Source organism: Nicotiana tabacum, chromosome 20, assembly GCF_000715075.1.
Source record: "Nicotiana tabacum cultivar K326 chromosome 20, ASM71507v2, whole genome shotgun sequence".
Classification (NCBI taxonomy): Eukaryota; Viridiplantae; Streptophyta; class Magnoliopsida; order Solanales; family Solanaceae; genus Nicotiana; species Nicotiana tabacum.
The window spans coordinates 96,945,712-97,017,800 of NC_134099.1; the positions used below are offsets into that span (position 1 = coordinate 96,945,712).

At 40.5% G+C, this 72,089-nt stretch overlaps 2 protein-coding genes across 4 annotated transcripts; one reads left to right on the plus strand and one right to left on the minus strand.

The window, feature by feature from the left end:
* Positions 1-14,558: 14,558 nt before the first annotated feature.
* On the plus strand, positions 14,559-28,067 carry LOC107790962 (uncharacterized). Of its 3 annotated transcripts, none has more exons than XM_016612933.2 (16): positions 14,559-14,755; positions 15,755-16,121; positions 16,199-16,424; positions 16,500-16,745; positions 16,848-16,963; positions 17,854-17,952; positions 18,044-18,131; positions 18,450-18,679; positions 20,058-20,242; positions 20,400-20,599; positions 24,446-24,778; positions 24,893-24,994; positions 25,734-26,031; positions 26,808-26,956; positions 27,047-27,331; positions 27,648-28,067. In XM_016612933.2, exons 2-16 carry the CDS (start codon positions 15,829-15,831, stop codon positions 27,855-27,857), a joined length of 3,060 nt encoding a protein of 1,019 aa, XP_016468419.2. In that variant the 5' UTR covers positions 14,559-14,755; positions 15,755-15,828; the 3' UTR covers positions 27,858-28,067. The 3 variants fall into 3 exon arrangements, with proteins under 3 accessions (XP_016468419.2, XP_075096045.1, XP_016468420.2); XM_075239944.1 differs by lacking the exon at positions 14,559-14,755 and adding an exon at positions 14,759-14,907; XM_016612934.2 differs by lacking the exon at positions 14,559-14,755 and adding an exon at positions 14,760-15,678.
* An 892-nt stretch (positions 28,068-28,959) lies between these two features.
* LOC107790964 (uncharacterized) lies at positions 28,960-32,599 on the minus strand. Its single transcript, XM_016612935.2, has 6 exons — positions 32,207-32,599; positions 31,868-32,100; positions 31,513-31,771; positions 30,124-30,303; positions 29,597-29,752; positions 28,960-29,482 (listed from the first exon to the last, which is right to left on the minus strand). The coding sequence occupies exons 1-6, from the start codon at positions 32,234-32,236 to the stop codon at positions 29,318-29,320; spliced, it is 1,023 nt and encodes a 340-aa protein (XP_016468421.1). The 5' UTR covers positions 32,237-32,599; the 3' UTR covers positions 28,960-29,317.
* Between the last annotated feature and the right edge of the window lie 39,490 nt (positions 32,600-72,089).

The window sequence follows — 72,089 nt, forward strand, 5'->3', positions numbered from 1 at the left end:
CAGAAGCAATGCCGATCAAAGTTTCTCCAAAGTAAGCCATAAGAAGTTCTTTTTTTCCGCCCGCTCCCCGCAACTGGTTGCAGTACCTTTTGAGGTGGGCTATGGGGTCCCCATGCCCGTCATATTTCTCAAACTTTGGGGTTTTGAAACCCAAGGGCAGATGTACGTGCGGGAACATGCACAGGTCAGCGTAAGATACGCTTTTTTGCCCGCTCAGACCCTGTATATTTTTTAGAGTTTGCTCCATGCTTCTCATTTTTCTGGTCATTTCCTCTTGTTTAAGCGTTTTCTCGGCTTTCTCCTGTCCTGCGATAAACTCGTACCGAGACGGCTGAGGGTAAGCGTTGGTAGTGAACTGGCTAGGTTCCAATGGAAGAGGTGGTGCTTGAAATGTGAATGATGATGAATCGAAGTTAGGCCTGGGTAAAACAGGTTGTGCCGTGGCTGAACAAGGTGGAGCAGTGAATATGTTTGAAACTGCACCGGCAGCTAAAACCTGGGGGCGAGACTCAGAAGGTGTTCCAGTAAAGTAGGTTGAGATGGTAGGAAATCCCGGTGGGGTATTTGGATAACTTGTGGGGATGTTGGAGGTCCCACTTGCCCTAGGAAAAAGCTCAGAGAATCCAGGGATCGCACTTGGTGGCTCTTTTCCATTGGCCTAGGCGTCCCACATTTCCATCATGCGGAGACGTAGAATTATATTTTCCTCGACCGTTGCTGACTCAAAAGTTGGGATGGCTGAGATTGAACTTTCCTCCGAAATAGGAATCGTTGGCAGAGGAACTTCTGAAGACATTTCGACACTTCCTTTCGACCTTGTGAAGTATGTATGAGCACTTCCTCTTGATTTAACGACGGGTGGCTGAACGTTTCCTTTTGATCTCGTGAAGTACGAATGAGAGGCCAGATTACCACAAAACCAAACCACTTTTCTAGGAACCTGAACTTATCAGCAAACAAATGGTTAGTTTGACACAAATAACAGACAGGTAATCTCACATTGGGGTGTGATGCACCTATACAGTTAGGTGAGTTTCTACATGCTTGCAACAAAGACATGCGTCATTCCGGCTTCTCCTTAGGCTTTCCTTTTATTTATCACCATTTTTCTTTCTTTGTTTTTTTTCTATTATTATTGTTTTCATTATTTGTAGTAAAAAATGTGACCGGATCCAATGAGGATTGCCTACATATCACGATGCCGTGTGAATCAGATCTTGCGTAGTTCAAAACAGATGGGTGTAAAAGAAGCACAGATTTATTACTGAATCAATCTATTACAACCAAGTAAGTACAAGAGACTCAATTTATTACAAGGGGAAATAACAAACCTTGAAAATAAGTACAGACTCAAACGGACTAATGCACCCTGATGCGAAAAGATGGACCGAAGATGCTAAGATACAGACTCGACCTATGAATGCATTAAGGTTTCGAAAATTGGTGCCCGCGGGGCATCGTTCGGCCTCGCCGCGGTCTTAGGTGTGAGATCCCTTTCAAGTTGTTCCAGCTCATGCATGGTCTGCTTAACATAAACCATCACTGCCGAGAGAACAGTAATACTGGTCATGTTTTCACACCGTAGACACCTTCTGATGATGGCATGGGCAATGGTCCTAATCTTGTCCCTGGTTTGCCTCTTTTCTATAAACAGGCGTTTTATCTGGTCACTGCATGTTTTTAACGCTTGAGAATCCTGCATATGCTGATTTTTCAGTTGTCGTGCTTCTACCTCTAGTTGGGCCAACAAGTCGTAACAGTGTCTGCTTTCGATTTGGAAATCCTCGACCTGCTCAACTGCTTTAACCTCACGTGCAGCCACTTTTCTCTTCATGTTGGAAAGAGTTTTCTCGTGGTCGTGTTTCAATTGATTCAAGTATCGGCGATGCTTATCTGCTCTTGTTCTCCACTGTACTTTGAGCTCTGCCATGACGTTTTCAGACTCTTCTAAACCATCTCGCCATTCCCTGACTTCACTTCTCAGCCCTTTTATCAACTGCTCGTCTGATCGACTCCTTGGTTGTTTATCAAGAGCCATTCTCAATTTCTGGATTTGGGCCCCAAGTTCTTTATTTTCTTGGGCCAATCTATTCTTTTCGCCTCGATATGCAGCGACCTGCATACTGTTATTGAATTTCAGACTTTCAACCTGTTGTTTCAACTCACCGATCTCTGTCCGATAATCTTTCTCCTTTGCTAACCAGTTCCATTGCTCCTGGGATGACTCAGCGAAATCTCTGAGATGAGGTCTTTTAGCTGGTCTCTCGTAGGATATGTCACCCCTAAACCAGGCGTGATACCCCGGGGAGACTTCTCCTTTAGCTATATCCAACACACAAGTGTTTGCCGTCAGATGTTGACACTCACTCCAGATCTGGCGAACTTCTTCTTCGGGGAACCGACCGTCCAGACTGATTTCAACCGCTTGGGTACTCAAGTCTTCATCTTTTGGCACTACTTCATACCTCCCAAGTTGCCTCAAAACCCGATACGGTACATAGGGTTGGATGTTTTTAAGTCCCATCAACAGAAAGTGGGGCCTGATTGCCGGCATGTATATAATTTCCTCAATAGGCAGCCATCCGAGCGTCCACTGAATTTGGTCGGCAGTGAGAGTTCGGAAGAATGACGTCCAAGCTGTGACTCCCTCGGGCAGATTAACCCTTTCGATTCTTGTGTAGAATTCTCCAATACAAGTCTTCTCGGGCGAACCATAACCCAAGAGCGGGGAGCGGTGGCACAAATGATCATCCACATTTGCAACAATAGGTTACATCCTTCGAAAAATTCGCCCCCGGCTCGGCAAAAAGTGAGAGCCCGGAAGATGTCAGCCACAATCATAGGCGCCAGAGTACTCTTATCATGGGTGAGCAAGGTACTGACGACCCCAACTACTTTTAAATCGATGTTTCCGTCTTTCCTTGGGAACACTATAAGGCCCAAAAAGCTATCATAAAAGCTACCAGCCTGTGTTCATCCCACTTTTGTCGGTTACCTCTACTGCATAGTTTGAAGTCTGGCTTATTGAACCCACCCACGTGGCCATATCTAGCATATATGAGGCGGAGACTGCAGAAACCTTTGGCGAGATCGGGATGGTGAAATGTTCGGGGTATTTTTAAGAAATCCAGAAACTGGTGTACCGTGACGGCCCTAGGAGCAATCAAGTACTTGAACCTTAACGGAGCTTCATCACTTCCGATGTATCCCGCTATTTCTTCCAATGTAGGGGTGAGCTCAAAGTCCGAGAAATGAAATACATTGTGTGCCGAATCCCAGCAAGTGACCAATGATCTGATAATATCACCCCGAGGCTGGATGTCTAGTAAATCCGGGAGATCTTTCAGATATTTCTTTACTTTGTCTTGCCCTTCCTTGCCTAGGTCATTCTACCATAATCGCAACTCAAAAGGGATCTTGGTCATTATCGAAAAGGGTTTGTTTTGTATCGTGCTCATCCTGCACATTTATTAAGGTGATTATGCCAACGAAAAACTTTTATTAGACTCAAAAAATAAAACTATCTATGTTTTTTTTTTAAAGATTTTGTTTTCAAAATAATGGACTCAGTTTTCAAATGCGGCCTTTTAGCACTTCAGGAACGAAGATTTTAAGGATGCGAGGATCAACCGGTCAAAAATCAAAAACGATGACCAAAGATGACCGTTTATGCAATGTCAGCCTTCCGCCGTCCGTTTCGGGAACATTCGGTTGTTTTTGACAACAAAAACATCACTTGATTTATTTTTATTTATTTTTAGAATGGTGACCCCACATTGGGAACATGGCCTCACAGAGCCTCGGGGACGAGGATTCCAAGGCTGTCGGGCAAATTGGTCAAAGTTCAAAATGACCAAAAATGGCTGTTTGTGCAAAGTCAGCTTTCCGGCGTCCCTTTCAGGAACATTCGGCTATTCTTGACAAAACGGCATCACCCTACTCATTTATGATGAAGTTAAAATTCTGACATTTTGGCTATTTCTGAAAAAAGGGAGGTTGAACCCGATGAGGGTTGCCTACGAATCTCACACCCTGTGAGAATCAAACCGGCGTAGTTCGATCTTGATCAAGCGTAGAGTAAATAAACTAAACCCCTTCTAAATACGATCTTTTAAAGAAAAGAAAAAAAATATTTTTCTGGATTTTTATATTTTTTTATATTATTTTTTGAAAAGAGATAAAACCAAAGAAAATCTTTTTAAGGAAGTATTTGGACTATTAGTTTTAATTTATAAAAGAGACACTACAAAAGAAACAACATTTTTTTTTGAATTTTGAATTTTTCCCCCTTTTACTTTTAAATAAAATATATATTTTTTTTGATTTTTCACCAATATATTTTTTATATGTTTTTTTAATAATAAATCAAACTAAAAGACCAATTTTGTTTTCAATTTTTTTTCTTTTTTTTTTAGAAAATTCCGGTGAGGTTTCGACACTACTTGGACATTGGTTTTATTTTTCCAAAAATAGGTAATTATCTCCCTACGCTGCTATTTTTTTTTTGATTTTTTTTGATTTTTTTTTAAATCGGTCAGCATGCAGATCTGAAGCAAATAAATGCGACAAACAAACAGGATGCAGCATGATGGTCTTTTCATTTCAGGTTGCCTGTCCTAGACGGACCCAACCCCTGTGTTGAGTCCCCTATGTCAAATGCAACATGATGCAAGTAAGCGTTCCTACTAGGGATCCGGCATGAGGTTTTGTTATACTAGGTTTATAACCTGGGTATATGTTCTAGACTGTGTACCCGAGAGGACAACTCAAGTCGAGGAGGGGGCAACTTACCGGGAACCAAAAGGCCATCCAGCTTCGTAACTTGTCTGAGCCTCTTTTTTTTTTAATTTCAGGGTATTAACACTAACAGAATAGGGAGTCTCAACCACTAAGCACATCCCCGGAGGTGAAAAGAGAAGGGTTTAGGCACAGTTTATATACAGTTCAGATAATATCAAAGCGGTAAAAGACAACATTTAGCACATTATGCCAAAACATGTAATAAAGATCAGATAATAGAGCCAAATATAACAATTATTCTAAGCTCGAATTCTGAACCCTGAACAAACGTTCTGGGTTCTAGTCCCCAGTAGAGTCGCCAGAGCTGTCACACCTCCTTCTTGCGCACCCGCCCCGAAGGGTAAATGCGCGAGGGAGTTTTTTCCAATTTAAGTGACAATATTCGAAATGGGATTATTTATTTAATTCAGAGTCGCCACTTGGGAAAGGTTTGGCTTTTGGCGTCCCAAGTCATCGGTTTTTCTTGAATCCCAAATCGAGGAAAATATTCGACTTTCCAAATGAAGTCTGCGAACCAGAAATTCTAAGTAAGGAAATCTGTTGACCCGAGGGAAGGTGTTAGGTACCCTCGAATCCCGTGGTTCTAGCACGGCCGCTTAAATTGTTATAATGGCTAGATAACTGATTTAATACATGTTATTACTTATGTGTTTTCATTAAGTTTAAACCGCTTTTATTATTATCATTTTTATAGAATTGCAACGTCGTGAAAATGCGTCTCGAACCACGTCACAGTCAATGTACCCATGGTTGTTAATACATTCCGACTCCGTTGAGATTTGAATTTGGGTCACATAAATGCGCACCCGAGTTTAAGAATGTAATTTAATTAAGTCGCGCCTAAAGAGTCTAACGCGTTTATTGTCTTTGGGGAAGGCAGTGAAATTCACTAAACAGTCCATCCCAAATTCTAAGTATTTTATTGTGACCAGTTATTGAGGGCCCCGCAATTTGCATTGTTTTATTTGGTGAGGCTCGTCTCATTTTATGAAAGGATAAACCTACAATGACTACATTTTTCTATTATGTCTCTATAAAATGAAAGAGAAAAGATCTTAATTTATTTACATGCTTGAGTTATTATAGTTGGGTTTCGAATATGATTCATAAATTCTGAAAATGATGCAAGCAGGGCAGTCCGTGGCCAATGCCGGCTCAGGCCCAACGTGTATGACATAAAACTAGACCTGGGCGTCTTATTCACGTGTTACTACCTAGTTACATTATACTAGGCATGTTCTCAGTTTGTCAAATTAAAAAAAAAAAAACTTAGCAATCTAATTTTAATCCTAAACCATTTACATGCTGAAATTAACTAATATTATTTAACTAAACAATATTCCTACAAGTTCCGAAATGGCCTATTCGTTTGATTTTTAACTAGACGGAGTTGCTACACCATTCATTTATTTTTTAGGCAATATATAGATAGTTCAACCGTTAAGCTATCGTCAGATGTTCCACTATATATATTAAATAGCTACATATTTCTGATTTTGTAAGCTAAATAATTTATATATACAAATAAAATTCAGAATATAATTAAAATAAATTTAGAACTTCAACTCTTCATTTTTTCGCATTCATGCTTCCTGTTTCAGTTTACAATAATCAACGTGTCAGTTGTGTACCTGATATTGGAAGCAAAAGAAAAGGGAGATCAACAAAAATTCAGTAGCATACAACAACAACAACCCCAGCAACCAGTAACAACCAACAACGAGAAACTTAGTGATAGATTTAAAATCAAGACAAAAATACAGAAACAACAACAACAGTCAACGGACAGAAGCAAAGGGAATCTTTTCAGATTTTGAAAAACTAGTTAGTGTTTAACCCTTAATTTCTAAATCCGTATATCAGAATATTTGGATTATATATCAGGTGTATACTCTTCTTTTTTTGAATTTCAAGAATGTTTTTTTTTCTAAATTCTTAGTATTTTTTCGGAATTTTCTCTCTCTTAAAATTTTCTTCTCTCTTCTCCCCCCTTAAATCTGATTCAAGTCCTCTCTTTATTTCCCATCCCAAACACTTAAATCAATTAATAAAACCACCACTTTCTCCTACCAAACCCACCATCTTCTCACTCATCCTCCATTACATTAAACAAATATATCAATCCAACCCATTATATTTTGTCCCCCATGCCTACCATAAACAATTACCATATTCTCCTCCACTACATCTTGTCTCCCATGCCTAACATAAACAATTATATCACCCACACCCCATTAAATTTTGTCCCCCATGCTTGACATAAAGAATTACAAAAATGTTTAATTACCAAACTACCCCTCCGACCTTATTGCAATTACCATCTTACCCCTGAACGTACTGCAATTTACCAAACTACCCCCATCAGCTATAACAAATCAATCAATCAAACTCAACCAAAATATAGCCAGTATGACCAATTCTACACAAATTCAAACACAAATCATATGAACACAGATGAACAACACAACTCCAAATTAATGGAAATAAATTAACTATATCGGGAACCAATCCTGATTAACTTAGACAAAAAATGGATGAGTAATGAAACAACAATATTAACAACACAATACATGATTCATCAAAGAATCAAAAACCAAAATATAAACTCACATTAAGTCACTGGATTAAAATAAACTTCAAACCAAGATGAACATGAATTAAATCCATTTTAAACAACAAACATGACGGATTCAAACGATTAAACCAACATATTTCCCTATTACAACTAAATTCTTTTAGACAAATAACAAGATCGACGAAGAAACAATTATGAACTTAAACTTGAATTTAACAATATTAACAATTTCTGAAAAATACATAAAACACATGAAACAAATTGAAGAAATAATTAATTAAACTTCAATTTGTATTTAACCAACATTAAATTAACAACTTTTACCTAAACAATAAATAAGAAGAATGAAACAAACATGAAACAAACTGAAAAATTCACAAAATAATGAATAAAACAAACATTTACCAATTTTAGATTTGAGAATATCAAAAACAAAATACGGACAGAAATGGAACTCAAAATCCAACTAACCAGAAATGATCAACGATGAACGGAAATGGAAAACTCGGACAGAAAACTCGACGTACCGGACCTCGACTCAACGAAAAACCCTCGAACTTTGACGAAACGGAGAAGATGAAGAAGAAAGCAAAAGCAGTGGGGAGCAGAAGAAGAAACGTGAGCAGCAGCAGTAACGAACTCCCCTCGAATGCTGACAAAGCTGGAAGAAGAAGGAACATCGAGAAAGAAGAATCAGACTCCATGGACGTAGCAGCCATGGCGAAGTGGTCGTCCATGGCGCAACTGATCGTTTTGGCGGAGAAGAATGAAGCAGAAGGCAGAAGCAGACGCAGTAGGTCGTTTGGTTGTTTAAATGGTGGACGCGGGCAGCAGCAGCGTCGAAGAAGGGGGGCAGTCGTCGTTTGAAGCTAGAGCTTGAGGGGTCATTCATGGCAAGGTGTTGCCTTCGACGAAGAAGATGAAGCAAGGGCAATGATGGTGTTATGGTGGAGCTGGGGGCAGCATGGTCGTCGAACAGCAGGTGAAGCTAAAGGCATGGCGACCAACGACCATGCGAGCTCATGCTCAAGCTCGACGAGGCAGCGACGATGGTCGTTTGGAGCTCATTCGATGATGGTGTTGGAGCTTGTTCTGGGCGTGAGGAGGTGGAAAGGCTGCCATGGTTGTGTGTTTTAGAGTTTGGAGAAGAAGAAGAAAAGGTGGGGGGCAGATGGGTTTAGTTTAGGGTTTTTTTTGGTGTTTTGTTTTGTGTTGGACCAAAAATGAAAAAAAAATGAAGATAGGGGTGTTGGGTATTTGGGTTAATGGGGCGGACCGGGTCGACCCGCGTGGAGATGAACCGGGTCATGGGGAAAGGTTGGACAATTTTTTGGGCTCGTGGTTTGAAATTGAAGAAGAGGCCCAATTCCGATTTTCTTTATGTTTTCGCTCTCTTTCTTCTTTTATTTTTCCAAAACTAAATTATAAAAATACTTAAATTATTATTAAGAACTAAATTATGTTATAAAAGTGCAAATTAACTCCCAATAACAATTAACGCACAATTAAGTAATAATTAAGCATAAAATTGTATAATTGGACATTAAATGCTAAAAATGCAAAAGATGCCTATTTTTGTAATTTTTAATTTTTGTAAAACAAACTTAATTAGTAACAATTATAGAATTAAATCCTACATGCAAAATGCGACATATTTTTTGTATTTTTATTAATTTAACAAATAAACATGCACAGACAAATACAAATAATTATCCAAAAATATCACAAAATGGCACACCAAGGAAAATCATTTTATTTTTGAATTTTTTGGGAGTAATTCTCATATAGGGCAAAAAATCACGTGCTTACAGTTACATCTCCACCTATACCCTCTACTGTACCTACACCATCGTCATCTGCTATTATTGTACCTGCAATTTCCACCTATACTGGACCTTCATCTCCAAAACCAACTACCCATGCACTTGTGTCTGTTCCAAAAATAACCTTCAAACCTACTAAGATCAAAACTATGTCAAAAAAATTAATTAAAAATGACAGGGTGGTGATTCATGATTTTGCTAAGGGGTAAATAATAGTTAAGGAAGCTGTGGTAAGGGGGAATCTACATCTATTGCGGCTGATCAGGTAAAATTACCTCCATCAAAGCTTCATGTTCTAGTTTCTGTTATTCAGGTTGCACCTTTGGAAATTGATCCTCTGTATATGGTGAAATTAGGGGAACCAATTTCTCGTTAATAAGGCATTTTGGGAGGTCACCTCAGAGGCTCGAAACCACAGATCGAGTACCCCCTCTCTCGAGATCTATCGATACCCGGCCTGGGAATAATGTTGGCCGAGACCCCAACGAGCATAGGGAGTTTCCGAAGAATGCAGTCGGGGTCGGTTAAGTCTATCAGGCTAGTCTAAAAGCTGGTCTGCGCCTGTCTCATGAAGCTAGTCAGCTGTCCCATCTCGCTTTCTTTATCTTTAATGTATCTTGTACTATTTTGGGATTTCCCCTCCTATATAAGGGGGATCATTGGCACTTTGTAAACTCTATTGTTCCATCCACTCCACAAGAAATATAGAATAACACTCTCTTTATTTTCTCACACACTCTCTCGATATTATTACTTTCATTTATTACGTCCATACTTGTTGTTCATTTACTGCTTGTCATTGGCCATAAAGAGCCTCCCTTAATTATATCCTAACTGTTAGCCCTTTCACGATTATCCCCGACAGCTCAAGCTAAACCCCCCGGTTCGATTATAATTCCATTTTAGCTCGCATTTCATCTTTTATCTTCATATATCTAGCATCAACTTCTTAACAACTAGCATAAAATAGATCACGTATTTGTAGAGTCCCATCAACAAATTTAATTGTTATTACCATTTTTACGGTAAATAGTTTGGCGCCCACCGTGGGGCTAAAAATAATAGTGATTATTTTCTTGCTAGTTTCGTCCTATAATGCAAGTTATCTTTCACACTTTTTCTTGTCCAAGATCTTCGATTTCATGTCGAAATGTCTAACTCGGTAAACGGAGATGAAAGTAACAATCTTGAGGACCATGTGGAGAATGACGTGGCTGTTCCAGGCATTGTTGTGCCACCACAAAACCCTGGGAACACATCGGAGCCAGTCCCTATGGACGCGGTTTCACGGGACGCCAGGCACATCGACATAAGCTCCCACAGTGACAAGAGCGTGCACCAAGGGTACCGACAAGAAGCACGGGAAACCCTAATTAGGGAGGAACGTGAGGTTAGCCTTCATGTTATTTTCAAAATGTTGCAGGCACAACGGCTTGCTATTGCTCAACTGCAAAGTCACCAGATATTGGGCCTAGCTCTTCACCGATGCTAACGGCACCAAAATGCCCGTGCGGCACCTGTAGTCACCCCGCACTACAGGCCAACCCTTCCTTATCCCAGGTTTTCTAGCACGATCCTGTGCCTGTGGGTGGAGCTTGCTCGAATGGCTCACTCCAACTGTGCCGCCCGTATGATGTCTAGGCTCATAGTCTTGACTAGCTGTGGTGCTTCTCATCTGCTGGATCATCATCCATACGCACACCCGGGGTCGGCTAGGGACACGTACGTCCTTCGCCTAGCACTGAGTATCGCTCTCACGTGCACAACCTAATCCTCAAGATTGACACTTGCCTCGTGCATCCTCACCCGGCTTGTGCTTCGCCCGAGTAGGGTTACCTTTAGTCCTTGGCCTTTGTCATGTGCGTCTTTCATAGCATGCCCATCCTTGTCTCATGGCATGGCCAAACATAGCCCTCGCGACATACTTCCATCCCACATAGTGCAGTGTCGCCCCACAACTGCACGTCTAGGCCAACAGACCCTTGCTCGCCTAACTGAACCCAAGCTAAGCTCACAAGTCGACACATGAGGCCCCTAAGAAAGGTGCTTCAAGTATCCAATCGGCACGGAGATCTTCATCCATCATTTCGATAGCCCGCAGGGCATAACCATCCCTCATGTCAAGCCTCCAGTGCCCGTTTGGTGCCCAACGCTGGCCCTAAGGCGTTGCGCCGTCCATAGAGTTCCCAAACTCGTATGGATACCTTAGACACTCCTTTGAGATGTCCAGGCAGGCCCTTGAGGTTCTCCCCCAAGGTAGCTCACTTGGTGCGGCTTGATGGCAGCGTGCACGGGGGAGGCTGGTTGAGCTTCAACACCTATACCCCCCTTATATATGCTTAAAATTAAAAAGCCCAAGATTCAGTAATCGTCTAGTTCTGGTCAGAGAATCAGAATGGCCTTCCTTCGCGTATATATAAGGGCATACTAGGAACAAGGCCTACGCCCGAGATCTCTAGATTCTCACTAAGTTCTCTTGGCACACTTAGGACATGCAACACAACATATCTTGATGGTTGTTGCCTCATACATAGTCCCTCTGCCGGATGTTCCTTCATAATACTTTGTCAGCACACGTCGCCTACGCGACTGACATTCGTCCTGGCACACAGTAGCGCGCAGAACTCATGGATGACATGACCCTCAAATTGTAGGGTGTGACATCCTCCCACACTCAATCTGTCATCGTCTCCGATGATACAACCATGCCCACGACAACCTGAAGTCTGCCCCCTCAGGGATGTGCACTGGCTCCCTTAATCCTTGTGGGTCGGACTTCCTCAAAGTCCAGCTCAAAATGGAGTCGTGCCCTTTGCACTTCTCCTCCCAAGTATCTTCTAAGCGTGCCTTCTGCACTACACCTCCTATCGGTGTTCGCTTGGAAAGTGCCTCCGCACTTGCACCCTCTGGTGTCTAACTTTGTGGCGACCCACACTAGTCGACCACACCATGACCTCACGGCCTTCATCAATCCGAAGTTCTTCCCTCAATGGAAAAGCACCTCAGTGTGCTTAGGCGTAGCTCACGCAGTTCAGCAACTCGCGTAGCCCTTTACTCGCCCTCATTGCCTTAGAAAGTTTAGCTCACTTCAAGACTCACAATTCTGTACCAGCGCCTTTGCATAGGCGGATCCTCCCACACTCAATGTGGAGGATACTTCTCAATGTACCTGTCCCCTATTGGCAACCATCTCGCTCTTTGGGACGTACCCTCGGTGAGTATTGCATTCTCAAAGTTATAGCTTCGCCGCATTCAAGAACAAAGCTCTTTGTTTTCCAACTGTCACTTCCTCAGCAAGTACCCAAGGCTCCCGGTAGTACCTCTATACTCGCCCTATAGACAAGAACCCTCTTGGTTCTGCTAGCACGACTTCCCGGTTCGGTGTGCCTCGCACGTGGCCCCATCTCAATGGTCCCCGATCATTTGGCGTACCCCTTTCTAGAACGACACCTTCTAACTTGGAATCCCACTCAATTCTGGAGCTTTGCTATTTCCTTCGATTTCGTCTCCCCACCTTAGCAATTCAGCACAATGCCTCTCCATCAAATGGTTCGACTCTTTTTCACAATCTTGGTGGCTGACTCCACCCCATTGTAACACTCATGTACTCCCGCTAAGAAGCCCGGCATAGGTCCTTCTTTGCGGTTGTCAAGGGACTCTCCTGCCATTCATCGCAACCCTTGAGATGGCTAGGTACATCTCAATTCCCTTAGGAAGTCCATAAGTCTAACCCGCAGGAAAGACACTCAAACTGATGTGCTTCTCGCATCCTTGGCAGGATCTCTTCACGATCATGCCCTTTGTTTATAGTCCATGGCTCACCCTCTTGGTAATATGGCTGCACGACCGGGCAAACATGTCCTTTTCTTGACCACCCGACTCATCGGCATATCATCTCATTCAACTGGAGCACAGACTTACAAAAGAAACTGGGGTTGTCCATTTCCTTCGTCAAGCGGCCAACAACTCCAACTTGCTGCTTAACATGAACAAAACGCCTCAACCTGACGAGCCCCCAAATGCTACTGAACCCTCATGGTTCAAACGGTATTCAACCCGTGCAAGGAACACTCTCAGTCCGTTCGACATTCCTTACCATGCCTTGCTTAGCAAAGCTGCTAACCAACTGTTGACAAAGTTTCTGACACACTGCCGGATCATCACAATCATGACAATTGAGCTTCTACTAACCGTCTGTCCCTTCTTGTGGAACTATCCCAACAACATCGCACAATGGCTCTCTTTGCAAACCAACTGTGCCTATATAACATCCCTCTGAAAACAGCACCCTCTGCATGGAAGACATCCCTTACGGTATCTCAATCAAACTAGGATGCCCCAAAATCACCTCCCAAGACACAGACGATGGCGGAAACAACGACTGTGACATGGTCTGATTCTGTAGGTTGATGTTCATGGCTGACAATGCACATTCTAGCCATAACTCACGCAACCCATCCCCTCTTTTTAGACCAGTAGTATCGGGTTCTCGATCTCTGGTGGCATATGAACATCAATCTCTGCTTTGATATGATCTCCACACTGACATCCAAAATGCACTCGCCATCTCACTTCTGCTTAGATATCATTTGTAGCCTGCGAACCAGAAATCCGGGTAAGGAATTCTATTAACCCGGGAGAAGGTGTTAGACACTCCCGAATTCCGTGGTTCTAGCACGGTCGCTTAATCATTTATACTTGGCTTAAATTATTTAATTATGTGTTTAGAAACTACATGCATTTTTACCTTTACCGCTTTTAATTACATGATTAATTTATTTTTGAAAATTCGTAATTATGTCACGCGAACATGTCCACAATCACGATAATATTTTAAACGGCCCTAAAGGTTTCTCTAGGAATATTTATTATTTTACCTCTACATTATGAATTTAACACAAGAGCCATTTGTTACTAAGTGTCTAACTATGGCTTGCCTCAAATTTCCATTTTTTAAGACCCTAATTATTTAACACTAAAGTACTTGAGAAGTCCCTTCCAAACAACAAGGCTTTATTAAACCATTTATTTTGTATTATACGCAATATATTCCACTTTTAACCCAATAAACTAAACATTTATAGAAAAAAAATATACTCACTAATCCTCTTTATAAACCCTTTAACTTATTTGCAAACTAAACTATCCAAAATAATTGCTTCATAAGTGTCCTAATCATAATCAATACCATCATCATCCAGACAGTAGTTGAAATTAAAATTCAATGCACCCATCTGTTCTTTGGAGGTTGTTTTCAGAAGTCAAAGTAAGGGCGGTTTGACACGACAGTTGGGCGGGGTGGGGGTTGGGGTGGGGGTGGGGGAGGTTATTTGTGTACAGAGGAATATGCTGCAGGTTCCATAATAAAAAACAAAAAAAAAAATACAGAAAAGGTTTCTTGCAGACATCCTCAGATAACATGCTGAGTCAGTTCCTTAATCCAAACATTATGTACAACTACTAAATAATGTCTAATAAATACATACATATATATACATTACACAGACCCAGCTGCTTCTCTCTCTATCTCTATATCCGGTTGTGTTTCTTAATTGAGGTACAATTCTCTCCTTATTTCTATTTCTAGAATTGTGTCTATTTCTCAGTTTTAAATCTATATACAGTTTTTGATAGTTACGTTGATGTTAATGTGAAAGTTATGTATATATTATCAATATTCTTTTTCCAGCGAACCCTAGCTAGTTTTGGGTAAAGAATTTCTGAATTTGTTTTGGGTGTGGCATTTTTTTGAAAATAGGGTTGGATTTGCTTTGAATTCTTTTCCTTTTTTTAGTAAAGATTGAATCTTATTATAGGTGCTATACTTTCTTGATAAATTCTTGGAGGGTGCTACCTTATGACTAGTTCAATTAATGATATACGGAGTAGTTATGTTCTCAATTTATTGAGCTTTTTAGTCCTGTTAGAAGATTTTGCATTTGGGGAAACCTGTAATTATCAAGTGAGTTAATTGTTGACACTTGTATCTAGGTTCAGCTGGGATAAGTGTGAGTTTTTGAGACTGCAGGGCTTTGTTCAAGTATGAAAGGTTGAGGGACTTGTGACTTAGGTCACAGGCCCGAGCCATGCACCATTCGAACTAAGCCTGGTATTTATGTAAAGGATAGATGGGCAAGCCCATTCTACCCGAGTTTCAAAGGCTGCAGTTAGTCCTTAGGGTTGGCCCTAGGCGAATTGCTTAGTCATAAAAAAGTGTGAATTTTAGAGTACTTCTAGTTTTAAGAGAATCTCGAATATGCATTATAAGTCAAGTTACTTACCAATATTGGAATAAATATAAACCCGGATAGAGCTGAATGTATAGAGGATTCATATCAACAATCTAAACTTGTATGGTAATGATGCGTCTTGATTGAGTTGGGCAAGCATTTTGTGGCAGATGATCCTGTCTTCCCCCCTCTCCCCTTTGCTTTATTTCTCGTGACTAATTGATTTGAAATTGGGACAATGTATGGAATTGTAAGTTAAATACATGTTTTGGTCACAATTATTTGGATTTAAAAGCAACATTCAAATTTAGTTCTCTGTTTTGCAGTTAGTCCCTCGGAACTAAAATCTATTGTCAAGAACTTTTTATCAAGAAAAGTGGCGTGAAATCAAGGCTGCTTAATGGGGTCTGATAGGCAGTCTAGTGGTCTTCTTGATACTCTGAACATGGAGACAGTCAGGACAATCTTAACTCACTCATATCCTTACCCACACGAGCATTCACGTCATTTTGTGATTGCAGTGGTTGTGGGATGCTTGTTTTTTATATCATCAGATAACTTGCACTCGCTTATTCAGAAGTTCGATATCAAGTGGTGGTCTATGTATGCCTGTTTGCTCGGGTTCTTTTACTTCTTTTCATCTCCATTTATAGGGAAAACAATTAAACCAAGTTATTCTAATTTCAGTCGCTGGTAAGTCATCTATTTCTCTTTCTGTTATAATAACACATCTGTGAGTAAAATCTAGCTAACTAAAAATGCTTTTGCAGGTACATAGCCTGGATATTATTGGCAGCTATATACCACCTTCCAAGTTTTCAATCTATGGGAGTAGATCTCAGGATGAACCTCTCTTTGTTTCTGACGTTATATGTCTCATCCATTTTGTTTCTTCTTGTTTTCCATCTTATATTTCTCGGGCTTTGGTATCTTGGGCTCGTTGCTCGTGTGGCTGGAAAGAGGCCTGAGATTATGAAAATCTTTCAAAATTGTGCTGTAAGTTTTGAGAATGCATCTTAAGCTAACATAAGGTTACTCCGGTCCTTATCTTATTGCTTCATCATCTTTTAGGTAATAAGTATAGCCTGCTGTGTTTTCTATAGCCACTGTGGGAACCTTGCCATAGTAACGGAAAAGACATTTGACTGGAGGAATTCTATATTGTTTTCGCTGTGGAATAAGCGAGACGGGAACACATGGCTTGCGAAATTCATCCGTATGAATGAATTCAAGGATCAAGTTTGCAAATCTTGGTTTGCCCCAGTTGGTTCTGCTAGTGATTACCCATTCTTGTCCAAATGGGTCATTTATGGAGAGGTATTATCTCTCATAATTTAAGGGTTTTCATACTTTCATGTTGAGAGATGGAGGATCTTATGCTGCTATTTTCCTTTTCACTTTTCAATTTCACCTTTCCAGTTGACTTGCGGCGGCTCATGTGCAGAATCATCAGATGAAATTTCTCCAATCTATTCATTGTGGGCCACTTTTATTGGCCTTTATATGGCAAATTATGTTGTGGAAAGGTCATCAGGGTGAGCAGCTCAATTTTTCGTTCACATGTTAGAACTTCTTTTCTCTTTCCCTGTTATGGTGTGACCTAGTGGTCTATGAAGTGGTCGAGAAGGTCCCAGGTTTAACTCCAGCTGAGGCAAAACACCTGCGATTTCTTGCCATCTGTCCAAGCCTTGGTGGACAGAGTTACACGGTACATGTGTTGGTGGGGATGCCGCTGGTACCCTGTGGAATTAGCTGAGATGTGTGCAAGCTGGCCCGGACACCACGGTTATCAAAATAAATAAGGGGCGTGGGGGTGTGGGTGTTACGACGATTCATAAGGGATTTAGATCTGAGTATAAACCATTTGCGGGTCTCATTCTGAAAAATGTGCTTCTCTTTTGTGCTAGAATCGGTTAGATAATAGATCCCATGCTGGATTATATATGCTGTCAAAATCTACCTTCTTGTCAATTAGTTGATGTTCCATAATGGATGAAGGGATAGCTTGTCATCCACTAGGATTAGCTGCTCTCCCTTATGGGTTATTGTGGATATTCTATCGTCTACAGAGTAAAAACAGTTTTCCTCGAGTCACTGGTAAATGCAATATGTTTTGCTTATGCAAAAATGCAACTGACCTATCTTCCTAATATAATTTATTAAATCCTGGCTAATATGCTTTAAATATTATACCAGGTTGGTTTCTATAAAGCACAGAAGGTTTAACAGCTTATTAAGTATTTTGAAGGCTTAATATAAGCAATTTGTAATTATGACTATAATTTTATCAGTTCTATCAGTTAATTTGCCTGCATGGAGGAGATTGTTAGCAACTTAGCACCATTGCACTAGCAGCCTTATGTAATATTCCAAGGTCTTTTTTGTTAAAAAAAATTCTAACAGATCAATGTGTAATTATCAACAGATGGGCTCTATCACGCCCTTTATCACTCAAGGAGTTTGAGAAATTAAAGAAAAAGCAGATGAAACCAGAGTTTTTGGATATGGTTCCTTGGTATTCAGGGTATGCTATTTACTTGCATCTGTTTCTGACCCCTTCTTCAAAAAAATCCATTAAACTTCCTTATATAACATCATTGTTAACTGGATTACAGGACATCTGCTGATTTATTCAAGACAGTGTTTGACCTCCTGGTCTCAGTAACTGTGTTCGTTGGGCGTTTTGATATGCGCATGATGCAGGTAGGTTATGACGCTCTGACGTCATGCTAAAACATTCAGCCTTCAACGTGAGATTTCTCCTTGTAAAATTTTATAAGATACTTGAATGTGTTGTAAGAACCTCGACTTTTCAAAGGATCAAGGATATGTGTTCCTCCTAATTTTGACAAAGCATTTTCTTACGTTTACAAAGCATGATAAGTATATTTAAAATGGATTTTATATTTCCTATAATGAAATGTGCAGGGAGCAGTGTAGATAATTATTCGCTGAATTTAATGATTGTTTAAGAGGATATAAGTAGATTCACCTTAATATCCTCATCTTTCCTATTGTCAGGCTGCTATGAGCAGGGTTGAAGATGGAGCTAAGCAGGAGGATCTTTTGTATGATCAGTTTAGTGAAGAGGATGGTATCTGGTTTGATTTCATGGCTGATACTGGTGATGGCGGAAACTCTTCCTACACAGTGGCACGCCTTCTTGCTCAACCTTCAATCCAGGTCCAAAATGATGGTTCCATGCTTACACTGCCACGTGGACGCTTGCTTCTTATTGGGGGTGACCTTGCGTAAGCTCAGAGTTTTTATTTTTTTATTTTCATATAACATTAGTGGTTTGTGCACTCTACATGAGTAATTGCATGTAATTTGTTCACAATTTGGCTCATAATAGCACCGCTTTATGAGTTAAAGCAGACTTATTACCAACAGTGACTATGTTTAATTGCCATATCATTTGGCTGGATATAATGTGTCCTCTCTTAGATATCTTCTTAATAGCTGGGATTACAATCTCATGCATTTCTGTGGTTTCCACAAATTCTTCCTCAACTGGTGCTTTCAGGAGCGACTTCTGTTATTTATTATTCGGTCCATTTACCAAGTTGCTGAAAGAACTTTCAACAATAGAGCTATTCAGACATGAAAAATAATTGTTGAAGCTGGTGGCTTGAGCCAGAGGCGGATCCAAGATTTAAATCCTATGGGTTCAATTTTAAGGTTTTTAACATTGAACCCATTATATTTTTAAAATTATGGGTTCATATTTACTATTTTTGCAATTTTAATGAATTTTTACATACAAATTTTTACTCCGCGTGACCGCGTCGAAAGTTATGGGTTCAGTTGAACCCGTGGGTAGTACACTGCATCCGCCTCTGATTTGAGCTTCTAGTGTCAACTAGTTGAACCACCTAATATATATCATGTGTGTTTGTGTGTGTCGATATTGTTATGCTTTCTTGTGTATCATTGCGCTGATGGCCAGCTCGGAAGATTTGTGCTAAAATATTGATATCATCCTCTATCTTGTGTGGCTGTTGTCGCTTGTCAGGTTGATGGACTTCTGTGGTAATGATAAGGTGCTCTGTTGTCTCTGATGATGTTATACAAAGCAAGGTTTATGTGCCTACAAATTGCTAGTCAAATTATTGAGTTCATTTCTTAACTTTAAACCACAATATAAGATACACTTAGCATTTGCAACAAATACATTATTTACCTAGAATGGATTAACAGAACTACATTAACATGTCAATATTTGATGCTTGAAATTCGTTGTGAAGAACAGGCTTAGTGCTGATCCTTATTCTAATATATATAATTCCTTACCTTTTCTCAAAAAGAAATTCATTGTGAAGAAATGTCTGAAAATAAGTAGGCATCATCCTCAATGCTGACACCAAGCCCAGGGCAGCCTTTTGAATGTAATGAGTGATTTAGTGTGGAAATAGTTTTTTTTCCTCTGCATTGAATTCTTAGATGTGCTATCTAATCAAGCTTATGAGAAATTACCAAGCAGGACTTTTCTCTCTATAACATCAGTTCTTTGGCATATCAATTTGGCGGAGATGCATTTTGCTACTCTAAATTTCAGAGCTTAGAACTTGGGAGTATAATAGTGTTCTAACTGTGTTAAGTGATACACATTTTTTGGCTTTCCTGTAGGTATCCGAATCCATCAGCTTTTACATATGAGAAGCGCCTTTTTCGTCCCTTTGAATATGCTCTTCAGCCTCCAGTCTGGTATAGCGAAGACCATATCGCCGTTAACAAGCCCGAATTACCTTCCGGCATAACTGAACTCAGGCAGTATGAGGGACCACAATGTTTCGTCATCCCTGGAAATCATGGTTAGTCTAGTTTCCAGGCCTCTGGTCTTATACTTCTGTCTGTATAGGAGGGTTGTAGAGATCTCTTGATGTTAGATTTAGGTTTCAGTCAAGCAGTGTAGCTCATGTAGGGTCTTATTTTTGTCTTAGTCAAAGTCTTTTTTGTGTACTTTTGCAGACTGGTTTGATGGACTTCAGACTTTCATGAGGTACATTTGTCACAAGAGCTGGTTGGGTGGGTGGTTTATGCCTCAAAAGAAAAGCTATTTTGCCTTGCAGCTTCCCAAAGGGTGGTGGATATTTGGTCTTGATCTTGCTCTCCATTCTGATATTGATGTATACCAGTTCAAGTTCTTCTCAGAGTTAATAAGGGACAAGGTATCTTACTTTTGCTTTCTAGCCATAGTTGTTGTGTTGCATTTTATGAGTTACCTAAGTCACTGGATATGTTCAAATTTGTCCTACTTGTGCAAATGTAGTTCTACTTAACTGGATGTAACATTTTTGTGCAGATATTGACTGTTAATTGTTGCAAAACATCCTGGACCACTAGGCTAAAATGGTAAATGATTATGATTGAAAAAACTTCTTATAGGAGAAGTATGATTTAACATGTGGGGTCTGAAAAAAAGTTATAGTAGATACCTTTGTGCAGATGTTATGGTATCTTGTAAGTGGAATATGTACAGGATTTGGATTCACCACTCTCACCAATGAGTTGAGCCAAAAAAATAAAGCAGTAGTATCTCGATGAATGCAACCTTAGTAGGAGAGGATCTGCTCAATAAAAGCTAATGTAGATGCTTAAGTGTTAATTTGAAGGAGTTGTTATGCTCTAGTGAGACTTGGGAATCGTGCGAAGAGTTTATATTGTCCCCATGAGCTTATAATTTTGTTCTTGTGGTGAGTGGAGTTAGAATTGCGGTAAGATACTCTCAAATTTTTGGACTTCCCCATGAGACTTATGTGGTAATGCATGTAATATACAAGTTAGGCTGGAAGGTTTCAGATTTTGACCTCCAACCAACATTTCGGAAGCCTGTCCCCGTGAAGGATATCCTTTCTGGTAAATTGCTTTTGCTGATAATAAGTAAAAATAGCACTTGCTAGATGTCAGGTGGTGGCTGTGAGTTGAACGATGTTATGGTTTTTCAGTAAACTGTTAATAGGACCTTACTTTTCAAAATTCGGTGGCTAAGACCTAGATTCACTATCTACTCGTAAGGAGGTGTGACAGAGGGTTGTGCAAGGATTGCAAGGTTATCCCAAGTGAGACACTCGCGACCCAACATAGGCTCTTGGTGATGGACGTCGGAATCATGATAAGGAGGAAGAAGAACGTGGTTCGGGGTCGTCCAAGGATTAGGTGGGGTGCCTTGACGAAAGATAAAGCTCAGGAATTAGAGGGGAGGTTGTTGGATATGGGGGCCTAGAGGAGTAGTGGGGACGCGAGCGGTATGTGGAAAATGACGGCGAACTGTATAAGGGAGGATGCGTGAGAGGTGTTAGGGGTCTCGAAGGGTTACTCGGGCGGTCATAGGGGCGACTAGTAGTGGAACGCCGAGGTCTAGGGAAAGGTGGAAGAAAAGAAAGCGGCATATCGGAGGTTAGTGGAGAGTACAAACGAGGAGGAAAGGAGGATGAACATAGATAAATATAAGACAACTAGGAAGGTGGCGAAGTTAGCGGTTACAGAGGCCAAGACTGCAGTGTTTGGTCGCCTGTACGACGAACTAGGGGACAAAGGCGGGGACAAGAAGTTATTCCGGCTGGCCAAGGCGAGAGAGAGGACTACTCGTGATCTTGACAAAGTGAGGTGCATCAAGGACGAGTAAGGCAGAGTGTTGGTAGAAGATGCTCAGATCAAGCGGAGATGGCAGACTTTCATAAATTGCTGAATGACGAAGGGGACAGAGATATTGTGCTAGGGGAATTGGAACACTCTGAGAGTCATCGAGATTTTAGCTACTGTAGGTGCATTATGGTCGAGGAGGTTGTGGGGGCTATGCGTAAGATGCGCAGGGGGCAGAGCAACCGGGCTCGACGAGATTCCGGTAGAATTCTGGAAGTCGGTGGGTAGAGCGGGATTGGAGTGGCTAACTGGACTATTTAATATTATTTTCAGGATGAAAAAGATGCCAGAAGAATGAAGGTGGAGTATGATGATACCGTTGTACAAGAACAAAGGCGATATCTAGAATTGTAACAACTATATGGGTATCAAGTTATTAAGTCATACCATGAAGGTTTGGGAGAGGGTAGTGAAGGTGAAGGTGAGGAGGTCGGTGTCGATATTGGATAACCAGTTTGGGTTCATGCCTGGACGTTCTACTATGAAAGCTATCCATCTTATAAGGAGGTTGGTCGAACTATACAAGAATAGGAAGAAGAATTTGCATATGGTGTTTATTGACCTAGAAAAAGCATATGACAAGGTCCCTAGGAAAGTTCTTTGGAGATGCCTGGAGGTGAAAGGTGTTCCGGTTGCTTATATTAGGGTGATTAAGGACATGTATGATAGGGCTAAGACTTGGGTTAGGACAGTGGAGGACGACTCTGAGCATTTTCCGGTTGTTATGGGTTTACTCCAAGGCTCGGCGCTCAGTTCGTTCTTATTTGGCCTGGCGATGGACGCACTGACACACCATATACAAGGGGAGGTGCCATGATATATGTTATTCGCCGATGATATTGTTCTGATTGATGAGACGCAAGGCGGTGTTAACGAGAGGTTGAAGATTTGGAGACAGACCCTTGAGTCTAAAGGTTTCAAGTTGAGTAGGACTAAGACAGAGTACGTGGAGTGCAAGTTCAACGGCGTTTCGGGAGAAGCGAACATGGGCGTGAGGCTTGAATCGTCATTCCCAAGAAAGAGAGCTTCAAGTACCTAGGGTCGGTTATCCAGGAGGATGGGGAGATTGATGAGGATGTTACGCACTGTATAGGGGTGGGGTGGATGAAATGAAGGCTAGCGTCTGGTGTCTTGTATGACAGGAAGGTGCCCCTGAAACTTAAAGGTAAGTTCTATAGAGCGGTGGTTAGACCGGCCATGATGTATGGTGCTGAATGTGGGCCAGTCAAGAATTCTCATATCCAGAAGATGAAAGTTGCAGAAATGAGGATGTTGAGATGGATGTGCGAGCACACTAGGCTGGATAAGATTAGGAATGAAGATACCCGGGGAAGGTGCGCGTGGCTCCCATAGAAGACAAGATGCGGGAAGTTAGGCTTAGATGGTTCGGGCACGTGCGGAGGAGAAACATGGATGCCCCAGTTAGGAGGTGTGAACGGCTGGCCTTGACGAGTGTGAGTAAAGGTAGAGGGCGGCCAAAGAAATATTGGGGAGAGGTGATCAGGCAAGACCTGGTACGTCTTCAGATTTCTGAGGACATGACCCTTGATAGGAAGTTGTGGAGGGCGAGCATTAAGGTTGTAGGTTAGGAAGTAGGAGGCTAGCGTGTGTTTGTCTTAGGCTGCTAGTGGCTTCGGTTGTGTCCATATTACTTCTTTAGGACTGCAGGTTAGGTCGTAGGAGACTAGTCCGATAGTGTAGTGTCTTAGGGTGCTTGTGGCTCTTGTTGTATCCATATTACTCTATTGTGTCTATAGCACTGTACCATTGTTACTACTTATTGTTATTGCTTTTTCTATTTTCTGGTTATTACGTTGCTGATGTTATCTCTCTTTCTTTTTGCTTACTCTGATATTACTGCGCACTGTCTCTTTTCATCTTTTTTAGCCGAGGGTCTATCGGAAACAACCTCCGGGAAAGGTCTGCGTACACACTACCCTCCCCATACCCCACTTGTGGGATTCCACTGGGTTGTTGTTGTTGTTGTTGTTGTTAATAGGACCTTAATTCTATTAACTTGGAATTTTCAGTTCCAACTCATTTACGTTATTTTTTTTTCTTTTTCAATTCAAGTTTCTTGTTAAACATAGAAAAAATCGTGGTGATTTTACGGTGAATTAATGATCCAATGATTTGATGTTAAAGAATTGGTATGATTCTAATGCTTAGATTTAGATGGCTACAGGTGCTTATGGGATTTGGACCAGTGCACTTCATTTTTTTGTGTAGGCTTTGTATCATTTGAAACCTTTCGTCAAGCATTACGTGTTACTTTCCTGTAAATTTTGTGCATTCACCGTGTCTCCTTTATATCCCCACACATCCCCTTTAAAATGATTTGAAAGGTTTAACCCTTGATTAATGATTTTCAGGTCGGTGAGAATGATTCTGTGATCATTATGACACATGAACCCAGTTGGCTTCTCGATTGGTACTTTAATGTAGTTACTGGAAAGAATGTCTCTCACTTGATACATGACCATTTAAAAGGGAGATGTAGACTTCGAATTGCTGGGGATGTGCATCATTATTTGCGCCATAAATATGTTCCATCGGATAAACCAGCTTATGTCCAATATTTACTTGTTAATGGTTGCGGGGGTGCTTTTTTGCATCCGACACATGTCTTCAGGAATTTCAACAATTTAAATGGAACATCCTATGAGAGCAAAGCTTCTTACCCATCTTTTGAAGATTCAAGCAGGGTATGGAATCAATCTCCTTTATGTTATATAGACTGATTATTTGGTGCTTAAATGAGGCCTATGATATGCTTCACAATCAAAATGAGGCTTTAATATGCTTACAAATATCTGCAGATTGCTTTGGGAAATATATTGAAATTTAGGAAGAAAAATTGGCAGTTTGATTTTATTGGTGGCATCATATACTTCGCATTGGCCTTTTCTATGTTCCCGCAGGTAACTTTCTGTTTGACATTGAATGTATTTCTTATTAGGGTTACTTTGGATCCCCTTGGTACCCCATTTAGGGCCGTTTGATAAAATTAGTAATCTGACAGCTTCAGTTGAAGGTTGTATTGTATTTTCTAAATAATTCATTCTCTTATTTTTGGCTAATGCAAATGTTGTGTTGCATTGTCTGATCATTGTCATTGAAAAATCAGTTGTTTTCTTCTATATATAAAAAACTAAATTATAAAAATTCTAAAGCTTTAATGTATTAGACACTTATTTTTCATTCATGAAAATTTACGATACATTATTTTAAAACATTTACTAAATTAGCCTTTTGAGTGTACAGAGTCATTGTTAGGTTGAGTTTTGACTATCGAATAAGAATTTTGGTTTTTTTAATTAATATTTTCAGGTGTGAGATGTAATTTTAGGGGTTGATGATTTTCAGTTGTATTTATTGTTTTCACTTAAATTTTTTTTTAAGTGCCATTTGACGTATCAAGTGATCTTCTATTTTGTTGTTAAGCACATCAAATTTATGATCATATAATACATTCAGTTTGGACATGTTCAAGTTACAGATCCAGTTAAATGTTGGATGTGAATTATTGAACACTCTCTTTGATTTAGACTTCACACTTCAAGTCTGATTGAGAGTGTCATGGAATCTTGAACTTTCCAACTAAGGTAGAAGAGTTCTAGTGCCTGAATAGATGACTGATCATACTCCATTTGCTTCTAGTGTCAGCTAGATCACATTTTCAAGGATGATACATTTTCGGGTCACTTGAGAACCTTCTTCAGCACAGTGTGGGATACATTTATGTATATGTTCGGAAGCTCATATGTCTCCTTGACTGGCGCAATGCTACTATTAGTAATTGCAATAACCTTTGTGCCATCCAAGGTGTCATGGAAAAAGAAAGTAGTAATTGGGATTCTTCATGTGTCTGCCCACCTGGCCGCAGCTGTGATTCTTATGCTCTTGCTGGAATTAGGCATTGAGACATGTATTCGGCATAAGCTACTTGCAACTTCCGGTAAGATTTTGCATTTTGTCTTCTATTGTGTGATTGTGTGTCTCAAACTAATTTACTTTTATTAGTATACTCTTTATTCAGTTTTTTCTTTCCTTTAACTTCCAGTGACAGTTCTGAACTTAAAGTACAATCTTAAATTCACATGAAATGCACCTTTTGTGTTTAAATAACTATTCTCACCTAATTCTCTTAGAGGTCATCTGGTTTGTGAACAAGTTGTACTGGGATAATAATGTGGGGATGTCCAGTGTAGAATACAAAGATATATTTGGTTTTACACTAGATTAACCTTTATTTTCAATTTTAACATTGGCTTTCTTGAAGACTTTGGAAAAAGAGCATCTTTGTCATTTTTTTTTAATCCTGGAATCCGGGGATTCTTATCCACATTGAGTGTGGTATAAAAATAATACCACAATTGTGGTATAAATAATCCCGGGATTGCTTGTACCCGAATAAAAAGTTTCAACCAAACACGGGATGAATTAATCCCACATTTTATCCTGGGACTATTATCTCGTATCTTTGTAATCAAACGACCCCTTAAGTAATAAGAACTGCCCTTACGCCCTTTGTGACTTTGTCAATTATGATCCATCTTTCCGACTCAGGGCATACCATGAGCTGAGGCTGAGAATTTTTCGTCATTTTAGAATGATACGAGGATCTTGAATCCATCCACCTTTTGACTGAGATTACCTAACTTAGCTCTAATTTCCCGTTTCATGTTTTTTTGCACTTATATCCTTTGCTAACTACTGAATGTTGTAATTCAGGGTATCATACATTATATGAATGGTACCGATATGTGGAGAGCGAGCATTTTCCAGACCCAACAGGCCTTAGGACACGTATAGAACAATGGACATTTGGCCTTTACCCGGCATGTATTAAATATCTCATGTCGGCTTTTGATGTTCCTGAGGTAAGAATATGCTCCATGAGAGTATTGCTTTATGATGACTCAATTGCTTAATTATGTAATATCTGTGTTTAATCTGATGCGTGTTTTCAGGTAATGGCAGTCACCAGAAATACTATCTGCAAAAATGGGATGGGTTTCCTATCTCGAGGGGGTGCTGTAATTTATTATTCGTCCGTCTTCCTTTATTTTTGGGTCTTTTCAACACCCGTGGTTTCTTTGGTTTTCGGAAGCTACCTGTACATTTGCATTAATTGGCTTCATATACATTTCGATGAAGCCTTTTCATCACTCCGTATTGCTAACTACAAGGCATTTACACGGTTTCATATCAACAACAAAGGCGATCTAGAAGTTTTTACTCTTGCAGTTGATAAGGTATTTTGCCACTTTTCTGTGTGAGGATAATAAATGTCAAGATCTCGCTGTCACTGCTTTACTTTGCTGTAGGAATTTGTGGCTGTTAAACATTTAGAATTCACTTTCCTTTTGATAGTAGTTTCGGTGACTTTATGATGAACTGTATCTGCAATGTGGCTGCAAACTGCCCGGTTTACTGAATATTTTAAAGAGTTACTACCTTTATCTGACCCCTCAGGATCCCTGAATTATTCAGGAAAGAAAGAATACATTCCCAGAATTGAACTCGAGCTGTTTACACTTGGTGATTCATCTAATATCTGTCAATTTGTAGGTTCCGAAAGAGTGGAAACTGGATCCTAATTGGGACGGAGAACAAAAACAGCCGCAAGAGCCAAGTTACCTTCGGAAGTTCCCAAGCAAATGGAGAGCAGCTTCCCTTAATCAAGATCCTGTAACTACTGTACGGATTATTGACCAATTTGTGATTGAACGGACTGAAAAACATGATTCAGAATTAACGAACGGGACAGTCAATCAATGACTCGTTGATTACTAACTCATCTAGGGTCATTCTGTACAGATGATGTAGGCTTAAGTGTTTAGATGGTAATTCATTTCAGAAGATCTCTAGATAGAAACAGAATTTGTAAAGAGATCTGATAAAGGTTCATTGAAATCCTAGTTGAAAAAATCTTATCTTTGCTTTGTCATTAGGCACTTAAAATATATACAGTAGTGTATATTAGGCGAATTGGACTACTGTCACATTTCATCTACAGAAATTTATTAGTTGCTTCTGGCTGCTGGAGATAAGAAACCAGCATAAGTGGAACGATGAAAATGAACCTGTATTTTGTCCGAATCTCTCTTTGAGACATGCTTGGTTACGTTGTGCATCAATTGCAAGAGATCTAATAGGGCGTGGTGGTATCGCTGGGATTCCGTCACCCTTAAGTAGAGCTTTGGGGATGAAGAACCTTAGAAAGGGTTTTACCCCTTTAGTGGGCTTAATCAGTGCAAATCTACATTAGTCGGGCTAGTAGGTGGTAGATAGTTAGATACCGAATGGGTAAACTGGACAATAGAATTTGCAAGAGCTGTGATGCATTTAGAAAGAACTTCCTTTTAACTAACTTAATGGGTAATCTCAACCAGGATTCAAGAGTTGGCATCTTAAACAACTTAAATCCTACTGAACCAAAGTAGCATCTTACGTGTTTGCTCAATGTAAAGGAATAAATTCATTTTCTCCATTGATCAAAAGTTTTGGTGACCATTCAGGATAATTCCATGTCTGATTTTTGGAGATTCTTGAGAATTCAGAGGTGATTTCAGGATTTGAAGTTCACGGATTCCTATGATAACTTTAAATAAATTTACAATCAAAATTGGGTTCACAGTCAAATATTTATAGATATCTAGTAAAATTTTCATCACATATACACTGGCAGAGCCGAGATTTCAAGCTTATGGGTTTGGAATTCTAATCGTTTTAAATTACTGGGTTCTAAACTAATAATTTATACATATTCAATAAGACAAATATAAAGTTCGGCCGAACTCACTCGCCACACTCTAGCTCCGCGCCTGTTCACGTGAACCTGTATGTGGTACTCCGCCCTGCTTGAGATCTTCTTACCTCGTTTAACTTTCAAGATATTTCATATATCATGTATTGAATAACAAACAAAAATGTCCTACATGCAATGTGACAAGTATTTCCTCCAAATTTGATAATTGAGGCTGTTATTTACAAGATAGAACTGGGCAGGAATTAGAGAAGAAACTAAAGTATATATGTCCAAGATCCCGTCGTTCTTTTCTCTCTAATAGATGGTCAGAAGATAATCCCTATTCGAATTCTTCTGAGACGTCTGCCAGTGATGAGAAATTGTTGAAGTCCTTTGCGTCTGTATTAATTTCTGACTGCGCAGAATCTTCATAGCCAATCTATTTTAATAGAAGGTGTTGTCTTTGGTATTACTATATATAGTAGTATAGTTAGTCTGCATTAAGAAATGTCTCATAGGGTGTTCCCTTGAGCTTTTTCTGCACATCATCCCAGTTCTGTATTTGTTGGGACAGAGGGCCACTATGTATCTTAACCTGACCACTTTTGAGTTCTCTTTGAGGCAGCCCTAGAAACTCTTGGACATCAGCTAGTTTCTGCACAGACAAATAGATAAAATATTGCTGTTGTTCATCAAACTTGTGTAATTTGTCAAGTTTAAGATAATTAATCAAAGTACGCCTCAGTTTCAAACTAGAAAGGAGCTTTACAGTGCGATTTTGGACAATGTCTTCGTAGAAAAGAACAATGTGTCGAGTGCTCTTAAAGCATTCCAAAGCTTTAGCAGCCTTCCTCTCTGCATGCCTTAAATTTGGTATTAGTAATGTCATATTCACCACTGGCTTGTATTTTGCCAATACTTCAGCCTGAAACAGGTTTAGAAACATCAAGTTAGAAACTTCATTGAAGGCTAGTGTTTTTGCTATGACGAAGGTCATTTTTCATGAAAAATGTTTTCGGTATTTGGTTGGCGAGCGAAAAATATTTCCAAGAGAAAGAATATGGTAATATTAGCGAATCAGACGTTTTCTAATGAAAAATTTGAGTACTAAAGATTAATATTGTTGTCTAAGTGTTATTTGGAGCGTGATCATAAGTGAGAGAAGTCATTTTATCATTTTGATTCTGTTAATCAAACACCAGAAAATGACTTCCTCATCGAAAACATTTTCATGAAAAATGACTTGCGTCGTGCCAAATAGACCGTTACAGTGGGGGAGGGAGGGGAATGAAGGACCTCATATGGAGAATGGACGTGGGATTTGTGTGTTCCATTCAATGGTTTAGTATCCTTGTCATAGGAATTAGCAAGTTGAGAGATCAGTCTGCGTAGCAGATTTCTTCTGAATAGAAATATTGCAGAGACACCTCTTCTGTTGAAGTAATCCACTATCTCCTCATGATACTCCAACGCTCCCTTCAAGTTTAATATACATTAAAAAAGTTGAGCAACATCTAGCAGTTTTGGAAGTTATCAACTAATGAAAATACTACTAATATAGAGTTTATGAGTGAGATTTGTGAAAGTAATCGTGCCTTTATTTCTATTATAGTATTAAAAAAATGCAGTCCGGTGCACTAAGCTCCCGCTATGCGCGGGGTCCAGGGAAAGACTAGATTGTACGCAATCTTACCTTGCATTTTTACAAGAGGCTGTTTCCATGGTTCCAAAACAAAATTATGAGTCTCAAATATCCAATTAATTAATCTCACAAACCGGAGAAGCTTAACTGGAACCACAAGCAGATTAAGCCAAGAACCCTCTATTACCACAAGCAAAAGGTAGCTATTTAAGGGTTATCCTTGCATCATGATTGTGATATAATTATTAGGTGTTTGTCATGATTTTTTTATCATATTTGGATTTCTTATCTCTTGAAAAAAAGTACAACATATTTATCATAATAAGGTTTTTCTTCTTGTAGAAGGAAATTATAAATCTCCCATATTTTCTTTTAGGAAAATATTTGGAATTCTATAAATTGAGGATCCTTCTCATTCATCAGCATCCACAATGTAGCATATAGGGTTTGAGAGTCTTGTTTAGGAGGAGAACTTTTCGGGACAAGTGTTAGTGTGCCATTTGTATTTTCCTCTTTATGAGGTTGTTCTCTCGATATTTTGTACTCTTTTTTATATCATGGATTGCTCATCTCCGCCGTAGACATAGATCAGTTGACCGAACCACATTAGTTGTTTGTCTCTTTTGGTATTTTTCTCTTCTGTTGCCTGATTTACCATCGTTCAAGTGTGTTTTACTAGCTTCCACGTGACTTATTTCGGTCCTAACAATAATTTCATTTAATCATGCATTGTGTTTCACCAAGATATTTCATTCGTTTTCTACTTCTTTTCACTCTGTTGAATGTGTGATTAACTCGTCTTAAAAGCTTAACTATTAGAGAAAGGACATTGTTTGATCAACTCGACTAAAATCTTAAACTTTGTTTTTGATAATATGTGGCAGTGAGATTTTTATCCAGCACCTCAACCTACTCTAATACCACATTGTATATCCAACTCGTCTAAAAACTTAAATTGCTAGAGAAAGTACAATTTTATCTACTTAATGATGTCTCAACACACTTAGAATTTCCAACTGCAAATTTGAAATAGTGCCACTTACCTGATTAAGCATCCACTTAAATCCAACAGCAGCAGAGCACTCATTCTTGGATGAACTGCTATACCAATCAAGATTAAAGACTTTATCCATAATTTCCAATACTACTGAAGCATTAGTCCTTCTCGACTTAGCACCAAAGATTTCTCCATTGGAGCTCACATTTATATGACTATTTAGCAATGTCTCAAACCATCCACTTCCTGATCTCTGCATCGACAAAATCGCGAAAAATCGAACAGGATTGCACGCACATTCCTTCCTATAATTCAATCAAAAACATGTCACTTAATTTTATTCAATCATCTAAGTTGGACTAAAAACATAAGGAGGATTATATTTATATATTTGCAGCTACCTGTTAAAAGTTTGAGGCTTTGGAAAATGCAAGTAATGGATATCTTCTTCTTGAAAAACAGGATAATGACAATTATGCCGATTAATCACATGGATGCTTAGTGAATTAGCTTGTGAAAGATAATTACTTGTTTGGTTTATACACATTGAGAAAATGTAAATTCCACAAACTACTGCAAAAAGTATGAGTACCACCCTTAGTGATTGCTTAGGTGACTTTATGACAAATAAATCCTGAAAAAAAAAAGAGAACAAGAATCACCAAGAAGTTATTTTGTATTAAATTGGATCATAGAACTTAATTAATGAAAAACTGCAGTTCTTGAAAAGAGAAGCTAACCTGAGGCTTCCATAATTTGAGAATCTCCATAAAAAGTAGAGGAAAAAAAAGTAGAAAAAGATTTGGGTTTTGTAGTTTGGTTTCTAAATATTGGTTATCTACCTTCAAAAGTTTAGAGAAAAATAAGGAGAAAGAAATGGTCTGAACTTAGAAAGATTCAAATCTTGAAAAATCATAACATATGTAAAGTACTTAGTAGTATAAAATAGTAATAATGGAGACAGTGAAAACTTTAATGTTAGATCAAATTCATATATAAATATGGAATCTTTTTGTTGTCTCTCTCATGCTTTATTTTAATCTCTAAATTTTCTTGTTCTTCCCAATAATCAAAATAATGTTTTTCTTTGGAGGAACAGAGGTGGCGGGGAATTTTTTTTTTTTCCCTGACTGGTAGTTGTCACCCATTTTCAAAGGTGACAAAGAAAAGCGTGTTTGTGTTATGACAGTTGTCCTAAGAAAATGTGTCAAAAGACAAAAGGTTAGAGCTAATTTAATTACAAGTAATTTAATTACAAGTATGTGGCTTGTTAATGTCGGTCGCGCTGCCTAGGAGAGGATGAGTTAATAAGGTAAAACAAGATGGGGTTGAAAGGTAGTTCACTCGGTAAGGTTTCCGCATTTTAGTGTTGAGATCATGAAATGTAGAGTTTAAATCCAATCGGTAGTGTAGTATTTTAGTATTTTCTTCCCTCTTCCCCGCCACCTCCTTTGATGTAATTAAATGAAGGGAGAATTTAAAAAATAGCCAGATTTATAAGTGGTGATTCAAAAATAACTACAGTTTCAAAAGTAATGAAATTTAGTCACTTTTCATGTAAAAATAAATTTGAACGAAAATACTGTTCAAAATCCGAAAAATACTCTAGCATAATATACTGAAGTTCCAGCATAAGTATACTGAAACTCCAGCATAAGTATACTGGAACTCCAGCATATTATAATGTAGTTCCAGCATAAGTATATTGGAACTCCAGCATAATATACTGGAGTTCCAGTATAATATACTGGTCCAATATAATATGCTGAAAGTTCATACACAAGTGCTCCAATCTCCAGTATATTATGTTGGAACTTTCCGCGTGTTGGAGTTCTGGCATAATATGCTGGAAGTTCATACACAGGTGCATCGATCTCCAGTATATTATGCTGGACCGGTCCGTGTTACAGCAAAAGAGTGGCTATTCTTCAATGACTTTGCAAACGCTGGCTATTTTTGAATGATCGGTCCGAAAACTGGCTAGCCCGTGCTATTTTAACTAAATGAAAAGGTAAAACAAGATGCATGGGCACTTTGTCTTCTTTTTTTTCCGCCCAGTGTTCGGTATCCGTATTGGAACTCGATTATATCCGAATTCGTGCCGCGTAAGGACTCATTCGAAGGAGGCGCTCCCTACCAAAAATTTTTCCATACCAAGGGATCGAATCCGAGACCTCTGATTAAGGAAAGAACAATCTCATCCTTGCACGGCCACATCCTTTGGTGGTCGATGGACACTTTGTCAATACAACTTTTTTTTCTTTTTGCTTTCTTTCCTTTCCCCCACATATCATAATAATGTACTTTCTACTGTCTCAAATGGTTTATTTTGTTTTCAATTAGGAATTTTTACCTACATATGTTATATAATGAACTTAACTACCATATTAAAGAAGTTCTAATTTAATTACGTATTCTACATAATTATCAATTGTATATAAAATAATGTATTACACTTCAATCTTTCTCATTGTCTTTCCCTCTTCCCTATTTTCTTCGCCCTCTCTCTTTCTCAATCTTCCCAATTTTTTTACCATTGCAACACTTTATATCATTCTCATAATTCTCTAAATAGTGGTTTTTCTTTTATTTTATATATAGTTAACTTATTGTAGATCTGAAAGAATCAACTGGACAGTAAGAATTAGAGACTATCAAGATTCAAACAATTAATACTACGAATTAAATTGAATTATGATCATTGGAAACCGTTATAGAGAAATATAAACCTTGACCAATACTGGTGTATAGAGTAAAATATGTTCATATTAAATACTTGCATAATAAAGCAACACGTGGAGCCAAAGGTAGATGGAAAGCAAGGCGAATGACAATCAAGTCCGGGGCAGCAATCTCCTTTGTTCCCGAAGGAAATGTTGCTCATAAAGACAACAATAAATGCCTGCCACCCGGTAACATTTAATAGAGAATATTCTATAGCATTAAGTACATAACCTGTTATAGAGAATGTGGCATTCATAGTCTGCCGTTACTCATTCTTCAATGGCCCCATAATTGTCATTTAAGAGGGGCTTGATCCAAGGACCCTGTTCCCTAGGAGCAACTATAAATAGTGAGTGCAACAACCATTGTAATGAGACATGAATTTTCTGACAAGCTTATACTATATACTATTAAAAGCTCAATAATATTTTATCTTCTTGCTCATTAAGATTGTTATTATTGCCGCCGGAAGCTCTGCTTCCGGAACCAAGATTTATGCTGTCTTATCTGGATTTCAACACAAGTCTTACATTCTTATTTAATTTATTTATCATTTTGGGATCAAATCGATCACTTGTATATAAACAACGTATAAATTCAACTGTGCCGTTTTACGAATAAACAGTTTGGTGCCCACCGTGGGGCCTAGATAGTTGTGTGATTGAGTTGATCCTTGCATCTATTACTAACCTATTTGATTCTTTGTTATTAGCAAAAATCATAAAAAATGACAGATAATGATGTCAATATCGCACACAATATTGAGGCCCAAGGAAATCAGTCTCAACACGAAGAGCAACGAGGGGGATGAGGCCATGCTGGTCCATGGCAGGCAATATCCACGACATGTTCGAGAGGCAACTCCTGATGATGCTGAAGACGAGCACGTCGCTGAAACAGTAAAGATCCCGAGGGAGCAACAAAAGGCTATTATAGGCCACCTCTCACAACATGATCAAATCATGAGGGAGTTGAGGCAAGCATTGTCAAGCGCTTCCAACAACGCGAATGGGCGTGGTCCAGTTCCTCCCAGTGCTCCTACAAACTAAAAAACGCAGAGGGTTGACAACAACACCCCGAGGGGCGAAATCATCTTCGAAAGGGCTGGGGGGAACGGTAGAGGATCCGATAACAACAATGAGAATGCCCCTTTTAAAACCGAAATCATGCGATTTATGAGGAAAATAAATGCCCGAATGGATCAAATTTTGGGTGCACCACCAGTATTGAAAGGACCGGACTCAAAGAAATACCCTAGTTGTCTTTCAAACAAATACCAGAATTGATCCCGGACGTGCTGAAGCATGATGGGACTTCGGATCCTCAAGAGCACGTCACCACTTATACAACGACGGTTAAGGGGAACAACTTAGCTCTGCACGAGATTGAGTTAGTCTTACTGAAGAAATTCGGGGAGACCCTCACAAAAGGGGCTCTGACATGGCATTCTCTTTTACCCAAGCATTCAATAGATTCCTTCGAGATGCTCGCAGATTCTTTTATTAAAGCCCATGCTGGGGCCAGGAAGGTACATGCCCGAAAGGCCAACATATTCAGGATTGCACAAGGAGAGTCTGAATTGCTGCGGGAGTTCGTGAACAGATTCCAGAAAGAAAGGATGTTGCTACCGATCGTACCAGACGAATGAGTACCTGAAGCATTTACTAAAGGGCTAAATCCGAGGAGCTCTGACGCTTCCCAATAATTGAAAGAAAGTCTGCCCGAGTTCCAGGCAACAACATGGGCGGATGTTCACAACCGGTATGAGTCGAAGATAAGAATTGAGGATGACCAGCTCGGTTACTCGGCATCAACCAAGGGTCGGGATCAGGAGAAGAATAAGGAGAAATTGAAGGATGGTTTTGACATAGACCGACGATCTTCTAGAGGTCAGTTTCTGCCGTATGAAAGGGCCGAAGGATGTGGTAGAGGTTTCCGATCGGCAGATAGATTCTCCACCGATAGGAGAGCTGATCTCAGCCAAAATAATCGATCATTGCAGGACAAAGAGATATCAGGTTCCTAGACTCTTCCTACCCCGGGCTTTTCGAATACAACTTCAATAGCGTAATGGAACTGGTGTCGGCTATGAGGAATATTAAGGAAGCAAGATTCCCGAAGTCAATGAGATCTGATCCTAATCAGATGGATCCTAATTTGTGGTGCGAATACCATGGGACCAAAGGCCACCTGTATTGGGATTGCCGGCATTTGCGGAGGAGGTGGCGACATTGCCGAAATCGGCTATCTCAGGGAATTCTTAAGCGATCGGGCTAAAAACAGCTACGACCGCAATCGTGATAACACGAAACCCTCGAACGCAGGAGAAGATCCTCCTTGTCTGATGATCAACATGATTTTCGGGGAGAACGAGATTAATGGTGTGACATTTTCGGCGGCAAAAAAGATGAAGGTGTCAGTAAACCATAGTAAGAGACTCCAGGAAGTCACTCGGGACGACATTACTTTCACAGAGGAGGACGCAGATAGACTACTACTACCATACAAAGATGCCTTGGTAATCTCTCTTAATGTTTAAGATTTTAAAATTAAACGTGTTTTGATGGACCTAGGAAGTTCGGGCAATATTATCCAGTGGAGAGTGCTGGAGAAAGCCAAGCTAACCGGAAGTATTATTCCAGCCACAAAATTCCTTGCCGGATTCAATTTGGTAAGCGTGGGAGAGATCCTGCTACCCACAAATGCCGAGGGATAATGAAGACAACCCTTTTTGAAGTAGTAGACGGAGATATGGAATACAATATTATCATGTGGAGACCATGGTTGCACAAGATGAAGGCTTTGCCATCACCATATCATTAATTATTGAAATTCCCAACTCCTGAGGGAATTAAACAAATAAGAGGAGACCAACCAGCGATAAGGGAGATGAACGCAATCTCAATTTCCAATAGCAAAGGGAAGGAGCATGCAACATAGAAATTACAGGAACCGACGCCTGCTCCCCAGTCGAGCAAAGTCAACCAAGGGGAGGAGTCGTCAGAATCCTATCAGGTACCAAGATATTTCCAATTACCAGAAGAAACGAATGCAATAAAGTCCACAGCGGAGAACTTGAGCAAGTCGCGTTGTACGAAAAGTTCTTAGAGAGGAAGTTCCACTTGGAGACAGGATTAAACCCCGAGCTCAGGACAGGATTCATAGAATTTCTTAAATTTAACATTGATTGTTTTGCGTGGTCGCATGCGGATATGACATGTATCCCGCCAGAAGTGGCCGTGCACAAACTAAGCCTGGATCCTAACATCCCTCCGGTGAGACAAAAAAACACCCTATTGCTGAGGTCAGAAATAAATTTGTCAAAGAAGAGGTAATGCATTTGCTTGATATCGTCAATCCAAGAGGTAATGTATCCTGATTGGCTAATAATAAATTTCGCATGTGCGTAGACTATAAGGATCTAAATAAGGAGTGCCCAAAAGACTCATTCCCGTCGCTGAAAATAGATCAAATGATTGATGCGATGGCCGGGCACGAGTTAATGAGTTCCCTTGATGCTTACTCCGGGTACAACCAAATCAAGACGAACCCGAAGGATCAGGAAAAAACTTTGTTCATTATGAATTTCGGCACATATTGCTGATGTGATTCCTTTCGGGCTACAGAACGCCGGAGCCACTTATCAACGGCTTGTAAATAAAATGTTTGAGAAACAAATAGGGAAAACCATGGAAGTCTATATTGATGATATATTGGTTATGTATTTGAATGCATGTGATCATATTAAACACCTGTAAGAACCTTTGACATCCTTATGAAGCACAACATGAAGCTTAACCCCATAAGTGTACTTTCGGAGTCAGCTCCAATAAGTTCTTGGGATTCCTGGTGTCACAAAGGGGGATCGAAGTCAACCTCGATATAATTAAAGCCATTGAAGGCATCCCTGACCAGCTATCAAGCATGAAAGAGGTTCAAAGGTTGACAGGAAAACTGGCCGCTTTAAGCAGATTCATTTCCCGGTCTTTGGAAAAATGTCATCACTTCTTTTCACTCATCAAAAAGAAAAAAAACTTCGAATGGACTACGAAATGCCAGCATGCTCTGAAGGATATTTAAAGGTATTTGTCAAGCCCTCCATTATTGTCAAAACCGGAGGAAGGCGAATAATTGCTAATTTTCTTAGCGAGCTCGGAGGTAGCGGTAAGTGCCGTTTTAGTCCGTGAAGACGAAGGTACACAATCTCCTATCTATTATGTTAGTAAAATTTTAACGGGAGCATAAACTCGCTACCCACATCTGGAAAAAATTGGCCTTAGCTCTCGTAGTCGCCACTTGAAACCTTAGGCCTTATTTCCAATGTCATCCGATAACCGTAGTGACAACCTTTCCCCTGTGGAATATCCTTTATAAACCTAAACTTTCAGGTAGGCTGGCCAAGTAGGCAGTCAAAATGAGTGAATTTGACATAGAGTATAAACTTAGGACTATGATTAAGTCACAAGTTTTGGCTTACTTTGTTGTTGATTTCAGTACGGAACTATTACCTTTGGCTACTAAAGAAGCGGTGATGGTGTTAGAATCGATATCAGGAGTTTGGACCTTGTTCACGGATGGAGCTTCCAATGTGAAATGTTCCGGGCTCGGCATAGTGCTAATCACACCTTCGGGGGAAACCCTAAGGCAAGCCATAAGAACTGTTCCTCTGAATAACAATGAAGCAGAGTATGAAGCTTTGATTGCAGGACTCGAGCTGGTTGGTAGTAAATCAGGTCTACGGAATCTCCGAAGCCAAAGAGGAACGCATGAAACAATATGTAATGAAAGTCCAGGCTCTGCTCGCACGGTCCAGGGAATGGTCAATTACCCACATCCCAGGGGAACAAAACGCGGAGGCATATGCACTAGCCAATTTGCGATCATCCACAGAAATGAAGGTATCAGACTCCGGTATGGTCGTACAGCTTTTTGCATTCGCTATTGGACTCAGATGACTATTACGAAGTAAATGCAACCAATTTGGTCTGGGACTGTAGAAATGAGATCATTGACTATCTTGAGCATGGAAAACTACTTGAAAATCCCAAGGCATCTCGGGCACTGTGCACTATAGCAACTCGATACAGCTTCAAGGGAGGTCAACTCTATAGAAGATCTTTCCAAGGCCTGTTGGCTCGATGTTTGAGAACTTCCGAAGCTAACTATGTCATGAGAGCAGTCCATGAAGGGATCTACAGAAATCACTCAGGCGCAGATTCCTTTGTGTTAAAGATAATTAGGGCATGATACTACTGGTCCCGGATAGAACAAAACACTAAAGCTTATGTTTAGAAATGTGATAAATGTCAACGCCATGCATCGTTGGCACATCAACCGGCAGCCACTGCACTCAGTTTTGTCGCCCTGGCCATTTATTAAGTGGGGAATGGATATAGTCGATCCCTCCGGCCCTAGTAAGGTAAGATTTCTTTTGATTTTAACTGACTATTTCTCTAAATGGATTGAAGCAGGTCCTTACCAGAAAATCAGCGAGCACAAAGTGGTAGATTTCTTGTGGGAGAATATGATTTTCACATTCGGGATACCAAAAGTGATAGCCTGTGACAACGAGCCACAATTTATAGGCGCAATGGTCAAGAAATTCCTTGAAGACTTGAAAATCAAAAGAATCATATCACCACCTTATCACCCGAGCGCAAACGGTCAAGTAGAATAAAAAACAAGGTGATTATCCAAAATCTCAAAAAGAGATTGAAAGCAGCCAAAGGCATATAGCCCGAAGAGCTACCAGGAGTACTATGGGCGTACCGAACAATGACCAAATCTAGCACGAGGGGGACTCCTTTCTCTATCGTATATGGAGCAGAAACCTTGATCCCGGTGGAAGTAGGAGAGCCTACCCTGAGATACTTCCGGACGGATGAAGAAACAAACAATGAAGCATTATTGGTCAAATTAGAGCAGCTCGATGAACGTAGGGACTTGGTGCATATATGAATGGGAGATTCAAGCCCCTCACTCAATGAGAACGGGCTCAAAGTGAAGGGGTACATGTAAACATACATAAAACCCTTCTTGGAGAAGGTTACCTGCCCCGCTAGGTCAGGAGCGATGATGTTCAAATCTTGACAACCACAATCTTCCTTCATAGTAGGGATGATAAAAGGATGGATGGGAGAGGAATATACACCAGCAACCCATGTGCAGAGGTCAGCAGAAGGGTACTTCTCTTCGAAGTCCTTAGTTGTAGTAAGCCTTCTAGGGATAATGGTGCTCACTTAGGAGGAGCATCATCATTAGTATTTTCTTTGTTCTTTGAAGAACTGGAATTTTTGGAAGAGGAGGCCATAATTATCAGAAAAAACTAATGGTTTTCTCTAAAGAGAAGATTAAAGGAAGTTAAAACAAGTATGAGTTAAGTAATAGAGTTTGATAGAGTTTATAAAGTTATGAAGTGTGAAAGAAGAAGGTTGAAACGTATAAGTAAAGGAATAAGCGGCTAAAATTGTGACCATGATTACCTAGAGAACTGGCAAAAGTATTGCTGAATCGTGGGATGAGGCGTGTTCGAGACATTAAATGTAGGGAGACGTGCATTAGAAACTTTTCAGTGGGGGTCAGAGAATTATCTGCCAAGAAAGGTGATGTTCGGCTAAAAATACATATATTTATCCATTATTACATCATATTCTAGTACTTTGAATTATCTTTTGAGTATTAATTATATTACTTTGTGCTAAATATTATATTTTAACTGTGTAGGAATAAAACAGTGTGAATATTAAGAGATTTAGAGAAAAATTGAATAAAATGCGGAAGAAAAAAAATAAGACAAAAATGGGACACCCATTAGGTTTTGTCCCCCCAAATGGAAGATAAAAGAGTAATATATAAAATGCAACTCAAAACATAGCAAGAAGAAAAAAAATGGCAAAATCGTCACTGCTTTATGCGCTAGGTTCAGCGCTAGGAGCTGGTCTGGATGCTGAGCCGGGGAAGTCTCCTATTTTGCACAGGACAAGGTTATTTCGGCCGTACATGCCCCAACTCATATAAAAGGGGTGCTAAACCTATTTTGGATGGGAAGGGCATTTTTTAGAGTAACTTTTGACAAAGGGAGAGCACAGAGCCACCGTGGAGGCAAGGTTTCATCTTTTCTTCCACCAAACTTTATAATTATTGTCACGACCCAAACTGATGGGCCGCGACGAGTACTCGGTACCTTACTTAACCGAGTACCACGTAAGTATCTTTCGTATCATTCTATCATAGGTAAATGAACCGGAGTAACGCATGAGGGAGTACAAACTTATATATTCGACATACTAGCCTATAATACCAAAATGTTCACTTGTACACTAAACATAGGCCGACAAGGGCATGAAATCTTTCACGTACATGACATATGTCTACAAGTCTCTAAGAGTATATAAATGTCGGGACAGGGCTCCGCCATACTAATCAATACATGTCCTAATCATACTAACCAAATAAGCAACTTCGGAGCAAATGAAGCGCACCAACACCTTCCGCTGAGCTGATAGACTACTTGGAGGACTCTCATTGTCACGACCCTAACCCTGAACCTGGTCGTGATAGTGTCTCTCGTGAAGACAAGGCCAGCCAATTAAAACCAATTCACTTTTTAAACAGTTAAACAACATAAAATAGTCTAAAACATGATTTAACGATACTAAGTAGCGAATAATAGCAAGTAAGTGCGGAAATACACCCGACACAGCCCTAACCGGGGTGTCACAAGTCATGAGCATCTAACAACACTAAGTCCTCAAATGTAACTACAGAGTTTAAATACTGAACTAAGGACATAAAGGAAAGAGATAGGGAGGAAATCTGGGCTATGAACACCAATAACTACCTAAAGACTCCTCGAGATCTGCCTAAAGCTGGAATGAATTAGCACTCGGGGGCGGGACCAGCTACGCCTGAATCTGCACACGGGGTGTAGAGAGTAAAGTGAGTACTCAAACTCAGTGAGTAACAAATGTAAATAACAACTGAAAGTAAGAAAACACGTAAGGCACAAGGCATTCTATAATGAAACAGTAAAACCATTTAAAAGCAGTAAACCAGTGAAAAGTTAAGTAACAATCCTTTTTCAACAAGTAAACAGGTATTTGACAGGCAGTTAAGGCAAAGTAAATAATTATAAGTTCGCTCCTCGGGCATAGTATCAACAAATCCGCCCCTCGAGCAACATATCAGAACAATACTAGCCTCTCGGGCTCAATCTCACATCACAATGGGTACCCGCGCTCACTGGGGGTGTGCAGACTCCTGGAGGGGCCCCTTACGGCCCAAGCGCAATAACAAGTCATCTCGTGGCATCAATATAGGCCCTCAGCCTCATATCAATCAATCCACCTCGTGGCGTACATATCTCAGGCCCTCGGCCTCAAATCAGTATCAATGTTTCCTCACAATATAGGCCATCAACCTTACTTAGTCAAAAACCCTCACAAGCCCCACAGGCAATAGTAAAACAGTGTTTCTCAACCCAAACATCGTTTAAAATATCATTTAAGTCTTAAAAGTTAGTAAACATGGCTAAGTAGTAAAAAAGTGGAAAGTAACATGACTGAGTTCAAGCATAAAGTCAAAACAGTGAGGAAATATCAACAAAAAATCCCCGAAGGGTTCAAATAGTTGGGACTAGGCCCAAATATGGTAGTCAACTCATGATGATAGCAAATAGTTTTCAATCAAATACGCGGTAAAATCATCAATCGGGGCGGACCAAGTCCCAATCCCCAATAGTGCACGACCCCACGCTCGTCATCGAGCGTGTGCCTCACCTCAATATAGCACTACGATGTGCAATCCGGGGTTTCAAACCCTCAGAACATCATTTACAATCATTACTCACCTCGAACCGGCTAAATCTCTAGCTCGCGATGCCATTGCCCCTCGAATCGGCCTCCATGTGTGTCAAATCTATCAAAACCAGAACGAGGACATCAAAATATGCTATGGGAACGAAGCCCAAGCGAAAACAATCAATAAAAGGCACAAATCCCGAAATTACCAAAACCCGACCCTCGGGCCCACGTCTCAAAATTCAGAAATTTTTACACCAATAGATCACTTATCTTCCCACGAGTTCATACATATCAAAAGTTCTCAAATCCGACCCCAAATGGTCCTTCATATCCCCAATCAAAAGTCTAAATTTCCAAGCCCTAGTTCTTCAATTTTAGGCTTAGATTCCATGATTTTCTAGGTGGAATTCACATAATAATCGAGTTTTAAGTCCAAGAATTTTACCTCCCAACGATTCCCCTTGAATCCCTCTTCAATATCCTTGAAAAATCTCCCAAAATGACCAACTGTGGAGGAAATAAACCCAATCCTCGCGGACAAGATGAGTTTTAAAACCTTCTGCCCAAGCATAAAATCCTTCTTCGCAAACACAGTCAAAGCCTCGCGTTCGCGAAGCACAAAAATAATTTTGACCAAAATCCTCTTTTGTGAACGCGACATGACCATCGCGAACGTGATGAGTTAAATCCACTGAAGCTCAGCCTCACCATTCCTTCTATGCGAACACGACACCTATCCTGCGAACGCAATGCACCAATCCTCAGCCCTTCGCGAACGCGGAGCTCCCATCGCGAACGCGAAGGCTTAATCTTTGCCTTCCCCAACTGACTCTTTGCGAATGCGAGGGTCCACTCGCGAACGCAAAAGGTAAAATCCCTGCAATAGCTGAACATATTTTCTGCAATTTCTCAACTTCAAAATGATCCGAATGACCACCCGAAACTCACCCGAGGCACCCCGGGACCTCAACCAAAGGCACGAACACATCCTAATACCTTATTCAAACTTGTTCCAATCACCAAAACACCTCAAACAACATCAAATCACTCAAAACACATCGGATTCAAGCCAAGCTTTCTAAAATCTTCCGAATTACGCTTTTGATAAAAAACCCAACCAAACCACATCTGAATGACCTGAAATTTTGCATACACATCCCAAATGACACAACAAAACTACTGAAACTCTCAGAAGTCCATTCTGACCCCTATATCAAAATCTCGCCTATCGACCAGAAATCGCCAAAATATCAACTTCACCAATTCAAGCCTAAATCTACTCCGAACCTCCAAAACTTATTGCGATCCCTCCAAAACTTATTCCGATCGCACTCCTAAGTCATAAATCACTTCCCGAAGCTAACCGAACCATCAAAACTCACATCCGAGCCCTCTTACACATAAGTCCGGTTGACTTTTCCAACTTAAACTTCCTTAAAAGAGACTAAGTGTCTCAAACCTTAACAAATTCCTTCCGGACTCGATCCGAACAACCCAATATCACATAACACGGATAAACAAAGCATAAAGAAGCAGAAATGGGGAAATTGGAGCGGTAACTCATGAGACGACTGGCTGGGTCATCACATCCTCTCCAACTTAAACAAACGTTCGTCCGCGAACGAATCAAGAAACTTACCAGAAACCTCAAACAGGTGAGGGTATCTGCTCCGCATCTCCCGCTCGATCTCCCAGGTAGCCTCCTTCACGGGCCGACCTCTCCACTGCATTTTTACTAAAGCTATATCCTTTGACCTCAACTTTCGAACTTGACAACCCAAAATAACTACTGGCTCCACATCATAAGTCAAATCATCATCCAACTACACCGTGCTGAAATCCAAAACATGAGACAGATCCTCAATATACTTCCAGAGCATAGAAACATGAAATACTGGATGCACACTCGACAAGCTAGGTGGCAAAGCAAGCTCATAAGCCACCTCCCCAATCCTCCTAAGCACCTCAAAAGGACCAATGAACCAAGGACTCAATTTCCCTTTCTTCCCGAATCTCATAACACCCTTCATGGGCGAAACTTTCAACAGAACCTTCTCGCCAACCATGTAGGACCTTCCTGCCAGCATAACTCTTTTGTCTCAACTGCGCTGTACGAAGCTTCTACTGAATCACCTTTACCTTTTCTAAAGCATCCTACACTAAGTCTGTCCCCAATAGCCTAGCCTCACCGGGCTCGAACCAACCAACTGGAGATCTACACCGCCTCCCATACAAATCCTCATATGGAGCCATCTGAATACTCGACTGGTAGCTGCTGTTATAAGCAAACTCTGCAAGCGGTAGAAACTGATCCCATGACACTCCGAAATCAATGACACAAGCACACAATATGTCCTCCAATATCTGAATAGTGCGCTCGGACTGGTCGTCCGTTTGAGGATGAAAAACTATGCTCAACTCAACCTGAGTACCCAACTCTCGCTGCACAGACCTCCAAAACTGTGAAGTAAACTGAGTGCCCCTATCTGAAATGATGGAAACTGGGACACCATGCAAACAAATAATCTCCCGTATATAGATCTCTGCCAACCGCTCTGAAGTATAGGTAGTACACACAGGAATGAAGTGCGCGGACTTGGTCAGCTGATCCATAATCACCCAAATAGCATCGAATGTCTTCAAAATCCGTGGAAGTCCAACTACAAAGTCCATAGTGATCCTCTCCCACTTCCACTTGGGAATATCCATCTGTTGAAGCAAGCCACCCGGTCTCTGATGCTCATATTTCACTTGCTAACAATTGAGACACCGAGCTACAAATCCCACAATATCTTTCTTCATTCTTCTCCACCAGTAGTGCTGCCTCAAATCGTGATACATCTTTGCGGCACCCAGATGAATGGAATATCGCGAGCTATGGGCCTCCTCCAGAATCAACTCCCGAAGCCTATCCACATTGGGCACATAAATCCGGCCCTACATCCTCAACACCCCATCATCTCCAATGGTCACATCTCTAGCATCATCATGCTGAACTCTGTCCTTAAGGACAAGCAAATGTGGATCATCATACTGGTGCTCTCTGATGCGATCATATAGGGAAGACCGAGAAACCACACAAGCCAATACCCGACTGGGCTCCAAAATATCTAACCTCACAACCCGATTGGCCAAGACATGAACATCAATTGCAAGAGGTCTTTCCCCAACTGGAATATATGCCAAACTCCCCATACTCACTATCTTTTGGCTAAAGCATCGACCATCACATTGGCTTTTCCCGGATGGTACAATATAGTGATATCATAATCCTTAAACAACTCCAACTATCTCTGCTGCCTCAAATCAAGATCCTTTTGCTTGAACAAATGCTGAAGACTGCGATGATCAGTGAACACCTCACAAGATACGCCATACAAGTAATGCCTCCAAATCTTTAACACATAACTATGGCAGCCAACTCCAAATCATGAACGGGGTAGTTATTCTCATGGGGCTTCAACCGTTGAGAAGCATAAGCAATAACTCTACCCTCATGCATGAACACACAACCAATCCCATTTCTTGAAGCATTGTAATACACGGTATATGAACCTGAAACTGATGGCAAAACCAACACTGGAGTTGTGGTCAAATGTCACGACCCCAGTTCACCCTCCGTAAACCATCGTAATGGCACCTATTCTCTAAGACTAGGTAAGCCTAAATTGAGGAAGATAGCCAAAATTTGTGAAGTAAACAATTTAAAAACAGAAATAAGGCAATAACAGTGTTTAAATGTGCCGCTCGGTATGCACCATATATAAATCTCAAAACTAATATCCAAATCCAAGACCCAGAAACCCACAAATCACAAGCTAAGAGAAGGAAATACTATATAGCTCTAACTCTGGAATTTGTCTAATAAGAACAGAAGGGCTAAATACTATAAGGCAGGAATAGAAAGGGAGTCCTCGGTCTACAGACGCGGTAGATGTACCTCGAAGTCTCTAAGTATTCACCTCCCTCAACGATGGTAGGCCTGAGTATAAGTACCTGGATCTGCACATGAAAGAAACATGCGCAGAAGAGGCATGAGTACACCACAGTGGAACTCAGTAAGTGCCAAGCCTAACCTCGGTTGGGTAGTGATGAGGAAGGTCAGGGCCCTACTAAGATTAAATAAATATAAAAATGACAGGATAAGATAAGCAGTACAATTGAAAATTCACAGTAAGAATATACACAAGATAATAAGCGTACAATAACATAAACAGAGATGACGACAAACCACAAGGAAGTACCACTCATAACAAGGATGATAACCGGGATCTCTTGGTATCCCGAGAATCTCTTGGTATCCTCAATATATGCTAGGGATCTCTTTGTATCCCGAGGATCTCTTGGTATCCTTAATATATAATAGGGATCTCTCGGTATCTCGAGGATCTCTTGGTATTCTCAATATATGTTAGGGATCTCTCGGTATCCCGAGGATCTCTTGGTATCCTCAACATATGCTAGGGATCTCTAGGTATCCTCAATATATGCTAGGGATCTCTAGGTATCCCGAGGATCTCTTGGTATCCTCAATATATGCTAGGGACCTCTCAGTATCCCGAGGATCTCTTGGTATCCTCAATATATGCTAGGGATCTCTTGGTATCCCGCACCTTAGTTCGGATCATAAATACATACAAGGGGTCTCCCGGGATTCCGTCCCGTAGTCCCAAAATAAAAACACATAGCAACAACACAAGAATACCCAATTAAGCTAAATTTTGTACCAAATAAACAATTAATTCTAGCCTAACATGCTTCACATAGTGCAATTAAGGCAGTTTAAGCAAATATGCAATTAAGTCAACTTAACATGCTTTTCTAAACTAGCAACATGCTAAATTCACAAGTAGAATAAAACAGGAAAAAGAACTCAATTGAAATACTTAAGGAAAAATCGAATTTTCAACAATTAGCTCAAGTACGCGATCGTCACCTCACGTACAAGGCACTTCAATTATCAAATATATCATATCCTAAGGGAAAGGTCCCCAACACAAGGTTAGACAAGCCACTTACCTCAAACCAGCTCAAAGTCAACCCGAAACCACGCATTTTGCCACGAGTACTCGACTCCAAATGGCCCAAATCTATTCAATTCAATTGCATAATGTAAATAACACTTCAAGTAACTGATTCTACAATTAATGTCTAAGCTAATACGCGAAATTATGTAAAATAACCAAAATGCCCCTCGGGCCCACGTCTCGAAATCGGGTGAAATTTACATTTTCAGAAACCTTGTACTCTCACGAGTCTATAAATAACAAGAACACTGAAATCGGAGTCCAAATAGCCCCTCAAATCCTCATTTAAAGTCCTCTTAAACTCCCAATTTCTCACCACTAATTAGGTCTTTAATCACATAAAAACAAGTTATGAAGTCAAGGATGTTACCTCCAAGCGATTCCCCTTTGTTTTCCTCAAAAATCTCTCTCAAAAGCTTCAAATCTGGATGGAAATGGTGAAGGAATAGCTCAAATTTGCTAAGGCCACTATTTATATGTCCTGCCCAACGATTTCCGCATTTGCGACCCTGGGACCGCATCTACGGTCCCGCTTTTGCGGAAACTTCTTCGCATCTGCGACTTTCATTTAAATACTAGAAACTGCATATGCGATTACATTTTCGTAGATGCGACACCGCTTCTGCGGTGTCCCTTCCGCATCTGCAGAACCTGAAGGAAAGAACAAAATCTGCTTTTGTGGTCCCTTAGCCGCTTCTGTGGTGCCGCATCTGCGGTCCCCAAACAGTAGATTCAAAAATACCAGAAGCAGCAAAAATACAGCAGCTGCAACATTTTCTAAATTTCTCGTTAACCATCCGAAATCACCCCGAGGCCCCCGGGACCTCGACCAAAAGCACAAACATCACCTAATTCCTTATTCAAACTTGTACCAATCCTTAAACACCTAAAACAACATCGAAACCTCGAATTAACCAAGGATTTAAGCCTAAGAAATCCAAATTTTCTCAAAATACGCTTTCGATCAAAAAGTCTATCACAACGCGTTCGAATGACCTGAAATTTTGCACATACATCACATTCAACACTACGGAGCTACTCCAACCTCCGGAATTCCATTCTGACCCTTGGATCAAAATCTCATTATCGGACCGGAAACTTCAAAAATTCAACTTTTGGCATTTCAAGCCTAAATTAGCTACAGACCTCCAAGATACAATCTGAACACGCTCCTAACCCCGAAATCACCCAATGGAGCTAACAGAACCATCGAATTTCCATTCCAAGGCCATCTTCACACTGTTCCGACTACGGTCAACTTTCTAACACTTAAGCTCTAATTTAGGGACTAAGTGTTCCAAAACTCTCTGAAACTTAAAACCGAACATCCCGGCAAATCAAAATAGCAGAAATAAACTTGGGGAAAGTAGTTAATAGGGGATCGGGGTGTTACTTCTTAAGACGACTAGCCTGGTCGTCACATCAAAGCTGTCTTGAGCTTCTGAAAGCTCTCCTCACACTCGTCCGACCATACAAATGAAGCACCCTTCTGAGTCAACATGGTCAAGGGCGATGCGATAGATAAGAATCCCGGAACAAAACGGCGATAATAGCCTGCCAAGCCAAGAAAGCTGCGAATCTCTATGGCTGAGGACGGTATGGGCCAACTCTAAACCACCTCTATCTTCTTCGGATCAACCTGAATACCCTTGCTGGACACCACGTGCCCTAAAAAATCCACTGAACTGAGCCAAAACTCACACTTGGAGAATTTTGCATAAAGATTCTCCTCCCTCAATCTCTGCAACACAACCCTCAAATGCTTCACGTGCTCCTCCTGGCTATGCGAATACACCAGAATATTATCAATGAAGACTATGACAAACGAATCGAGATAAGGCCGGAACACGCTGTTCATCAAATGCATGAGCGCTGTTGGGGAATTGGTCGGCCCAAAAGACATCACCAAGAACTCATAATGACCATATCGGGTCCTGAAAGTTGTCTTAAGAATATCTAAATCCATGATCTTCAACTGGTGATAGCCTGAACAGAGATCAATCTTGGAGAATACCCTCGCTCCCTGAAGCTGGTCGAATAGATCATCAATGCGAGGCAAAGGATACTTGTTCTTAATTGTTACCTTATTCAACTGCCTATAATCAATGCACATTCTCATTATGCCATCCTTCTTCTTCACAAACAGAACTGGTGCACCCCAAGGTGATAGGCCGAATGAACCCTTTATCTACGAGTTCCTGAAGCTGCTCCTTTAACTCCTTCAACTCCGCTGGTGCCATACGATACGACAGAATAGAAATGGGCTGAGTTCCTGGCACCAGGTCAATACCAAAATCAATATCCTTGTCCGGTGGCATGCCCGACAGGTCTGCAGGAAACACATCGGGAAAATCTCTCACAACTGGAACAGAATCAATACTGGGAGTCTCAGCTCCGACATTCCTCACAAACACTAGATATGAAAGACAACCCTTCCCAACCATACGTTGGGCCTTCAAGAAAGAAATAACTCTACTAGGAACATAATCAGTCACACCTCGCCACTCGATCTGTGGCACACCTGGCATAGCCAATGTGACTGTCTTAACATGACAGTCCAAAATAGCATGACATGGAGATAGCCAATCCATGCCCAAAATGACATTGAAATCCACCATACACAATAACAAAGATCCACATGGGTCTCCAGACCCCCAATAGTCACCACACACGACCGGTACACATGGTCTACAACAACAGTATCGCCCACCGGGGTAGATACATGAACAGGTGAAGCAAGAAACTCATGGGGCATACCCAAATAATGAGCAAAATATGAGGACACATATGAAAAGGTGGAACCAGGATCAAATAATACAGAGGCATCTTTGTGGTAGACTGAAACAATACCAGTAATAACAACATTTGAAGCAATAACATCGGGTCTGCCCGGAAGTGCATAGAAATGGGCCTGACCACCACCTAATCGACCTCCCCCTCTAGGGCGACCCCTAGCTGACTGGGTGGGTGGTGGTGAAGTGACTGGCGCTGAAGCCGATGACTGATTCACCCGCATGCCTCAAACTGGAACCAACATAGCACATAACTGTGCAATCGACTAATTAATAGTGGACTCCCCCACTTGGCTCGAAGCCATAGACCAAAACATACACAATAACTCATAACACATATACTTTATTGCTGCCATAATACCATAGTGAGATTAAACTCAATCTTTCATAAGCTCGTGGAACACAGACCATTTGGTACTTTATATCTTCTGCAAATCTCTGCGTTCACTCTTGTAGTAGTCAAGCGTACTCTCTTGAGCAACCCAAATTCAAATTGTAAAACATATATTTCTCTGGTAACAGAGATCTTCCAATAATTAACACAAGGGATTACGCAAACTTCAGAACAATCCGCAGGAGATAACCCCAGCTTCTTTGCCTCAAACTAACATTTCTGTATACCTTCCACCGTCATAAACATTACGCAGTCACTCAAACTTCTTGAGTCTGAACTCACACTGCAACATGAAATTTACTTTACTCCCAACTAGAAAACATGGAAAGATCCTTCACACACCCATAACTCGGGGCTATACCTCAAATCAAGATAAAAATCGAGCACTTAATAGTCCTTCTATCCTCCAGCAGAACCTTCTTGTCGCTTCCAGATCGCATGAATACAATTCTACTAAGTCTATGAATTAGTACAATTGTCTGAAAAGAGATAGAACTGATAAAGGGGTAGAGACATGGGACTGCGGATGCCAATAGCTACCTCGTGAACTCCGAATGTCTGCCTGAAGCGGGAAGGATCAACACTCGGGAGCGGAACCAGCTACGCCTGAATCTGCACACAGGGTGCATAGAGTAAAGTGAATACTCCAACTCAGTGAGTAACAAATGTAAATAACAACTGAAATTAAGAAAATACGCAAGGCACAAGGCATTCTATAATGAAACAGTAAAACCATTTAAAAGCAGTAAACCAGTGAAAAGTTAAGTAACAATCCTTTTACAACAAGTAAACATGTAATTGACAGGTAGTTAAGGCAATGTAAACAATTAGAAGTTCGCCCCTTGGGCACAATATCAACAAATCCGCCCCTCGGGCAACATCTCAGAACAATGCCATCCCCTCGGGCTCAATCTCACATCACAATGGGTACCCGTGCTCACTGGGGGTGTGCAGACTCCTGGAGGGGCCCTTTAAGGCCCAAGCGCAATAACAAGCCATCTCGTGGCATCAAAACTAGGCCCTCGACCTCATATAAATCAAGCCACCTCGTGGCATACATATCGCATGCCCTCAGTGTCAAATCAGTATAAGTGTTTCCTCATAATTTAGGCGCTCGGCCTTACTCAGTCAAAAACCCTCACAAGCCCCTCGGGCAATAGTAAAAAAGTATTTTTTCAGCCCAAACATCATTTAAAATAACATTTAAGTCTTAAAACTGAGTAAACATGGCTGAGTAGTAAAACAATGGAAAGTAACATGACTAAGTTCAAGTATAAAGTCAAAACAGTGAGGAAATATCAAAAAAAAAAAAATCCCCGAATGGTTCAAATAGTTGGGACTAGGCCGAAATATGGCAGTCAACTCAAATAATGATGATAGCAAATAGTTTTCAATCAAATACGCAGTAAAATCATCAATCGGGGCGGACCAAGTCCCAATCCCCAATAGTGCACGACCCCACGCTCGTCATCGAGTGTGTGCCTCACCTCAATATAGCACTACGATGTGCAATCCGGGGTTTCAAACCCTCAGAACATCATTTACAATCATTACTCACTTTGAACCGGCTAAATCTCTTGCTCGCGATGCCTTTGACCCTCGAATCGGCCTCCACTCACATCAAATCTATCCAAAACCAGAACGAGGACATCAAAATATGCTAAAGGAACGAAGCCCAAGCAAAAACAATCAATAAAGGGCACAAATCCCGAAATTACCAAAACCCGGCCCCCGGGCCCACGTCTTGAAATTCAAAAATTTTTGCACCAATAGATTCCTTATCTTCCCACGAGTTCATACATATCAAAAGTTCTCAAATCGAACCCCAAATGGTCCTTCAAATCCCCAATCAAAAGTCTAAATTTCCAAGCCCTAGTTCTTCAATTTTAGGCTTAGATTCCATGATTTTCTAGGTGGAATTCACATAATAATCGAGTTTTAAGTCCAAGAATCTTACCTCCCAATGATTCCCCTTGAATCTCTCTTCAATCTCCTTCAAAAATCTCCCAAAATGACCAACTATGGAGGAAATAAACTCAATTCTCGCGGACAAGACGAGTTTTAAAACCTTCTGCCCAGGCATAAATTCCTTCTTTGCGAACGCGGTCAAAGCCTTGCGTTCGCGAAGCACAAAAATAATTTTGACCAAAATCCTCTTTCACGAACGTGACATGACCATCGCGAATGTGATGCTTTACCCAGGCAAACCTCCGCGAACACGTTCAGCCCAACGTGAGCGCGATGAGTTAAATCCACTAAAGCTCAGCCTCACTATTCCTTCTATGCGAACACGACACCTATCCTACGAATGCGATACACCAATCCTCAGCCCTTCGCGAATGTGAATCTCCCATCGTCGAACGCGAAGGATTAATTTTTGCCTTTCCCAAATGACTCTTCGCGAACGCGAAGGGTAAAATCCCTGCAACAGCTGAACAAATTTTCTGCAATTTCTCAACTTCAAAATGATCCGAATGACCATTCGAAACTCACCCAAGGCCCCCAGGACCTCAACCAAAGGCACGAACACATCCTAATACCTTATTCAAACTTGTTCCAATCACCAAAACACCTCAAAAAATATCAAATCACTCAAAACACATCGGATTCAAGCCAAGCTTTCTAAAATCTTACGAATTACGCTTTTGATCAAAAACTCAATCAAACCACGTCCGAATGACCTGAAATTTTGCACACACATCCCAAATGGCACAGAGGAACTACTGAAACTCTTGGAAGTCCATTTGGACCCCTATATCAAAATCTCGCCTATCGACCGAAAAACGCCAAAATATCAACTTCACCAATTCAAGCCTAAATCTACTCCGAACCTCCAAAACTCATTCCGATTGCATTCATAAGTCATAAATCACCTTCCAAAGCTAACCGAACTATCATAACTCATATCTAAGCCCTCTAACACATAAGTCAATATCCGGTTGACTTTTTCAACTTAAACTTCCTTAAAAGAGACTAAGTGTCTCAAACCTTACCAAATTCCTTCCGCACTCGATCCGACCAACCCGATATAACGTAACACGGATAAATAAAGCATAAATAATCAGAAACGGGAAAAAAAGAGCGGTAACTCATGAGATGACTGGCTGGGTCGTCACACTCATCCTATCTATTGGGACCTACAAGCATGAAACGCAGCATCCCCAAGCAGAAGGGGCGTTAGTACGAATAATGTACCAAGTATGTAAGACACATAATGAACTATATAAAAGACATAGAAGAAACATGGAGTAAATGACATAACTTGTAAGTCTGGATAACTCTGTAAATCATGAAATGCTTATAGTGTCATGCATAAGCGTATGAATGTCATATCATGCATAGGTACATGTGTTCATAACATCATTAAGCCTTTGAGGGCATCCCATCAATCATCTCGGCCACTGTGGGCAACATCATCAACATATACCAGCTGATCAGGTGGTGGTACGTATATAACGTCGTAACCTTTTTCCATATCCCATATACATATAAACACACACACACACACACACACACACTATATATATATATATATATATATATATATATATATATATATATATATATGCATATAATAACGCCATCTAGTTATGGGTCAATGTACATGTATAAATGAATGCAATGCATGAAAAATACGATAATAAAATCTGTCGGAACATCATAAGACCATTATACCTCTTATTAATATCATGAAATAAACTGTATTAACTTACGTATTTTCTTAGACCCATGAATAGATGATAGAATAACAGGATAGATGGGAAATCACGAACATAGGAATCTCTAGCATTTCTATGAATAGAGTCATTTACGGAAGTTGCGCATTTGCTCGTTTCGTCTGTATCGTATGGATCATGCCAAAAGGAAAGAAGAGATATCCTTAACATACCTGAGACGGTTCTCTTGACAATCCCTCTAATACACGTCAATTGTGACAACATGTAATTGGCAAGATTGGAGTAGAGAAAAAATTCGTATGATATTCTTGAGAAAGATTGCACCGCACTCCCTTAAAATTGTAACACCTCACATTGCTAAGATGCTAAGAGATCATGTTTGGATTTTGTTTCAAGAACATCACGTTATTAAGATGCAAACTTTTGTTTGAATTTGCTGAAGCCTTCATCTCTCATATTACAGAGACATCAACATCTCTCTTAATAACATAGGAAGATCTCTTATAATTTTATGGGTTGTGGGCCCACTTATGTATGACTTGGCCACCAATAATTCCTCCAATTTTTCCACCTTTCAATTTGACTTAAGAGTCAGTTAAATGAGCATATGTTGCTGCCATGTTGGGGCTTCTTAAGCTTATCCACTCATTTTTTTAATTAACTTGTTAGTTCCCCATTAATTCAATAATTACCCAATTATCCACATAAATAAGAATTATCTCAAATTACGTAAAATACTATTCACTTTTAATATACTTTATACACCGTATTATCATGTTCATATGGTACCTTGTATGGTACTAGTCCATAAATACCATGTATTTTAGCCCCGGCCGTATTTTATCCCAAAATGTCTAACTTCGACGAAATTCATTTTCTTCGATTTGCTTACCCTCTCACCTTCACAAATTTACTCATCACTTATATTAAATAACATAATACTTATAATCTCCAAAATAATCTCATTCCCGAACTTACGCCGATTAACTTACGATGAAACTTTAACATACGAAAATGCGAGATGTAACATCTCATTTTCGAGCTTCCATCAATTTATTTATGGCGTACTTTCACGTACAAAAACATGTGGTGTACCATCATTCCCCTCTTGGAACATTCGTCCACGAATGTTGGCTAATGCACTTATCATTTTCATAACTTATGTCTTCCGAATATTTTAGTACTCTCCTTGCTACCTAGGCAACTGTTTTGTGAATAATTCCAAAGGCAGGCCATTTCCCCCTTTAGGCCTCTTTCTTACACCATGACTTATGGTTGGAATCTTTCCAATCTCGTAACTGTTGCTACCTTCTGTCATGCAACCTGTTCAACTTTGCCCTTGTATGTGCGCCTATGCAACTCTTCTCTCCTTTTTCCTCCACCTTTTAGCCGATCTCTAGGCTTTACTTTGTGAACATATATAGAATTATGACAAGGTGTCCTTATGGGCGTCTATGGCTTTACTACATTTAGGTAGGTCATACTACGCCATAAATTTTACTTCGATTTACTGTTACTGAGGTCTGCTACCAAACTCCAGGTTACTCTCGTTGCTTATCCTATATGTATAAGTCTAAGTCCTTTCATGCTTCTTTATTACTGTTCATCTTAAGAATGACGACCTAATCTCATCTCATACTTTGTAACTTTTATCCATCCATTGTTGATTCACCTCAGTATTTATCTATAATCTACCACTGACAACTTGACCTTTTATGTAACACTGCTGCTTGGGCTCACGTCTCATCGAGGAACATGTGAAATAATTAGACTGATCCACCTGGGGTGATACCATGTTTTCATAACCATATTTTATAGCATCCTAATGTGATTTACCTTACATGGATATTTTAATCCTATACAATTCATGAAATCCCTTTCTTTTCTTCTTCAAATCATTACTCAATCGGAGGCCCAAACGTCATCCTTTATTTGTCACAATTACACCCTCAATCTATTACCAGGGTAGCATTCCATCTCTTCTAAATGCTACTAGTCTTAGACTTCTTTGAGTTCATTCAGGCTATACTTAGATTTTGTAGACATATAAATTTTATTAAAATTAAATCCATAAAATAACTTGGATTATATTTTAAAATTCAAGATATATGGGTCCAAATAAATATTATGGGCTAATATAATTGAATTAATTATATACGTCCAATATATATGGATTATATAAATAAGTCTTTATCCATTGGGCTAAAGTGATGAGCCCACTTTATTAAGCCCAAGATGTCATCTTTCTAGAGGCCCAGTTTAGTGCCACATGTCAAATGATGTGGCACGCCAAGTCAAGCAGAAAAGCCAATAGGACCATGCCATGTGTCAAAATGACAAGGCATGCCAAGTCACACTAAAAGGCCAATGAAATTGCGCCACGTGTGAAGTGACATGTTCTGGCCAATCAAATATGACCATGTCACACTTCAATTTGATTGGTCGGAAATAGTTTGTTATTATCACAACTCCCCCCTTCCACAACTATAAATAGGGGTCTTCATAACTCAGAAAAGACACCAGAAGTTATAACAAGAAGCAAGAGAGAGCTCGTGGATCAAATGTCGCAAATTTCTCTACAAGTTTCAGGCTTCAAGCAACCAAGTTCAAGTTCAAGAACGTAGAACGAATCAAGTTCAAGCTCAAGAACGAAGAACAATTTATGTATTCAAGATCAAGAACGAAGTCAAATCAAATACAAGGCATTCAAGATCAAGGCTACTTGTTCGTGATAAAATTCGTGGCAACAATCAAAGTGTTCGCGACGGATAAATAAACTTCAAATTCAAGATCAAGCTCGAAGGCCCTTGAATTTATACTAGAAAAGTAGAATCAGAGGAATCATAGAGATTGTAACACTCAAATATTCGAAATAAAATACTACGATTGTTGTGATATTTTCCGGTCTTGATTTTATTTTCTCGATGCAAATTTATTGTCTACAAAGTCTGGCACGCCCAGTGGGACAATATCTACTTCTCATCTCAACTTTTCAATTACCAAAGTTCAAGAATATTGAAATGGCTTCAAAGAAAATCATCTCCAGATCAACATCCACCAAGATTGCTAACTCCAAGTTCTATGTTGATGTGGAAAGCATCCTCGATGTTACCTTTGGAAGCTTCAGACCAGTTACGAGAAGCAAAGCAATCTCTTTAGGACAACAAGCACCCCAAGTGCCGTCCGCATCAACCCCTATTTTCGGATCTTCATCTTCAAAAGGAGAAAGATCTTCCACAAACGCATTTGAAGGAGGAAGCAATGTTGCGGAAAAGATCAAGAAAACTCTTGCTCTGCTTGACCTCTCTAGATCCAAGCACTCTGCTGTGAAGGAAGATGATGATGCTTCAAGTGATGAATCTCCCCCACTTACACCACATAACATGAGCCAATCTGTGAGCACGTGATTTTTTCCCTATATGAATTACTTCAATAAATTCAAAATAAAATAATTTCTTTCAGTGTTCATTTTCTGTTAATTGTTTGCATCTTCGTTTGTGCATTTTAATTTAATTTTAGGATTTAATTTAACATTTTAGGATTAATTAAGTTGTGTTACAAAAAGGGAAAATCACAAAATAGCCATTTTGCACCTTTTAATTTTAATTTTGGGTAGTTTTCCTTTAATTTACTAATTTTGGTAATTATTTAGGATTAGTTAGTATTTTTTATAATGTTAATTTGGTTTTAAAAATTAATTTAGGTTTTATTTTAATTTGAAAAGAAAAAGGATTTGAAATAAAAAAAAAAGAAAAAGAAAAGAATTTCAATAAGAAGTCTGTTTGGGCCATTGTTATTTAAAATTCCCCAGGCCCAAACAAATTACCCGTCCAAACCCCGCAAAACCAGCCCAGACCCGCCCCAATCCGGTCCGCCCACCCCAAAACTAAAACGACGATGTTTAGTGCAAATATGATCCTAGCCGTCGAGGTTTTCCTGATCTAACGGCTCAGAAGTGAGGAATACTTAATATATAAGGGTCCGAATCTGCCACCCCCCCAGACCCCTACCCCCTCTCATCTCCTTCACCTAACCCTCACCGCCTCCCCCATGAACCGCCTGCCGAAAATCGTCTTTGCCGGCAGCGTTACACCAATCGACCCCATTTTTACACCACCGATTCCTCTCCTTCTCCTCTTTCCAGATCTCTAAATCCCCATTCTCGAATCCCAGTCCAGCCTCTCGAATCTTCAATTGAAAGTTAGACCAAAACCTAATTTCTTCCAAATCACTCCAAAAATACACCACAGAACCACCATGTCCCCCTCATTCCAAATCCCTGAACACTCGCCTTCGAATCATCTTGGAACTTCTCGAATTTCAGATCAAAATTTAACCCTAAATTCCAATCGGCGGGCTTGTTTGAAGATTCAAGATTGTAATAGACTTTATTCGTGTGTTTTCACATGGAGAACAGACGATTAAGGTCTATTCCGGTCAAGAAATCGAAGATTTCGTTGAAATTTTCAAGTTTGCATTTGTCCAGTTTTAGGTACTGTTCCGGCCCTTCTCTTTTCTTTTATTGCATCATTCTTCTTTTTCTTTGACTCAACTCAGCTGCATGTGTTGTTCTGTCTCCTCCCCTCATTTCTTCGTGATGTGTTCACTTTTCTTTCATTTCTTTTTCTTTTATGTTTGATTGATTAGTTTAAGGATAGGTTGGTTCATGTGTTTAGTCAATTAGTCCGTTTTTTGTTTGAGCCTCATTTCAACAGTTTTTTGGTCTTTTAAGAAATGTTGATTAATCTATTAAGATATGGCCATTTGGCCAAGATTGATTCGAATGGCTTTTGAGCCTAGGGCTGGTTCAATCTACTGGGTCAACTTGACTCGTATTTGGTTAGAGGGGTAATTTTCAAGGTCATGTGGGGTAGTCTAGGAAATTGGCCTAGGGAATCTCATGGTAACTGAATAGGGAAGCTTCTAGGAAGCTGGGGTGAGGGGCTATCCTGAATTCTGAAAATTAAACTAAGGGCACCTAGGCTAAAATGAAAATTTGAGAAGGTCCTGAGTGCATAAATTATTTCCTTATGGCTGCCCTACTTGCCTTGCCTATAAAGGCATCTTTTCTTGCCTTTCAAGGCAGAGTTTGAGAGATAGAATTCCAAAAAATACAAAGACGGACAAAATTGCTACTGTTTCATTGATTTCTTTATTGGTTTCTGAAATTTTCCAGTTCTGAAATACTTTTTGTTTCATTTGAGATTGAGTATGAATTGATTTGGGATTTAAAACTGCTACGAGTTGGGTCCGGGGGTCTGCTTTGTACCACTTGGTTTGAGTTGGTTTTCTACTGATTTTTCTTGGATCTGGGAGCTGTGTTATTAGCTGCTAGCTACTGATTCATGGTAAAAGAACAATATCCATTTCTGAGCCCTTCAATCTATTACAGTGCTTTGGATTCTATCTTATTTCCAGGTACTACTTGATTCTCTGAATAGATGAGATGCAAGTTTGGAACACTGTAATAGATTGAAGGGCTCAGAAATGGATATTATTCTTTTACCATGAATGTTAGCTATGTTTTCAGGGATTTCTGAAATAGTGTAATGTGATTGTGCTTTATCTTACTTACTCATGTCCTCCACGTTATCTTCTATCTTAAGTGAGTCATGAAGTTTATTAATGTGTTGAGTCGGAGGTAGTTGCATAGAGAGTACCTTATGCTGGGGTATTGTTCATCTGTGTATGTTTTATAAACTGCCCATGATTAAGATAATACGCATAAGTGGAAGAATATGAGTGCTGCTATTGGATACGTTGTTAGTATGGGTTCTTTTCTTGAAAATGTCGCCTTGGTTATGGTTGAGCGTTCGTTGGATGGTCATTTGTACCTTAAGTATTCAATTTAAGATCCATTTCTCTTATTAATTAGCATGGTCGATTTTTCTCACGGTCTGTAGAATAACTCGAAGTGTGTCATTCTAAAATTCGACCTTCCTTTGCTTGTGTCCTTGTCATGTGAGTTCGATTTCAGAAATGGTAGTTTCATTATTTAGTTTCAGATCTTTTTATATCTTGTTTGCTTTAGAGTGAATTTGAAACTCATGACTTGTTCAGGGGTGAGAATTGAATCAGGATTCAATATGAGCTGAGGAAGGGGCTTTTGGGTTCGGTTAATTAGTGGATAATTTGTGTAAAGGTGTATTAGTGTAATTAGGGGTTGCATCATCACTCTAAATGTCTATGGAAGCCCTAAAACCTGCTTTGTGTTTGAGTTAAAATCACCAGTATTTACTCGGTGAAAATGGTCTAGAGTGATTCATCTTGTTTCCCGGAGTGTTTGATGAATCCTGTTTTTGGGCTATCATCGTTGGCCCAATTGCGACTGCCTTTCCTCTTCGCAACCAGGCTGCTAAGCTGGTCTTCCCTCGAGCCCAGTTATTTCATATACTAAATCGGCATTAATGGGCAACCGTACATGGGTTTGGACCGGGTTTGGCCACGCTGTGTTCTTCTGCTTCGAGAGTTTCCAAGTAACATTGGGCCTATAGCTGGCCCAGTCCGTCTCATATGATTTAAAGGTTTTTTATCACACTTGGGTTTATGACTAGCAAGATGCCACTTGAATCTCAGTTTATATTGGGCCTCACCTAGTACTGACCCTTAAATCAATGATTTGAGTTTAGCTGTAGTTTAGAAATAATTGTAAGTCCCTTAAGCCTTATTCAACTGGCAGATCCTTGTAGATAATTTGCGTGCCATACCAATTAGACATACGATTCATGGCCGTCACTTGATTAACGTTAATCCTTCGAAACCGAGGCATGCCATTTAGCAAAATTTCATGGCCCTCGCAAAGTTGAAAACGAATAGTTGCTTTAGGCGCGTTATTTTAATAATTTACCTTCCTAAACTCGGATGCGCATTTATGTGACCCAAATCCAAAATCTCAACAATGTTAGATAAAATATGTTGCGCACCGTGGGTGAATTTATGTGACGTGGTTCAAGACGTGTTTTAAATAACGTTGAAATCTTCCTAAAAAAATAATTGATAAAAGCGGTTATAAAGTTAAAATTGCACCATAGGCTAAAACATGTACTAAAATTAGATAATTCAGCCGAATGTTACAGTTAAGCGACCGTGCTAGAACCACAGAACTCGGGAATGCCTAACAACTTCTTCCGGGTTAACAGAATTCCTTACTTGGATTTCTGGTTCGCGGACTGTTAAACAGAGTCAATCTTTTCCTTGATTCGGGATTTGAACCGGTGACTTAGGACACCATAAAATTATCCCAAGTGGCGACTCTGAATCTTTAGTAATATGATCCCGTTTTGATTGTCCTTTAATTGTAAAAACTCCCTTATATTATACCCTCCCGTGGGTGTAGGTAAAAAGGGAGGTGTGACAGCTCTGGCGACTCTGCTGTGGATCAAACCCAGAATCTCTGGTTCAGGGTTCAGAATTCGAGCTTAGATGAATTGTTATATTTGGCTTATTTATTATCTAATTTTATTACATGTTTGGGCCTAATGTGCTAATTGTCGCTTTTACCGCTTTGATATTATCTGAACTGTATATATAAAACTGCTACGAAACCCCTCTCTTCTCTCTCCTGAGGAGTGCACGCTGGTCGTGACTTCTTTCTATTAGTGTCAAATCCCAAATAGAATGAAGTTCAGACAAGTTGCAAAGCTGGATGATCTTTTGGTTACTGGTACGCAGCCCCCCCTCGGCTCGAGTTGTCCGCTCGGGTAAGCCAGGTCTAGAACAAATAAACCAAGGTTTTTAAACCTAGTATAATAATACCTCATGCCGGATCCCTAGTAGGAACGTTTGTTTGCATCATGTGCATTTTGACTTTGGAGACTCAACACAGGGGTTGGGTCTGTCTAGGACAGGTGCACCCGAAATAAAAAGACCATCCTGATGCATCTTACTTGCTACTTGCACATTTATTTGCTTCTGATTTGCATGCTGACCGGCTTTTGAATTAAAGGAGATAATTTGGAAAAGAAATAGCAGTGTAGAGGGTTAAGGGAGTGGATCACCTGTTTTAAGAAAAACCAGTGTCCAAATAGCGCTGAAATTCTGTCAAATTTTTGAAAAAAAAAGAAGAAAACGAATTGAAAAATGAGAAAGGAGTTTTGTTTTCAGAAATAGTTCGTTTTATTTGCCCGAACTACGCCAGTTTGATTCCCACCGGATGTGGAATAAGTAGGCAACCCCCATCGGGTCCAACTTCCTTTTTGCAAAAATAGCCCAAAAGAACAAAAATTTTAGTTTTATTTAAAAATAATTAGGGTGGTGCCATTCTTGTCAGAAATAGCCGAATATCTCTAAAAGGGCACCAGAAGGCTGCTTTTGCAAGAACAGCCGCCTGTGGTCATTTTTTCAAGGTTTTAACCGATTAGCCAACACAACCTTAAAATCTTCGTCTCCGAGGTGTTGAAAGGCCGTACTTGCAAAACCGGATTTTTTATAAATAAAAAAAGAGAGAAAAAAGTGTCAATTTTGTCTTTGAGTCAAATGAGTCTTGATTTTTGCTTAATCACCCTAATAAATGTGCAGAATGAGCACGAGTCCAAATTTGCCGATAACAGTCATGAACAAGATCCCTTTGGAGCTGCATATGTGGTGGGAGGATCTGGGAAAATCGGAGAAAGATAAAGTCAATCTACATTTGGGAGGTCTCACCAGGTTGTTAAAAATCAAACCCAGAGGAGATGTCATAAAGGCCTTGGTTACGTTTTGGGACCCGACCCATAACGTATTTCACTTCTCGGATTTTGAACTCACTCCAACTTTGGAAGAGATAGCAGGTTATATGGGAAGTACTGAAGGGCTGAGACATAAGTATCTGATCGTTCCAAGAGCCGTTAACTCTCACAAATTCATGGATTTGTTAAAGATAAGCAAGGGAGTCCCGTACTCCGAGTTGGAGGGTAGTTTTTCCACTCTACGCTTTATATATCAGAGGTACATGCATGTAGGAGGGTTCAACGATCCGGAAAGCCGGGTTTGTAGCAAAGGAAACCGAACAAAATGGGATGAGCATAGGCGTTTCGCCTTCATGGTAGCTTTCCTAGGCCTTGTGGTGTTTCCCCGAAAAGATAGGAATATCGATTTGCGGGTGGCTGGAGTCATCAAGGTCCTGATTACCAATGCCAAGAGCATTCTTTCCCCTATGATAGTATTTGAGATATACCGGGCTCTCACAGCATGTAAAGTTGGGGCAGATTTCGTCGAGGGATGCAATTTGCTATTATAGATGTGGATGATTGAGCACCAGTGTCATCGCCCTCAGTATATGAGTTATGGATCTACAAAGAAAAGTTGCATTGAAGAGTTTGACACAAGGATTTCAGGGTTCAAACTGCCAGAGGGGTTTGGAGAATGGTTATCCTGCCTTCGTTCCATTACTGCGGGACAAATAGAATGGACATTGGGTTGGCTTCCTGTTGAAGAAATTGTCTATATGCCAGCCACTGGTCCTTACTTCCTCCTGATGGGTCAGCGAGGTATTCAACCTTACGTTCCTTACCGGGCGATGAGACAGTTGGGAAGGTGTCAGGTGATGCACCCAGATGAAGATCTTAGTGTTTATGCGGTCGAGGCTAGTGTTGACGATCAATTTCATGAAGAAACAGTTCGTTCTATTTGGAACGAATGCCAGTATTTGATGGTGAACACTCGAGTGCGTGACCTATCTAGAGGCGAAGTCTCACCCGCCTACCTTGCCTAGTATATAAAGAAGAACACTGCAAGGGCTGAACCAGAAAGACCAGCCAAAAAGCCTCACATTCAGGAATTCGTTGAGGCTTCGCAAGAACAGTGGGCTTGGTTGACCAAGGAGAATGAGTACAGGGCCACAATAGGAAAATTGGAAAATCAAGTTAGAGAACTTCAATTCGAGAATAGCTTGCAAGTCGCGGCGGATGAAGGAGAAAAGAAAAAGCTAGCCAAATAAAATGAGGCCCTTCGAGCCCAAATCCAAAAAATGAAAATAGCGGCAGAAAACCCCGCCCGAAGTGCCAAATATGAAAAACTCATAGATAACCTGAGGCAAAAAGTGAATGAATATAGTTTTGATTTGAACAAAGCAGAAAGTGAACTAGCCAAGGCTCGAAAGCAATTGGCTAAAAATGCAGATGAACGAGCACGCCTGATTAAGCAGTCGAAATAAAGGTACGACAATGAGGTTGCGGGATTAAAGAAAAGGGTTATCGCCACGGAAAGCAAAATGATCAAACAGGCTAAAGACTTCAAGGTTGAAAGAGAGCATTGTTATACAGCATTAACATAATTAGAAATATATTTGCAACAACTTCAGGAGCAGAATCAAGTGGCCGAGCAAACTTTGGAGGCCAGGGCCCAGCAGATCGAGCGTTTGTTACAAGAAAAGGGCGTCATAAGAGAGAGAATTAGAAACATTGTCGATTACATTGTTTTGAAGTGCCAAGTCTGTGAGGATATGACTCGCACCACTTTCTTCGTGGCAGTGATGACATTTGTTAAGCAGATAATGAGTGACTTGGACCAACTTCAAAGGGATCTTGCATATAGGCCCGCGGAGAGACCGAATGATGTCCTACGGGCACCAGGAGCATTGATGTATTCATGATTTTTCATTTGAGTCTATATTTCCTTTTCCGTTAGAGTCTGTCAGTTGTGTTGAGTCTGTATGTTCTTTTTGCTGGAGTCTGTCATTTGTTTTCGAGTCTGTATTTTCTTCTTTTGAGTATGATAGTTTATTTTTGGAGTCTGTATTTCGTCTTTTCATCAGCGTTTTTTAGTTTCCCTTGGAGTCTGTTAGTTCCGAGTCTTTGTAATCAAAGAATTTGCTTTTATGAAAATTGAAAATCCCAAAAAATGTTTTATTATTTACTTTCACACTTATCTCCCAGAACTACGCTCGGTCTGATTCATGCGAGGTCATGATACGTAGGCAATCTCCATAAGATTCGACCATAACCAAAAGAAAAAAAGAAGAGAAGAAGAAGAAAACGAAAAGAGAGAGGAAAAACAAGAGAGGAAACGAAAGGAAAAGAGATAAGAATAAGAAAACTAAGAGAAAGAGGCAATGGCAAAACCAGAGAGAAATGGGAGGATGAAAACAAAGAAAAGCAAAGGCCCGAATGAAAAAGAGAAAAAGGGAGGAAGTTGCAAATGAAAAAGCCGGGATGACGCAAGCAGCCGATGAAATGCATAATAGAAACGGTTAACTGCTTAGGTGCATTCATTCCCCAAATGTGCGGTTATCAATTTGTTAAAGCCCTAATCACTAACAAGGTTGTTATTGATATATTGAGTCCAAGTAGGTAGTTAGTTGATTGGCATTCTGGCAACTCACTCATACAACATCCGATCAAAAGACAAGCTGAACATGGCCAACCAAGAATTGGAGGCAAGTATTGTTGACCCGTCAAAAGAGGTGGAAGAATTGGATGTTAATGCGATGAAGGAAGAGATGTATAAGTTAAAGCAGCAAATGGCTGAAATGTACCAAGCCTGGGCAAAGAGGCATCCGCCACTGGTTTATCCCGCCAACCCTACTTATATCCCACCAGCGGCCCAACCTCAGGAGCCTCCCACCGTGAACTCATCTCCCGCCTTTACCCTCTACCAATAATGCTATGGCACCACTTCCAATATATCACAAGATCCTCCACCCAAACAAGTCCCGTACCCTCCTCCACCAATCACACCTGTTTTTGTGGTACCTCCACCTGCTGCATTACACCGATCTTCTAGTGAACCTTTGTTCCAGACTCACGACAACTAGTATTATCCCCCTGAACCCACCTTCAAAGTTTTGGAACCATATTCTTACACCCCTCATCTTGATCTCCCGGCAGAGACCGAGAAGCCACCCAAAAATCCCGAACATGAGGAGATGATCAGAAAGGTCAAAAGCCTAGAACAATCATTCAGAAATATGAGGGGGTTGGGGGGTCAAGTAAGTGTGGCCTATAAAGATTTATGTCTATTCCCAGATGTTCAGTTACCAGCAGGGTTCAAAATGCCCAAGTTTGATCTGTACGACGGGCATGGTGACCCAGTAGCACACTTAAGAGGATTTTGTAGCAAGTTGAGAGGAGCAAGCGGAAGAGATGAATAGCTGATGGCATATTTCAGCCAAAGTTTGAGTGGATCGGCATTAGAATGGTATACCAGACAAGATCATAGCAGGTGGTAAATATGGGACGATTTGGCCTAAGCCTTCACTTTCCATTTTCAGTACAATCTTGAAATTATCCCAGACCATCTGTCATTAACAAAGATTGAGAAAAATCTCGGTGAGAGTTTCAGAGAATATGGATTCCGTTGAAGGGAACAAGCCGCAAGGGTTGATCCTCCGATGAAAGAAAGTGAGATGGTTGATTATTTCTTGCAGGCTTTAGAGCCCACTTATTTTGGTCATTTGGTGTCAGCAGTGGGCAAGTCCTTTAATAAGGTTGTAAAAATGGGAGGCATGGTTGAGGAGGGACTCAAGTCCAACAAGATCATGAGTTATTCAGCAATCAAATCGACCACCCAGTCCATTCAAAACGGTACTGGGGGTATACTCGGGAAGAAGAAGAAAGAGGACGTTGCGACAATAGAGTCGGGAGCTTGGGTCGGATCCAGGAACCTTCCACGTTACTACAACCCGCCTTGACCCTATCCCCAAACTAACCCCTACACTCCATATAGCCCACCACAACACTACTACCCACCGCCAGATCCCCATTTTTCCGTCCATCACGCACAAACCTATACCCAACCTTCCGCTCATGCATAATGGCGTGCGCTAGCTCCACAAAGTTCATACCCAGCTCCACAAAATGTCTATCCACCCCCAAGAGCCTATAGAAATCCCCCTAGAACAGGTTTTTGGCCAAATCAAGCCTTTAAGAATGAGAGGTTATAGAAGCAGAAGACTTTCACTCTATTGGGGGAATCATATACTAGTCTATTCCACAGATTGAGATAGTTGGGTATGTTGAATCCGATCGAGGCTAAACTGCCAAATCCCCATCCCAAAAATCTTGACCGCTCGGTGAGTTGTGAGTATTGTTCAGGGACCCCGGGTCATAATATAGAGAAATGCTGGAAATTGAAAATAGCTATTCAAGAGCTCATCAATACTAATTGGATTTAGGTCCAAGCCCCGGAGGCACCCAATATCAACCAGAACCCATTTCCGGCCTATCATGAGACAAATATGATTGAGATAGTGCATAAGGGAAGGGAGCCTAAGAAGCCTTCACAAACTGTCATGATGATTCGGGCTAGTGAAGCCAAGCCATTTGAAAAGTCAACAAGTGAGAAGTCTGTGATCAAGTTGAAAGGAGCAAATAATGAACCATATGTGGAGGTCAAGAAGGGGTCCTCAAGTGACGTTACAGGAAAACATGAAAGAGCAAAAGTGGTTGTGCCAGGAGAGACGAACAAGCCTATGGTAATTGTGAAGGGCGCCCGCACAGATCCTGTCATTATCAAACCGATAATTCAATTACCGATAGTCAATAGCAAGGCAGTCCCATGGAATTATGAATGAGTGACAGTGACTTACAAGGGGAAAGAGGTTAAAGAAGAAGTGTGTGAGACTCATAGTTTGACTCGATCGGGGAGATGCTTTGCCCCCGAAGAGTTGAGAAAAGCTAAGACCTCCAAAGATAACCCAGTGTTGGTGAAGAAAGCTGTGACCGAGGAAGAAGAAGAAGAATTTCTGAGAAAGATGAAAGTGCAGGACTATTCCATTGTAGAGCAGTTAAGGAAGACACTGGCTCAGATCTCGCTATTGTCATTATTGATCCATTCAGACGAGCACCGTCGGGCTTTGATGAAGATCTTGAACGAAGTCCATGTTCCTGACAAAATCTCAGTAAACCACTTGGAAAAGATAGCTAACAAGATATTTGAGGTAAACAGAGTCACTTTTTCTGATGATGAGTTGCCCGTGGAGGGTACTGAGCACAATAGAGCCCTCTATCTGACGGTGAAATGTGAAGATTCCGTGGTTACTCGGGTACTGGTTGACATTGGTTCCAGTGCAAATATTTGCCCTCTTTCCACTCTGAACAAGTTGAAGGTGGATGATGAAAGAATTCATAAGAACAGTATCTGCGTTCGGAGATTCGATGGTGGAGGGAAAGATTAAGTCGGGGACATAGTACTCGAGCTTACAATAGGGCCAGTTGAATTTACTATGGAATTCGAGGTGCTCAATGTGGCTGTTTCTTACAATCTGTTGTTAGGTCGACCCTGGATTCATGCTGCCAAAGCGGTCCCGTCCACTCTACATCAAATGGTTAAGTTTGAATGGGAGAGACAGGAAATTGTTGTGCATGGCGAAGATAATTTGTGTGTTCCCAGCGATGCCATTGTTCCGTTCATAGAGTTTGAAGACGACAAGGGGCCATGAGTTTATCATGTTTTTGACACGGTATCGGTAGAGAAAATTCCTGAAGGGATGTGCGTGTCGACTCCAAGAGTAGCTGCTGCATCAGTCATAGTAGCCGTTGAAATGTTGAAAAATGGTTTTGTACCGGGCAAGGGATTGGGTGCATCTCTGCAAGGTATCGTACAAACGGTTTCTCTTCCTAAAAACTTGGATACATTTGGTCTGGGGTTCAAGCCCACAGTCGCAGACGTGAGAAGAGCCAAAAAATGAAACAGAGAGCATGGACCCTTCCAAAGCCAGTCCCGCGTCTTTCCAGATCATTTGTTAGGCCTGGTACCAAAAAGCGCCCAGTAACGACGGTTCCCAGCTCGGTGGTTGATATGGATGGAGATTTGATGGAAAAATTCGAGAGGATATTTGACGAAGTGAACACGGTGGAAGCTGGAGAGGGTTCTAGCAAGGCGGATGTGCAATTTGTTGGGCCCAGTGCAAAGACTAACAATTGGGAAACTACTCCTCTCCCCACCAGGAAGGGGTTTTGGTAGTTTGCTTTGATTTTCTTTCAGTTTATCTGGATTATCCCAGGGTTGTAGTTCAGATTCTATGTTCCGTCCGTTTGGATGTATAAGCCTTGTTGTCTTTAATTTCAATGAAATGCAATTTCCCTTTTTTCTCCCTTTATGGTAGTTTTATTTTTGTTCTTCTTTTCTTCCTTATACAGTTCTTTTTATGCTAGTTTCAATGATATGATATGCATGAGGAATCTCCGGCCCAATCTCAAGCCAATCTAATTCTGAAATAGTAATTCAAGAAATAGAGTGTGAGGATGAATCAGAATATGATGAGGATGAGGCTTTTGAAGAGATTAGTAAAGAATTAAGCCATTTTGAAGAAAAACCCAAGCCTAACCTGAGTGATACAGAAGCAATCAATTTAGGGGACCAAAATAATGTCCGGGAAACTAAAATAAGTGTCCATCTTGAACCACAACTCAGTGAGAAGATAATTAAAACACTGTTCGAGTATAAAGATGCTTTTGCATGGTCCTATGATAACATGCCAGGTCTAAGCACTGGCTTGGTGGTTCACAAATTGCCCACTGATCCGACATTCCCCCTGTCAAGCAGAAGCTGAGGAAATTTAAAACTGATATGGGTGTGAAAATTAAGGAAGAGGTCACCAAATAGTTTGAGGCCAAAGTCATTCGGGTCACCCGGTATCCCACCTGGTTAGCCAATGTTGTGCCTGTGCCGAAGAAGAATGGTAAGACCAGGGTGTGTGTTGATTAACGAGATCTCAACAAGGCAAGTCCCAACGATAACTTCCCATTGCCGAACATCCATATATTGATCGATAATTGTGCCAAACATGAAATTGGTTCTTTTGTGGATTGTTATGCGGGTTACCACCAGATCATAATGGATAAGGAGGATGCAGAAAAGACAACATTCATCACGCCATGGGGAACGTACTACTATCGGGTCATGCCATTTGGTTTGAAAAATGTTGGGGCAACCTACATGAGGGCAATGACGACCATATTTCACGACATGATACACAGGGAGATCGAGGTTTATGTGGATGATGTGATTTTAAAGTCTAGAAAGCAGTCTGATCATGTTAGAGATCTGAGAAAGTTCTTCCAAAGGCTTCGCAGGTACAATCTCAAGCTCAACCCTGCAAAATGTGCATTCGGTGTCTCATCTGGAAAGTTGTTGGGATTCATAGTCAGCCGCCGAGGTATTGAATTAGACATGTCAAAAATCAAAGCTATCCAGGAGTTGCCACCCCCAAAGAACAAGACTGAAGTGATGAGTCTATTGGGGATATTGAATTACATCAGCAGGTTTATTGCTCAGCTCACGACAACTTGCCATCTTCAAACTATTAAAGAAAGATGTTGCGGTTAAGTGGACAGATGAATGTCAGGAAGCATTTGATAGGATAAAGGGGTACTTGTCAAACCCACCTGTGTTGGTCCCGCCAGAACCAGGGAAACCTTTGATTCTGTATTTGACGGTCTTGGGCAATTCATTTGGATATGTGTTGGGACAGCATGACATCACTGGCAGGAAGGAAAAGGCCATCTATTATCTCAGCAAGAAGTTCACATCTTACGAGGTTAAGTACACTCATCTTGAGAGGATGTGTTGCGCCCTAACTTGGGTAGCCCAGAAGCTGAAACATTATTTGTCATCTTATACTACTTACCTCATCTCTCGCTTGGATCCGTTGAAGTATATCTTCCAGAAGCCTATGCCCACGGGAAGGCTCGCAAAGTGGTAGATCTTGCTCACAGAATTTGACATTGTCTACGTGACCCGGACTGCGATGAAAGCATAAGCGTTGGCTGACCATTTGGCTGAGAATCCTGTGGATGAAGAATATGAACCTTTGAAGACATATTTCCCTGATGAAGAGGTAATGCACATTGAAGAGTTGGAATAGAGTGAAAGGCCAGGATGGAAACTTTTCTTTGATGGGGCCGCTAACATGAAAGGCGTTGGGATAGGAGCGGTACTTGTTTCTGAAACCGGGCATCATTACCCTGTTACGGCTCAGCTTCGGTTCTACTGTACTAACAACATGGCTGAGTACAAGGCGTGCATTTTGGGTTTGAGGATGGCTGTGGATATGGGTGTCCAGGAAGTCTTGGTCTTGGGTGACTCGGACCTTTTGGTGCACCAGATTCAAGGAGAGTGGGAAACTCGGGATCTAAAACTCATACTGTATTGACAATATTTACATGATCTTTGTCAGCGGTTCCAATCAATAGAGTTCATGCATATTCCGAGGATTCATAATGAGGTCCCTGATGCTTTGGCTACTTTGGCATTATTGTTACATCATCCAGATAAGGCTTATATGGACCC

Bases quoted from the DNA above. Each gene is read 5' to 3' on its own strand.
- LOC107790964 (XM_016612935.2), bottom strand. From the start codon at position 32,236: ATGGAGATTCTCAAATTATGGAAGCCTCAG. The intron at 30,304-31,512 runs GTAAGTGGCACT...TTAAACTTGAAG, and splicing joins TTAAGTGGATGCTTAATCAG to GGAGCGTTGGAGTATCATGA. The intron at 29,483-29,596 runs GTAAAGCTCCTT...TTGTCTGTGCAG, and splicing joins ACATTGTCCAAAATCGCACT to AAACTAGCTGATGTCCAAGA.
- LOC107790962 (XM_016612933.2), top strand. From the start codon at position 15,829: ATGGGGTCTGATAGGCAGTCTAGTGGTCTTCTTGATACTCTGAACATG. The intron at 16,964-17,853 runs GTGAGCAGCTCA...AATTATCAACAG, and splicing joins GTTGTGGAAAGGTCATCAGG to ATGGGCTCTATCACGCCCTT. The intron at 26,032-26,807 runs GTAAGATTTTGC...GTTGTAATTCAG, and splicing joins TAAGCTACTTGCAACTTCCG to GGTATCATACATTATATGAA.